The 64,053-nt window shown below is 49.7% G+C and overlaps 3 protein-coding genes across 4 annotated transcripts in view; all 3 read right to left on the reverse strand.

Moving 5' to 3' along the window:
* Positions 1-7,071, reverse strand: part of LOC139165276 (casein kinase II subunit alpha-like) — a 27,865-nt gene extending 20,794 nt beyond the window's left edge. Inside the window, exons 1-2 of the mRNA XM_070748435.1 lie at positions 6,860-7,071; positions 4,769-5,011 (exon numbers count right to left, since the gene is read on the reverse strand). The gene's annotated coding sequence lies outside the window, so the exon portion shown is untranslated. The remainder of the gene's footprint in view (positions 1-4,768; positions 5,012-6,859) is intronic.
* Positions 7,072-9,243: 2,172 nt separating this feature from the next.
* Positions 9,244-42,739, reverse strand: DGAT1 (diacylglycerol O-acyltransferase 1). Of its 2 annotated transcripts, XM_070748437.1 has the most exons (18): positions 42,591-42,739; positions 42,386-42,455; positions 33,384-33,471; positions 27,797-27,837; positions 25,620-25,705; positions 24,661-24,713; positions 23,516-23,621; positions 22,290-22,409; positions 22,033-22,107; positions 20,634-20,737; positions 18,524-18,562; positions 18,246-18,287; positions 15,305-15,349; positions 14,937-15,049; positions 13,317-13,382; positions 12,494-12,581; positions 11,217-11,279; positions 9,244-10,242 (listed from the first exon to the last, which is right to left on the reverse strand). In XM_070748437.1, exons 1-18 carry the CDS (start codon positions 42,694-42,696, stop codon positions 10,096-10,098), a joined length of 1,452 nt encoding a protein of 483 aa, XP_070604538.1. In that variant the 5' UTR covers positions 42,697-42,739; the 3' UTR covers positions 9,244-10,095. The 2 variants fall into 2 exon arrangements, with proteins under 2 accessions (XP_070604538.1, XP_070604537.1); XM_070748436.1 differs by having other exon boundaries at positions 42,386-42,739.
* Positions 42,740-54,782: 12,043 nt separating this feature from the next.
* The window catches only part of LOC139166051 (cytochrome P450 11B, mitochondrial-like), a 16,056-nt gene continuing 6,785 nt past the window's right edge, over positions 54,783-64,053 (reverse strand). The window contains 9 exon segments of the mRNA XM_070749315.1: positions 54,783-54,980; positions 55,468-55,659; positions 58,578-58,656; positions 61,018-61,132; positions 61,135-61,183; positions 61,865-62,019; positions 63,155-63,242; positions 63,244-63,311; positions 63,314-63,358. Of these exon segments, the coding sequence (XP_070605416.1) occupies positions 54,867-54,980; positions 55,468-55,659; positions 58,578-58,656; positions 61,018-61,132; positions 61,135-61,183; positions 61,865-62,019; positions 63,155-63,242; positions 63,244-63,311; positions 63,314-63,358 (905 nt within the window). The 3' untranslated portion in view covers positions 54,783-54,866.

Here is a 64,053-nt window from a genome sequence, read left to right on the forward strand (position 1 = left end):
GTCCACCATAGGTGATAGAAGGTTCCAGTTATGCTGTTGCATCTCCAACAGTTTGGTTTTAGGTTGGGGTAGATCTTAGCCAATCTAGTTGGGGGTAAGTGCCATCTATAAAACATTTTTTGTAGATTTTCTTTGTATGGTATTGATTTAGTAATTTTCAGGTTTCTCCACATTTGCTCCCATTGTTCTATATAGATGTTATGACCTATATTTTTGGCCCAAGTAATCATATTATCTTTTACTATTTCAGTTTCCATAGTGTACCCCATTATATAATTGTACATTTTGGTTATAAATTTTTTTTTCATATCCTAATAATATTTTATCAATTATACTATCTTTTTCTTGGATTCCTTCTTTCTTTTTGTCTTTATTCCATTTCGTCAAAATTTGAGCATAGGACCACCAGTCAATATTGATATTTTGGTTTTGTAGTTGTTGTCTAGATTTTATAACTCCTTTCTCATCTAATGTGTGATTATAATTCAGCACTTTTTGTATTTGAAATAAATACATGCTGCGGGCATCTAGACGATCCCATGTCCTTTTCACCCCCTCCTCTCTCCATGTGGACAGTCCACAAAGTGTGTGTGCGTGTGGGAAAGAGTTGGAGGGCTAATGATCCCTCCCTGTTTGCAGAGAGAGAAAGAGGTCCGTTCATGCTGTGGGCATCTAGACGATCCCATGCCCTTTTCACCCCCTTCTCTGTCCATGTGGACAGTCCACAAAGTGGGGGGGGGGGGAGAGTGTTGGAAGGGACCCTGAAGAAAAAGAGAGAGAGAGAGAAATGCAAAGGGAGATTTAGAAAGGAGCTTGTAGCAATGTGTTCCCCCAGCCAATGTTCCTTTTGCATCTGCCTCGAGGCATCGTAAAAATTCCACAGATAATGATGACAAGCAGGTCATAAAGGGCCCCCAGACAGCAACGAGTCTTCCCTTTTGCCGTTTGCTAATAGAATCCTACCTACTCCAAAATCCCTAGGTGGTATTCCAGCCTTGAAGCCCTTAGACACCCACCTGTTCTACTACCTGTAACCCCAGGCCCACCACTAACTCATAAACACTATCTGTATCAGAGTCCTCAATTTCTTCATCCTCCTCCAACTGACCAGGAGTATGTACAACATATACCACTTCACAGTGCTTTTTTACAGCCCTCTCTAAGTGGTTGACAGAGAATCCGCCTCTTGCCCCCCACAATCTGGGTCCTCACTTGACCCACCTTGGAAGGATGGAAACCTACAGTGCTGCACTCTAACCACTGCGCTACCCTGACTCCCTTCCTTCCTCCCCTCCCTCCCTCCCTCCCTCCCTCCAAGCAGTTTACAGAATCAGAATCAAGCCAAGTCAACCTGGAGCCAGTGGTGAGATATGAACCGCTGAACTACAGCTAGCAGTTTAGTGGAAGGAGCCTGCAGGGCTGCACTCTAACCACTGAGCCACCCCGGCTCTTCCCACAAACTTTCTTCTAAGTTTTCTTTTATTTCGTAGACCAAAATGGAGCCTTTTGTCCAGTGCAACCGCAGAAACTTAGGGAAACACCACAGCCTCCTTTGGCATAACAACAGATGACAGCTCCTCAGTGACAGAGATGAGTTCTTCTGAGCTTATCTACACACGAGTGACAGCACAGACCTCAAGGGTACAAATCCCAATAAGGTTCTGGGCAATGAAATCGAGGGGATACACAATTCCACACTCCTGCCTGCCACCTGCACTCTCATACAAAAAGCACATAATGTGAAAGGAGGCATTTAGGCTGTCAAATCCAATCCCACACTCAGTGTGGATTCCAACTTTCTCTTCCCCACAAAGAGGGCTTTGCAGGGGGGGGGGGGGTCCAACTGTGGCCAATGGAAGACTTGTGGGTTTCCCAAGCCAGCTGAGCTAAGTAGCCACAGCTGGACACCCTTGCTCTAAACAAATCCACCCCAGAGAGTGAAAACTACTAGCAGAATCCTTCCAGACAAAGGGGGGGGGGGGGGAGCTACAAGAGGTTCGGTTCTGCTGCTCCGAGAGAACTGCTTAGGCAGCAGAGAAGCCAGAGTGGACCCCAGGAGACAAAGGCAAAGGGACAGTCCACTTTCTCCCACCTCTGATTAAAATCCATCCATTGCGGAGTGAGTGAGTGAGTGAGTGAGTGAGTGAGTGAGTGAGTGAGTGAAGGAAGGAAGGAAGGAAGGAAGGAAGGAAGGAAGGAAGGAAGGAAGGAAGGAAGGAAGGAAGGAAGGAAGGGTTTCGGATATTAATTCATTGGGTAATGAAACATCTACATGAAAAAACCATCTGGTAGTATGGTAGAATGAATATGGGATGTTATAAGTTTGACTGTAAAAGATACACGTAGTTATGAATAGATAAAAACTGTAAAGGAAATACAGTTTATATGAAAGCTATATAAATGGAAATTTAACATTAGGACAATTTACCATACACAGGTTATAGAGGCTGATATGCATTTTTGGGGGGTAAATTTGTTGTTTTGTCTTGTCCATATGTATGTTTGTATCTCAATATTTTTTTATGTTTATATTTAATAAAAATCTTTTTTTTTTAATCATTTGGTCATAACTAAGAGTAGTTGTTTTAGTTTTGAACTGTCATAAGGAATGAAGGCTAAAACCTACGATGACCGGTTGCAGGGACTGGGCCTGGCTACTCTACTGAGAAGGGCCAGGGGAGACAGGATCGCAGCCTTCCAATAGTTGAGGGGCTATCAGAAAGAGGGGGGGGGGAGTCAACTTATTTTCCAAAGCATCTGAAGGGAGGACAGGAAACAATGACTGGAAACTGACCAAGGAGAGATTCAACCTAGAAATAAGAAGAAATTTCCTGACAGTGAGAACAATCAACCGATGGAACAGAAGTTGCCTTCAGAACTTGTGGGGGCTTCATCCCTGGAAGCCTTCAAGAAGAGACTGGACTGACATCTGTCGGAAATGGTGCGGGGTCTTCTGCTCGAGCAGGGGGTTGGACTAGATGACCTCCAAGGTCCCTTCGAACTCTGTTATTCTGTGCTTCCATCATCATAAGGATTATTTATTATTACTTATAATAGGGAAGAAGGATTGCTGGGCTGGCATCAGAGGGGGTCTTAAGTTTGGGTTAAAAGTCAATTTTTAACTTTAGGAAGAAAGATGGAGGGGGGGGGTAATTTGACAGAGGTGCATGAGGACTGGCAACTAGCATGGTTCTAAAACAGCATCTTCCAAACTTGGCAACGTATTAAAGTGTGTGGATTTTATCACCCTGGCAGAATTATTTTGAGAGCTGCAAGTCCACACATCTTAATACTTGCGAAATTTGAACCACACCAATCTGGAGAATTGTGGCTGCTGAAGACCGGCTCCTATTAAAAAGCTACGTGGCAAATCTACCGTGGACGGTGCAACCTTTGCGCTGCAGAAGTCCTGGAGTTGGCTGGAGAAGGGCCAGGAGGAGAAGGGCAGGACTAGGGTCAGGGTCAACTCCATCATGAGGCTCTTAAGCTCCACCCAAACAACTACCACACGAAGCCATAAAATGATACTACGAGTCATTGATAAAAGGACAAATTCACAACGATAAAAATTTAAACTCCAACTCAAGTTCCATTTATACTGATATTAAAGATCTTAAATGTTGTAGAGTAATCGGGTCAACAGATAAGTTGACATTATATATGACATCTGATAAATGTATAGATAAGAATTCACCTCCTCTTTCTTTTTTATTTTTTTCCTTCTTTCTCTTTTATCTTCCTTTTTCTTTCCTTCTCTTCCTTTCCCTTTAGTTTTTCCCCCTTTCATATAAGTGTGTACTTTGACTTATAGCTGAATACTCAAGTTCATATACATTTGTACCAATATTTGCATAGTCCTTTTGCTCTATGCATCCCCTCCCCTATAATCAATAAAGATTATATTTTCTTTAAAAAATTAAAAAAAGAAGAAGGGCAGCGCACGGGTGGCAGGACTGATAAAGACCTGAAGAGCAGGGGGGGGGGGTTGTTGGAGGTAATGGAAGATAAAGAGGGTTTTTTTAACTGTCAAACTATTTGCTAAGTTTTTTTAAACTGTCAAACTATTTATCTCCTCCCTCGTATGACTGTAAGGTGTTGCTTGTATCCGTAAGATTTTTATTACGGTAATATTTATATTGTTTGCTGATAGTTTATTTGACCCCTACAACAATCATGAAGTGTTGTCCCTCATGATTCCTGACAAATGGATCTTTTCTTTTGTGTACACTGAGAGCATCTGCACCAAAGACAAATTCCTTGTGTGTCCAATCACACTTGGCCAATAAAGAATTCTATTCAATTCAATTGTAACTTTAACCACTGCGCACCGCTGCTCCCTCCCTCCCTTCCATCCTTCCTTCCCTGTTTCTTTCTCTCTCCCTCTCTTTTTCTTTCTTTCAATAGCAATAGCATTTAGACATATACCGCTTTCTCGTGCTTTTCCAGCCCTCTCTAAGCCGTTTACAGAATCGGCCTCTTGCCCCCCACAATCTGGGTCCTCACTTGACCCACCTGAGAAGGACGGAAGGCTGAGTCAACCTGGAGCCGGTGGTGAGATTTGAACTGCTGAACTATAGCTAGCAGTTAGCTGAAGGAGCCTGCAGGGCTGCACTCTAACCACTGCGCCATCCCCGGCTCATATAAATTTTGGGTTCAATGGGGATCACAGGTTGAGGACCATCTGTTCACCTCTGCCCCCAAATCTCCTGGAGGAGAGACACGTGACCTCAAGGGAGCCCACAGCAACAGCAGCAGCAGCAAAGGGTACCTTGGGCCTGCCTGCTTCAGGGGGTGGCCCCAATGCCACGGGGGGGTTGTCCTGCGAGAGGCAGAGCAAGGCACATCCAGCATTCCAGGAGGGGAGGGGGGGAGGTCGGGGCGGAAGAGGCGCTCGGACGTTGTGGCCGGGGTGCTCCCACGCCGTCAGCGCCCAGATTCCATCCGGCACCAGGGGGCAGAAGCAGAGGCGGTTCCGAGGACCCAGGCATCCGGTTATAGCATCGCCCCGATCCTGAAAGAGAGAAAGGATCATTTCTGTCACTTTCATATTCTTCCCCCAAAACAGGGTTTTTGTGTGGACGCTCTGTGTAAAGTTACACACACGACTCTCAGATTGAAACCCCCGGACTCAGAAATCCTTTGTGTTATGAATAAATCAAACTCTTTATTGATATAAACACACATAACAAAAAGCAGCTTTTAAACGGACAAGAAGAAGGGGATATTTTCTCTTTAGAACTAAACGTCAACAATGTCGGGGAAAGGAGCCAAACTGGGCTAATCAACATCCCGAGAGACAGCAGAGTCCCTTGATCATTTAAGTGCATGGATTTCACTCACCGGAATCCTGGCAACAAGCGTCCGGCAGAGAAATGAGCTTTATTGAGGCAGAAATCATGGTTTTAAAGCCTTGTTCAAGCACAGCCCGTCTCACATCTCTTCCAATGAACGACACTGACACTCCACACCCAATTTCCCCAAATCCTTTGCCTTTATACTGCCTGGAAGTGACATCACACCTCAAAGAGCTACGGCTGTAAGCTGATCCCTTTTACCCTGCACCTCCTCTTGCCTTCTTAACAATCTCCTATAAAGAGGATCTATCCACTGACTATCCCCTCTAAGGGGGGGAGGGAGGGAGGGGGAGGGAGGGAGGGGTTCTTGATGCTCTCTGAGCTTGGTTGTATCTTGGCAGATGTTTCATGACCCAACCAGGTAGCATCATTAGTGCTAGAAGGAAGGATTTGCATTTTCTTTCTACCACTGATGAAATTACCTAGCTCAGGTAATGAAACACCTGCCAAAAAACAGCCATGTTCAGGGAGCAGTAAGGTGAGGAAGGGAAAGAAAGACAGAAGGAAGGAGACATCACTGATGTTGTTACCTACTTGGGTCACGAAATGTCCCTCAGTGCAGGAGGTGGCTGAATCTGAAACAGCCCAATTTTAAAAGACACCAGTGAACTGGAGCTTTTGTTGGGGGATCGGGAGCTGAGCCTTAAGAGGAGTTTCCACATTCTGTGCCTGGCCACGGTTTGCACACCGGATGCCACACCACCCAAGAAGACCCACCGCCCAACACAACCAAGGGAAGCCTATGTAGGACTTGGCACAGGAGTGCAAAGTGGGCAGTGGGCACAACAGGAAGCAGCCACCCACCTTTTTGGCCTGGGGAACAACTATGGGGGGAGGGGGTCAGAAAGTTGGGCTGATTCAAAGATGGGGTCCCTCCCAGGAGCTCCCTCCACCCCCAAAACTGAATGAGTCCCAGGGGACTGGGCGGCATAGAAATCAAATAAATTAGATTAAATTAAATGGGGGGGGGGGGTTGGAAGAAAGGGGCGAGAGCAGAAAAGCCCCTCTCGTGGGTGATGTCCATGGGGAGGGGAGATCCTGGAGGGGCCAGTCCTCCACCCTCGAACTGACAGTAAAGCCTGGAAAGGGGAGGGGCAGGAGGGGGGGTCCCAGGCCTATTGGGTCCTGTCTGGGGAGGGGGGGCACTGCAGAGCTTTGTGGCTTTGCCAGAAAGACAGGAGCCAGGAGCCCATAGGCCTGGGACGCCCCCTCACCCCCTTTCCAGGCTTTACTGGATGGGGGGGTCTCCATTCTGCTGCACGGGGGGGGGGGGGCAGAGCAGCTCCCCAAAGCCCCCTGGCATTGCTGTGGGGGGCAGTCTGGGGGGATCGCCCCCCACCGCCTGCAGAGCCCCCCCTTCCCCGACTCACCCTCCCATAAAAGCCCCCCCTCCTCCCCCTCGGCCTCCCAGTCGAAGAGAGACCCCCCCCCCGCAGGCCCCGCCCGCCGCCACTCCCGGCTGACCTCCCCCCCCACTCTCCCCCCACTCCGCGGCCCCTCCTTACCTCGTCGGGCCGCGCGGGAGGCGGCGACGAGGAGGGGGGGGCGGAGGGGAGCGCGCGGGTCTCTCCCGGGTCCGCTCCTGGGATGGGGGGGGCGGCCTCTCTCTCAGCCCGCCGCGGGGGGGAGACAAGATGGCGGCGGCAAGAAAGCGCGAGCGGACGGGCGGGCGGGAGGGAGCGGCAGGAAGAGGCGGCTTCTCCCCCGCCGGGCCGCCAGGGGGCAGCTTCCGCTTCCAGGCCATAGAGCGCGGGGACGAGCAGAGCGGCCCAAAGGCGGTTTGGCCATGCGGTATCGCTATAGAGAGATGCTGGATTCTGGAGCGACGCCGGCTGGGGATGATGGGCTCGCACGTCCGTCCGGGTTTGCAGCCTGGGAGCGTCGTCCTTTTTCTCTGGGCGGAACCAAGGAAGAGCCCCGCCCGCGTCCTGGGAGTCCCGGCGGCCGATCCCTTAAAGGAGCCAGAAAGCTCGAATAGGCAGAATTGTCTCCTGACTTCTGGACTTCAACTCCCAGAATTCCTCAGCCAATCACAGTAGCTCAGGAGTTCTGGGAGTTGAAGTCCACAAGGCATAGACGAACCAACTTTGCCTACCTCTGTGTCTACAGTAATAGGATCGTTGGTTGCATCCAGAGGTGTTCAAATCTGGCAATTTTAAAGGCTTGTGGACTTCAATTCCCAGAATTCTCCAGCCAGCATAGATCAGTTAATTTATCTAATTCTGAGTATGACAAAGACAAATCTTTCCTTTTCCCCCCTTTTCTTTAATAATGGAGAATATTAGATATTGAAGATGCACGTTTTCTTTTGGTTATTGAAATATTATTTGTTAATTAATTTAAGTGTTAGAGGGATGAAGATGGGAAGGGAAAAGTAGAAAGTAAAGCTCTTTAAAGTATATAAATGATATGAAAATGTTGTACATGTTTTATGTTAAGATGGAGAAAAATAAAAAAATACCCAGAAAAACATTAATCTATTGCAAAAGTTTATTCTCAAACTTCGTATGAATGTATCTAATTCTTTTAAAGTGTTGTATGCATGTAGTATGTTACTCCAAATAGCTACTGCACGGTTAAGCAAAACCACGGAAAGAATACTTGAAACCTTAAGGGGGGGGGTCTTCAAACTTGGCTGGAGAATTCTGGGAGTTGAAGTCCACAAATCTTAAAAGTTGCCAAGTTTTTGGGGAGCCCCTGCCGTAAACGGAGGCACAGAACCAAAACCACGGGAAGAATTAGCACTGCTTTATAAAGACTTGGGAAGCTTCCACACCTGGAATGTTGTATCCCACGTTTTGGTCACTCCATTATAAGAAAAAGAGGTTGAGACTTTGGGAAAAGTGCCCGGAAGAGCAACTCGGATGATGTAGGGCTAGTGCCAGGCCCAGTTGGCTCTTCTATGACATGTGGACTTCAGCTCCCAGAATTCATCAGCCAATCATACTAGGTCAGGAATTCTGGGAACTGAAGTCCATATGTCATAGAAGAGCCAACTGGGCCTACACCCCTGGGCTAAAGAAAAAAAGGACCAGGGGAGACAGGACAGCAGCCTTCCAACATTTGAGGGACTGTCCCAAAGAATAGCAATAGCACTTGGATTTATATACCGCTTTACAGCCCCTCTGTAAGTGGTTGACAGAATCAACGTATTGCCCCCGACAATCTGGGTCCTCATTTGACCCACCTTGGAAGGATGAAAGGCTGCGTCAACCTGGAGCCTGCTGAGATTTGAACTGCCAAATTGCTGCCAGAAGTAGCATGCAGTCCTGCCCTCTAACCACTCCAGCTCTTGGAAGAGAGTCACCAAAGCCCCTGAAGGCAGGACAAGTAACAGGTGGAAACTAATCACGAGGAAAAGCAATCTTGAATTAAGGAGGAATTTCCTAACGGTGGGAGCAATTAACCAGGGGAACAGCTTGCCACAAGACGTTGTGGGTGCTCCAACACTGATGTTTTTAAGAAGCGGAACAGCTATTTCTTTGGAATGGTCTGGAGGGGGGAGAAGGGGAATGGGCAGAGGTTCTCCAAGGTCCCTTCCAACTCTCTTATTCTGTTCTCTTCCTGGTGTAGCTGGGCCATGGAGGGGGGGGGGGGGCTTTCATAGGTGGGAATTCTGGGAGTTGAAGTCCATCCATCTTCAAGTTGCCCCAGTTGAGAAGTATTGTAGCATTCATATTATTATTATGCTGGACTCGATGGGCTTTGGCCTGATTCAGTGTGGCTCTTCCTAGGTTCTTCTGTCAATGCCCCTGGCTTCACCCTGAGGTTGGCTGACCCAGAGCCCTTCGCCAGAACCGGCTCTCCCCCTCCCCAGGGCCCCCCCTCTGGCAGGTTTCCCTGGGGAGGGTCTCCCCACACTGCCACCACCACGCAAGGACAAGAAACCTTTTGAAAATATGCTTTAATCACTTGGGCAGGTACATTCTGCAAACTCTTAAAAAGTTGCCGGGTCGACAAAAAAAACCCCACGGAGGCGTAGACCACACGCCAGGAATCGGAAGTGGCTCCTGCCACCCTCCTGGACGCAAATCCCGGGGACCCCAACCCCAAAGAGCCCCGTGGCTGTGCAGAGCTCAGGACAGAGGGCCAGGGGTGCAAAGAAGTGGACCACCCCAAGAGGAGGCTGACCGCCCAGTTCCAGGGGAAGGCAGGAGGCTGGGTGAGCCTTGGAGCCCCAGGCCCGTGAGGGGAGAGGGAGGGGAGGGGGCTGCTCTCATCCGCTGATGGGACTGGTGACGCCCCCCACCCCACCCCCGAATAAACCTGAGTCCTTTTTAAAGTGCCAGGGAGGCCGTTCCCTCCGGCCTGGCTCCCCTCTGGCCCTGCCAGGCACGGGTGGCATCAGTCCTCCGTTTCTATTGCACGGGGGGTGGAAGGCAACGGCTCGAGGGGGTCAGGTCCTGCAGGGGGACCAGCTAAGAACTGGGGCACCAGGAAGGTTGTTATTATTGCATCGGTCCAGTATATTCGCGGGCTCGAGAGTACCGGAGAGGCAGCCATCTCACACACACACACGCACACACACAAAGACAAGGTAACACACACACGCGAGGCTGCTAACACACCCGTGAGAATCGGCGTCATTGCCTGGGCTGGTGCCCTCAACAGGAGGAGGCAGCAGAAAAGGCCGGAGGGGGACCAGGCCCCCCCCCCACCCCTGCTGACCCTCAGGAGGAGGGGGGAGGCAGGCAGGACGGAAAAGGCAGTTCTGGGCCAGTGGAGTCTCCCTCTCTCTCTCTCACTGGCTCCCTTCATAGTTCAGCACGTAGTAGTCGTGGACGTACATGAGGACGGCGATAGGCTGCCCGATGATCAAGGAGATCCACACCGCTGCGTTCCCGTAGTTGCCCCGCAGGAAGCGGCTCACGAACCAGGCCAGGGGCACCTGGGGACCGGAAGGGAGGGAGGAGCTTAAAAGAGGGGTGGGAGCAGGGCTGGGCCCCTACAGGGACGGTCAGAGACACAGAACCAGTAAAAAATGTTTCATTTTTTTTTCTTTTTTCTCCGTCTGGGCTCCGAGTGCGTTTTTCCTATCGCACTAAATGAGGTTGAATGTGTGTCATTTTAGAAGACCTGCAAGTGTGTGTGTGTGTACATACACTTTATATAGTAGATAATGTCTGTTTTGGTGTGCCTGTGTGTAATGTGTATGTACACATAGGGCATAGATACATTGAATTAAATAGTATATTTGGGGTGTTCAGTGATAGTAAATAGAGAGGGAGATTGTATCTCTTCCAGGAGAGGCCAGGCACCCTCACCCAAACCCTTGACCTGAGTGGCCTCAAGGTGGCCACTTTTAGAGGTTTTAGGGTCAGTGGAATTCGACTACATTGGAATCCCTCTATATTTTGCAAATGGTTTAAAGTATTATAAGTCAGGACCCCCTCATTTGGTGGAGGGATAGAATGAATGATGCTGGGTGGCAGGAGCACATATCACTCTCTGCTGTTTTTGTGTAGTGTGCATTTGTTTTTTTTAAATTAATTTAGTATTTTAAAAAAAGTTGGCCACCTTTAACGTGACCTACAAGCCATCCCCACCCATCCCATGATTGTCAAGCCACGCCCACCTGGTCACATGGCCAGCAAGCCACACCCACAAAATAAGCCACATGCACAGTGTGGTAGTAAAAAATTTTGCAGCCCTTCACCGAGGCCACGGATGGGCTGGGGGTGGGAGGTAGCAGCCCTGAGGGTTGTCCAAAGCAGGGGTCTCCAACCCTTGGCAACTTTTAAGCCTGGTGGGCTTCAAACTCCCAGAATTCCCCCAGCCAGTCTGCCAGGCTTAAAGGCTGCCAAGGGTTGGGGACCTCCGCCTGGGAGAAGACCCCCACCCTCCAGGGCCCCCTGATCTCACCTGAGCCATCATGCCCATGAACGCCCACAGCCGGAACATCTTCAAGGGGACGCTCACCAGGTACTGCCAGGGACGAAGAGAAGGGGGGAGATCAGCCCACCAAGAGAACCCAAGCCAGCGAAGGGAGGGCGGTCACTTCCACCAGCCCGGTCACTCAAGAGACGCGGACGGAGGAGCCCAGGAAAAGGGGGACACCCACCCACAGCACCCACCAAAACGAGGCTCTTACTTAAAAGATCCTGATGGAAAGGAGGGAGGGAGGGAGGGAGGGGAGGGAGGAGGACTGTGGGATCCTTGGCACTCTGTCAGTTTGGCCGTTTCCTTGCAAACGTTTCATGACACTAATTAATATTCTCTCTCTCTCTCTCTCTATCTAATCCATATTCAATTCAATTCAATTGGATTCCATTCAACTCTGCACCTCTATCACTGTCTGGTTTAGTGCTGCAACCCAACAGGACCGACACAGACTACAGAGTAGAATCAGAACTGCAGAAAAAACAATGGCTGCCCACCTGCCTCCCATTGAGGACCTGTAGACTGCACGAGTCAAACAGAGGGCAGTGAAAATATTTACTGACCCCTCGCATCCTGGACATAAAACGGTTCAACTCCTCCCCTCAAAACGTCGCTACAGAGCCCTGCACACCAAGACAACTAGACACAAGGGCAGTTTTTCCCCAAACGCCATCACTCTGCTAAACAAATAATTCCCTCGACACTGTCAAACTATTTACTAAGTCTGCACTTGTATTACTACTATTTTTTTCTCATCATTCCTATCATCCTTTTCCTCCCACTTAGGACTGTAGGACTGTAACTTGTCCTAACTTATCCTAAGATTTTTATTAATATTGATTTTTCCTGATTGCTTATTTGACCCCTATGACAATCATTAAGTGTTGTATCTCGTGATTCTTGACAAATGTCTCTTTTTCTTTTATGTACCCTGAGAGCATTTGCACCAAAGACAAATTCCTTGTGTGTCCAATCACACTTGGTCAATTAAGCTATTCTATTCTACTCTATTCTACTCTATTCTCTATTCTATTCTGCAGAAGAACCATACATGTCATTTATGGCTGGATCTCGACGGTACACCATCCAACCAAAGGCCCAACCACTAGGGAAGCTCACTAGTGCTGATCGCTGACACTGGGGGGTGTTACTTTCTTTGGGTCACGAAACATCTCCAAGGAACCCACTGGAGGCCCCTCGAGTCCTGACTTTTAAATCCCAGATTGTGTCTGTGCAAGTGAGAAGAGAGCCAGACTGACCTCGTGGAAGAAAGCAGAGGCGAGGAAGACGGCCACCTGGCCCGTCCACTTCCGAGTCCCCTTCTTGATCATGGGCTTGTAGAAATGCCTGGGGAAATGCACAGGGTCAAGAGGGAGCCCACCCTCAAAAGGAAGAGGCAAGAGGAGCGAGGGGCATCACCCAGGCCCTCCCCGTTATGACCTCAAAGGCACCCGGGCAGTAGGAGGACTCGGGCGTCACCCAGGGAAGCCCTGCCTGCTGGGCCATAGGAAGGGTCAGCTGGGCAGGGGGCTCCAACCCTGGGCCACTTTACACCTGGCGGACTTCAACTCCCAGAATTCCCCAGCCAGCTTTGGCTTAAAAGGTGTCACGCTTGGAGACCCCTGCCCTAGAGAAGATCCGAGGACGGTGTCTGTTAGTACTAGCTACATAACTGGGTGTCTGTTAGTACTAGGTACATAACGATCAGTGGATGTTTAAATGAATTATAACACTATAGCTTTAAGAGTTAATGTTGCAGTTAGCCACAAGAGGGAGCCAGAAGCGCCCCCCTCTCTCTCTCTCTTCCTCTCTCTCATTACTCTCTGCTATTTGTGGTTTGTCTGTGTGACTATGCTGTAGAACTGTATGTTCAAATGATGGTTTAATGCAGTGGTTCTCAATCTTTCTAATGCCGTGACCCCTTAGTACAGTTCCTCATGTTGTGGTGACCCCCAACCATAAGTCTAGCGCCCATTCTCCCTGCAACGGTCGTAAAGTGTGAAAACTTGGTCAGTGTTAACTTCAGTCACTAGAACCAACGGTCGTACGTCAAGGACTGCCGGTGCTACCGACGTCTCCTACCTGAGGCACCACTTGTGGACCGGGATGTTCCAGTTCTGCCAGAAGTACGTCACTGACTCCGCATTCCTGCCAAAGAGCAGCGAGATCAGAAAGGGCCCTTCGGGGGGGGGGGTGTTTCCCCCTCCTCCCTTCTGGACTTCCAACAAGACCCCTCCCCTCCCTTCTGGTGGTCTCTCTTGCTCTCCAAGACAACGCTGGTCTACGCAGTTTTTGGGTGCAACTGAGCGGGACACAGGTGGTGGGGGGGAGGAAATAGTTGAAACTACCCCCAGAAAGCAAGACAAGGAGGCAGGAGAAGAAGCAATGGGTGGAAACTAATCAAGGAGAAAAGCAACCTGGAATTAAGGAGAAGTTTCCTGACAGTGGGAACAATTAACCAGTGGAACAGCTTGCCACCAGAGGTTGTGGGTGCTTCATCACTAGAGGGTTTAAAGATTACACTAGACAGTCAATTGTCCAGAAATGGTCTAAGGTCTCTTGCTTGAGCAGGAGAGGGGGACTAGAATCCAGAAGGAGTTGGGCAGCTTATAAATCTCAATGGATGGATGGACAGAAGAGATAGGTAGGTAGGTAGGTAGGTAGGTAGGTAGATAGATACTGTAAATAGATAGATAGACAGATATAGATAGATAGATAGATAGATAGATAGATAGATAGATACTGTAGATAGATAGATAGATAGATAGATAGATAGATAGATAGATAGATAGATAGATAGATAGATAGATACTGTAAATAGATAGATAGATAGATAGATAGATAGATAGATAGATAGATAGATAGATAGATAGATAGATAGATAGATAGATACTGTAGATAGATAGATAGATAGATAGATAGATAGATAGATAGATAGATAGATAGATAGATAGATAGATAGATAGATAGATAGATACTGTAGATAGATAGATAGATAGATAGATAGATACTGTAGATAGATAGATAGATAGATAGATAGATAGATACTGTAGATAGATAGATAGATAGATAGATAGATAGATAGATAGATAGATAGATAGATACTGTAAATAGATAGATAGACAGATATAGATAGATAGATAGATAGATAGATAGATACTGTAAATAGATAGATAGATAGATAGATAGATAGATAGATAGATAGATAGATACTGTAAATAGATAGATAGATAGATAGATAGATAGATAGATAGATACGATAGATAGATAGATAGATAGATAGATAGATAGATAGATAGATAGATAGATAGATAGAAAATAGATACTGTAGGTAGGTAGGTAGGTAGATATAGAAGACCTCCAAGGTCCCTTTAAGCTCCAGTCTGACTGACTGACTGACTAAAAACATATGAAGAACATTTGCAGGAATTGGGCCTGTGTCCTAGAGAAAAGAAGGACCAGGGATGACAGGAGAGCAGCCTTCCAGTATTTGAGGGCCTGCCCCAAAGAGGACATGGGGTCAATCTATTTTCCAAAGCACCAGAAGGCAGGACAAGAAGCAACGGATGGAAAATAACCAGAGAGAGAAACAACCTGGAATTCAGGTGATACTTCCTAACAGTGGGGACAATGAACCAGTGGAACAGCTTGCCACCAGAAGTCATTGATGCTCCTTCATAAACACATATGCAGCCAACTCACCACCAATCCCGGTAAAACTCTCGGTCACCAAACTGCAAGATCTCGGCTATGAAGTTCAAGCTGGAGTGGAAGAACCAGTAGAAGAAGATGAGCCAGATCAAGTGATTGGGAACCTGCGGAGACACGAGACCAAAGAAGGCCCATCACGGGGTCTGCAGCAGGGCTGCCTTGAGGCTTGTGGACTCCAGCTCCCAGAATTCCTCAGTCAGCGTTCTGTGGCCACCTTTGGAGAGGAGGCCCCCTTACCTTACAGAAGCAGACCCTGCTTGTGCACCACTGCCCCATACCCCAGCGGGGCCTCCTTCTCCTGCCTCCAAAATCGAGACCGCAGCCCCCGGGATTCCCAGCCAGCCCAATGCGGTACTTACGGCGAGTTTCAGGAGACGCTCTATGATCCTGGAGTAGTCCATGTCCTGCAAGCCAAGACTGGGTTCAGTCTTCTCCTTCCCCAAGGCAGCTGCCCCCATCTCCCCCAACCACTCAAGGAGACCCCCAACAGGAGCAATATTGGAGCCCTGAGTCTTCTCAAGTTTTCACAAACGTGAACTTCAACAACCCACAATTTCCTAACCAGCAAGGAAGGTGTTAGTACTGTGTGCACAACTAGCTGGGTTTGGCAATACAGTGACCCCTCGATTAGTGCGAAACGCTATACCACGGTTTTTCAAAAAATAATACATTTAAAAATAGTCCGCGTTTTTTTTTCTACACCACGGTTTTTCCCGCCCGATGACGTAAATGATGATGATGATGTAAAAATGTAAATAAATATTGTTATCATTTCTAACTATCAGGATGACTAAGTGTCTTATTCAATGTGTACAGTACAGGTAGAGGTAGAGGTACTGTACAGTACAGTAATTAAGGGGATGGGAAATGGTAATTTGTGGGTTGAAAGTGTTGGGAATGAGTGGCATACAGAAGAATGAATGAATGACTGAGTGAATGAAATTCAAACACAGGTGAGGGCTGGGGTTTTTTATTCTGTCATTGTTTAAGTGCTTTTTACGGAAGGAAGGAAGGAGGGAAGGAAGGAGGGAGGGAAGGAAGGAAGGAGGGAGGGAAGGAGGGAGGGAAGGAAGGAGGGAGGGAAGGAAGGAGGGAGGGAGGGAAGGAAGGAGGGAGGGAGGGAGGGAAGGAAGGAGGGAGGGAAGGAGGGAGGGAGGGAAGGAGGGAGGGAAGGAAGGAGGGAAGGAGGCGGGCATTCTAAACGCCGAGAAGCTGTTGCCGCCAGCGCTGCTGCAAGAGGACTCGTGCCCCAAGAAAGCCGGTGAGAGGGGCGAATCGGGCGGACGGGGGGGGTAGCGGCGAGGAGGCTGGAGGCGCTGGGTGGGTGGCCGACATTAAAAACAACCATTGCCAGCCTCCGCACTTTCGTCGCTCCCCGGCTCCACCATCTGCGCATGTGCAGCCATGGAAAAAGGGCGCGCATGCGCAGATGGTGTGTTTTTACTTCCGCACCACTATACTGCAGAAAATCGATTAGTGCGGGAGGTCTTGGAACGTAACCCCCGCACTAATCGAGGGATCACTGTATATAAAATAAACCAACAATGTATGCTTACATGTATTGGAACACTATTGCCTTAAGAGCTACTGTTACGGATGGCCACTAGAGGGAGCCAGAAGCTTGATTCCTTCTCTCAGCTATTTCTCTGCTAGTTTGTCTGCTGTAGTAAGAACTGTGTGTCCAAAGGATGGTTTATGTATTTGTAAGCTGGACAAGAAAGACCTATAGTTTTGTGTATGCATTGACTGATTTGACTGTAGGACTGTTCTTGACCAAGATATTTGTCAAAGTAAATAATACTTTATACACTTTAATGTATCTGGATTGTATTACTGAGCCTATTACTTGTATCTCTGGGCTGTCAGCTGGACATTGCTAGGCCTCCATGTTTCCTCTGTGTAATTGTAACTTTGACCACTCAGAGGTCACTCTGCACCCTCCTTAACAGAAGGCAATGGCTGAACATTCCAGGCAGCTGAAGTCCACAGGCCTGGAATTGACCTCCAGGATTTGTGGCTGCTCCCACACTGGAGATTTTTAAGGAGAAACTGGACACAGCCATTAGCCTGGAGTGGCCTAGGGACCCTGCTTGAGCAGGGGGTTGGACTAGAAGACCTCCAAGCTCCCTTCCAACTCTTGTTCCTATTCTAGTGGCTGGGTTGGGCTGTTTCCTGTGGGCTTGAATTGGGCACTGTTTACGTCTTGACCAGTGGCCCCGTCTTAGTCTTGGAGTTAGCCCAGGCTCATCTCCTGGGTGTTGAGGGGGGGTGGGGGGGGGTATTTTGTGGCCTTTTTGTTGATCTTCTTGAACTCTTGGTTGTTTTCTTGCCGATATTTTATTACCCAATTAGAAACGTCCTCTGGGCTAGAAGGGAAGGAGGTTTGCAATTCTAGCACAGGTGGTGGTTATTTATTATGCATTTACTATTAGTTCAATTTGTATGCTGCTCAACTCCCTAAGGATTCTGGGCAGCTCACAGCTAACAAAAACAATGCATACAATATTAATATGAAAATATCCAGAAAGAGAACAATTTTTAGAAACCCATAAAATTTAAAACCCACAATAAATAGTTTTTCAACACTACACGGCCTGCACTGGTTGCTGATCAGTTTCCGGACACAATTCAAAGTGTTGGTGATAAAGCCCTACATGGCATTGGACCAGAATACCTCCGGACCCCCTTCTGCCGCACGAATCCCAGCGACCGGTTAGGTCCCACAGAGTGGATCTTCTCCGGGTCCCGTCGACCAAACAATGTCGTCTGGTGGGACCCAGGGGAAGAGTCTTCTCTGTGGCGGCCCCGACCCTCTGGAACCAACTCCCCCCGGAGATTCGAACCGCTCCCACTCTCCTCGCCTTTTGCAAGAGCTCGAAGACCTATCTATGTCATCAGGCATAGGGGCAGCTAATGCATCCCCTTTTCTGACCACTAAAGTTATGAGTGGGTAGGTTTGTGTAGTATCGGTTGGTTTTAAGAAAATGGGTTTTAGCTACAGTTTTAATTATTAGATTTGTTTCTGTACTGTTTTATTGTTGTTGAGAGGGTCGGCATCCAGATCTAATAAATTATTATTAATCATTAAGGCCATGCATATCCTTCATGGGCGGAGGTTCCCTACTCTGGCGCATGGAAACACCTGCAAGACAACCACCAAGCTGAGAGAGGGGCAAGAAGCTCTCGTTTCCCCCCTGAGCTGCCCCTGTCCTCCTCTCATCCACACGGAAGCGGCTTCCGGTTCTCTGGGCCTCCCCCAGGACCCCCCTTCAGAGGTGGGGGAAGAAGAGCGGAGCTTACCCGGAAGGGCTTCATGGAGTTCTGGATTGTGGGCACCATCCACTAGAAGAGGAAGGGCAGAGACAGGCTGAGTTATGGGTCACCCTGCCCAGGCCTAGCCAGCCCCAGACTCCGGCCCACCCTTGGGCAGGAGACAATGGGGCCCCATCTCCCCAGGGGCAGAGAAATCCCAGCCCTCGGAGAGCCTGGCCCATCAGGGGTACAGAAAATTACAGACCCACGTCTCTCTTAAGTGCAAGAGGCCAACGTGCCACAGGGCCCACAACCACCCCACTTACCTGCTGAATCAGCCCCACCAGCAGCTGCAGGAAGAAGAGCTGCAGGAATAGAAAAGGGTTTTATGATATTGATTATTTTATATCAATGGTTTGTTAATTGACTTTTTAAATGTTTATATTAGATTTGTAATGCATTGTACTGTTGTTATGTTGTGAGCGGCCACAAATCTTTGGAGAGGGGCGGCAGACAAATCGGATAAAATAATAAGGAGGAGGATGAGAAGGAGGAGGAGGAGGAAGAAGAAGAAGAGGAAGAAGTAGTAGTAGTAGTAGTAGTTATTAGATTTGTATGCCGCCCCTCTCTGAGGACTCGGAGCGGCTCACAACAATAGCAATACAATAAAAATCTAATGTTAAAAGACCAAGTTAAGAAAGCCGCTACCATTAAAAAACAGGCAAGCTACACAATCGCACCACACTCACGTCCTACTCGTCAGAAGGGGGAGGGGGCATCAATCAAGGAAGAGGAGGAGGGGGAAAGCCAGGGGGAGTGTATAAGCAGCCAAGCAGGCCCTGCTCCAGCCCAACCACTCCTGGGGAATCTCTATAACGTTCCAGCTTTGCAGGTTCCGTAGCACCGGACCATTTCCACAGAGACCGTGGGCCGGACCTCCCTGAAGCTGCCCTCCGTGCTCTGGCTGCAGAAGGGCCCGGCTGAAATCCCCTCCGGCCTCGACTGGGGGTCACTGCAGTGGTTCTCAACCTGGGGGTCGGGAGCCCTTTGGGGGTCGAAGGACCGTTTCCCAGGGGTCGCCTAAGACCTTCATGGGACAACACAAAGTCCCCCTGGTGTCAGGAACCAAAGCTCCTATTCTGGCGCCTTGGAACGCATTTTCTCCATCCGACCAATCAGGCGTTGACAGAGGGGGTGTTTCCTCTGACCTCCCTGCCAACCAGCTTCAAGCTCTGTTGGGAGAATGGGCGCTGGGCTTATGGCTGGGGGTCACCACAACAGGAGGAACTCTATTAAAGGGTCGCAGCATTAGAAAGGTTGAGAGCCACTGGTGATCGAGGCGCATCTAGTGTCCAACTCGTCTAAACTGAGCTTCCTGCGGTGAAGGGGACAGGTGGCCTCCCGCCAGCCTATCAGGACAGAGTCCTTGATGTACGGCCAGAGTTTAGCCCCAAATTTCCGTTGCTAAGTGACCTCTGCTCCACTTTGCGACCATTTTAAGGGAATCGTTGCCCTTAAGTCAGTAAGTGAATCTGGGCTCTTTCCCCCACTGCTCGTCACAAAGATCATCAAATTAACCCCAGGACACTGCGAGCATCATAAATACGGGTCAGTTTCCAAATGTCTGGATTTTGATCAGGGATGCTGCAATGGTCATTGTTCTGGTCTCCGGCTAAGGCCACTGATAACTGTAATAAAGGATTACTAAATGCGTATATTCATAAAACACAACATCATCGTTATTTTTCTTTCCTTTGTTCCACACTGAATCATCTCAGCAGGCAGTGCTAATCTCTTATCTTCAACTTCGGTATGCAAGGCAACATCAAAATCATTCCACAAGTCATTCTAAGATTTATGGCTAGTCAGAGTTAGCCCAGAGTCATAAAAACTGCAATTAAAAGCACACGAGGCATAGCTTACATTCGGAGCTGCTTGAAAAAACCTCCACATTTCTTAACTGCAGATTGACAAATCTTCTCTCCCGCTGACACCCGGATGTGACGAATTGATTACTTAATTGATTAACCCGTTCCTCTCCTTAATATTTCTTCCCTGACACCTGTTCTCTTCGCCTCTGCAAGCGTCTGAAACAAGGATTTACCCATCCAGCACCTGCTTCTCCTTCACTTGAATCTGAACCCATAGAAACGTCCTGTGGTTGGTCTCCCACTTCTCCTTCTGCCTCTACATCAGGCCCTACCACTAATTCCTAACCACTTTCTGAATCAGAATCTGAAAAATCCCCACATTGAACAGGAGGAGACACAACAGTCATTAAAGGCGCAAATGGTCACAGGTCGCGTTTTCAGTCCCGTTGTAACTTTGAACAGCCAGTAAACACACGGTTATAAATCAAGGACGTAGCTGTACTCAGGCAGGCCTCCCTCCCCTCCTCCTAAGCCCCCTGCCCCCCCTTCCCCAAAGGAGGCTCACCATCTCGAAGAGCCTCCGCAGAAGGAAGCGCTTCCGGATCCGAGGGGAACGCGGGAAGTTCAGCTCGTAGCACAGCGTTGGGGCCAGCAGGAAGTAGTACAGGCCTGCGGGGGGCAGGAGAGATGGGGGGGGCAAGATCCTCATTGGGAGATGAAAGCGAAGGGGGGGAGGGGGAGGGGGGGAGCATGGGCCACGTGGGCAGAAACACTGGGGGGCATGGTCACCCTCCTGCTAGCCTTGCTTCGCCTTCTTGCCGGCCTGACATTTTGCAACCACAGAGGGGGGGGCATGGGGGGGGTCTTCTCTGGGATCCAAACAGTGTTGGCCCAGCGAGGAAGGGGATCCCAATCCGGCAATTTCTAGGTTAAAAAAATGCCCAGACGAACCAGAGGTTTGGAAAATGCCCTTCCTGTTTGCCTGTTGTGCTGTTTTTTGCCCTCCGGAGGGGGATTCATGGAAGCTTCCCAAAGCCCCAGGGGGCAAAAAACAGCACAAGGGGCAAACCGGAAGGGCATTTTTCTGAATTTCTGTGGGGGGGGGGGGTTTGCCTCTGGGGCTTCAGGGAAGCTTCCTTAAAGCCTCCAGAGGTCAGAACAGCTGTTCCCAAGGCTGAACAATCAGCTCTTTAGCACATGCATGCGCGCTGGAGCTGACATAGGGAAACCCCTCACGTGCCTTGATCGAAGGGTATAAAATCCTGCAGGGGACAGAAAAGGTGGATAGAGAAAAATTCTCTTCTCTATCCCACAATCCTAGGACGAGGGGGCCACTCCCTAAAGCTCACAGGTGAGAAAGTGAGGACAAATCAAGGGAAATATTTCTTCACCCAGAGGGTCCTTGGTTGATGGGATTCCCTTCCAGAAGAGGCCGTGACAGCTGTCAGCCTGGAGAGCCTCAAGGCAGGATGAGACAGATTCATGGAAGATGTATCATGGGTGGTTATTGCAATGGATGTCCATGTGCCGCCTCTATGTTGGTTGACGCAGGCAGGGTTCCCTTGGGTCCCATTTGTTGGGGGTCCAGGGAAGGGGAGGGTCTTGCCTTCTCTTCCTGCTCAAGATCCCCCTGGACAATTGGGGGGCCACTGTGGGACACAGAATGCTGGACTCGATGGGCTTTGGCCCCATTCAGCAGGGCTCTTCCTAGGTTCTTATGTGCCCCCTGACATGGCTCCATGTGCCATCACGGGCATAGGGTCTCCTGCCAGCTGGACTAGAAGACCTCTAAGGTCCCTTCCAGCTCTATTCTGATTGAGTGAAAGTCTACTCTCGGTCCAAAGAATGACCCATGGCGGGTGGGGGGGTATCGGTCTTTACTTATTAATCGGAGTGGGGTGGATGACCCCCCGATGGCCCACCCCCAGAGCCCCCCGCTCAGTTCCTGCCCCTGCTCTGCTCACCTCTGTAAGTCAGGTTGTCGGGATAGGTCACCTCTTGTGGGCTGGCGTTCCCGTTGGCCTTCTGTGGCCCTGAAGCTGGACGAGAGAAAGAGTCAGTGGTCACAACCCCCTGATCCTGTTAGAGACCCCCTTGCTATGCCCCCCAGGGAGCCCCAAGCAAGCTCTTCCCCCTTCCTTCCCCTGGACATCATCACAAACAGGGGGGGGGGAGGCTGGGGGAGCCAGAGATGACCAGAGGAGCCGCCCCCTGCGCTCACCTGTGCCTCCTTGGGCGGCTTTCGCAGTCCTCCTCTCCCGACACCACTTGTTGACGTCCCGGAAGGAGAAGAGCTTGAGGAAGAAGATGGTGTGGACCGAGAGGGCAAAGATGGCTCCGACTGCGGAGGAAGGTGGGGAAGAAGAGGGTGAGAGGCTTCCCTGTGGGACGGGGTGGCCCCACAGAATTCATGGCCGTGGTGAAGAATATATACCAGTGATGGCGAACCTTTATTTCCTCAGGGGCCGAAAGAGCATGCACACACGCTATTGCACATGCGCGAGTGCCCACACCTGTCATTCAGTGCCTGGGGAGGGCGAAAACAGCTTCCCCCACCCCCTGGAGGCCGGAAACGGCAGTTCCCCAACTTCCGGTGGGCCCAGGCTCCAAAGGCTTCCCTGGATCTGGGGGAGAATAACAACGCCCTCCCCCATCCCCCTGGAGGCTCTCTGGAAACCAAAAACACCCTTCCAGAGCCTCTGTGTGTGCCAAAAATCAGCTGGCCGGCACACACAGGGACGTTGGAGCTGAAGTAGGGCAATGGCTCACATGCCAGCAGATATGGCTCCACTTGCCACCTGTGGCACCCACGCCATAGGTTTGCCATCACTGATATAAACACTAGTGGAAGCTGAACAAGGAGAGAAGAAACTTAGAACTAAGGAGAAACTTCCTAACAGTGAGAACAATTGATCAGTGAAACTGCCTGCTACTAGAAGTTGGACAACCACTTGTCCTGAATGGTCTAATCCAGGGGCAGGCCAAGTTGGCTCTTCTAGGACTTGTGGACCTCAGCTCCCAGGATTCCTGGATCAATCATGCTAGCTCGGGAATTCTGGGAGTTGAAGTCCACAGGTCATAGAAGAGCCCACTTTGCCTGCCCCTGGTCTAGTCCAAGGGCCACCAAACCTAGCAACTTTAAAACCTGTTGGACTTCAACTCCCAGAATTCTCCAGCCAGCTATTCTGGGAGTTGGAAGTCCACACACATCTTAAAAACTGTCAAGTTTGAAGACCTCTTGATCTAGGCCATCTCCTGCTTCATTGGGGATTGGAATAGATGATCTCCAAGGTCCCTTCCAACTCTTGTTATGCTGTGAAGTCTGACCATGCCGGCAGGAAACTAGGAAAGAATGCCGCCCCGTCCATGAAGGGCTGCCCCAGGATGCCCCCACCCCATCCAGCCCGTCCGCACGAGACCCCCGTCACAGGAAGGGAGGGCACCCACCTGGAGTGATGGAGGTGACTGCCAGCACCACCAGGGCAGGGAAGCACAAGACCATCAGGAGGTTGAAGGTGTGGAGGAGGGTCCCACTACGTTCCGATAGGGAGCCCTGAAGTCACAAAGGGGAGGGGCTTAATCGGAAGCCCCCACCCCACAAACAAAGGCTTGAGTGCAACCCAGACCCCACCGGGAAATGGCGACTCTGTCAAGGCCTCAGTTCAGTCTTTCCCAGCCTTGGCCACTTGAAGATATTTGGACTTTGACTCCCAGAACTCCCCAGCCAGTGTCCACACATCTTCAAGTGGCCAAGCTTGGGGGACACGGCCTTAGTTGATATCCTGCCCAATCAGGACTCCCTGACTCTTATTTAATAGCACATATATTAACAGCGGCGAGATTAGACTTTGTGCATAACTGGAAAAAAGAAAACACACCAAATGATCAGAAAAATGTTAGGATTGTGCAAAATTATGCAACCTGACATTGGAATGACAGAATCAACCCGGAAGAGAACATTATGACGCATGGGGGGGAACTTGGACTGAAAAGAAAAAGGAGCTAAAATGATTTTAAAAGAGGGGAAATGGTATCAACACAAATGCAAAGGCGGATTTATATGAAGCTTGTTGACTTTGTTGTTTTTATGTCTTTTTTGTTTGTGTTTTGTGTTTTCAATCATTTTTTTAAAGGACTTCCTGGAGGGCAGCTGCCTGTCAGATGTGGAAAAGTGGCATCAGGCATGTCCAGTCGTGGTGACATTAACACTTGTGGATTGAAGGCCACAGATCTTAAAAGTTGCCAAGGATGCCCTACATCCCCATGCGTGCGTGCCAGAGATGCAAAGCTGCGCGCAGCAGCTCCAATTTTACTACTGGTGTAGCGTCCTCATCCGTAACGGTAGGAACCCTGACACTGGTGTAGCCCTCCACTTACAGCCGCAGCTGATCCCAAAATGTGTTGCTAAGTGAGAGGGCTGTGAAGTGAGTTTTGCCCGATTTTATGACGTGTCTTTCCATCGTTGTCAAGTGAATGATAGCAGTTGTTGACATTAGTCAAACTGTTGTTGAGTGAAATCGGGCTGCCCCCCCCCCCCATTGGCTTGGCTTGTTGCGAAAGGAGGCCCCCCCACACCCCTCACCCCCGCTCACCACTGCAAGCTTCTTCTCGACGTGGAGAGCCACCAGGGCGAAGCCGTTGGCCGCTGAAAAGGAAAAGGACGTGGGACTCAGTCACGGTCAATGTGGGGCCACCTGGCTCGGTGGTGCAGCAGTCAGAGTGCAATACTGCAGACTACTTCTGCTGACCACCGGATGCCAGCAGTTTGGCAGATCGAGCCTGACCACTGGCTCCAGGTGGACTGAGCCTTCCGTCCTTCCAAGGTCAGTAAAATGAGGACCCCAATTGTTGGGGGAAATATATACTGACTCTGCAAACCACTTAGAGAGGGCTGGGGAGCCCTGGGAAGCAGCCTATAGGTCTACGTGCCCCCAAGGACCTCAGGCTTCCCTCTCCACTAAACCTTTCTGCTGGAAGGTCCCTGTAACCCTCTCCATTCATGTCAGAATCCCCCCCCCCCCGAGCAAAGTCTGAGGGGTTCAAGCGATACAGAGGCAGTGAGAACCCACCGAGAGGGAAGAATTATAAGAATAATTATAATAATTACTTCGACTTCTACGCCGCCCCCTCCGAATGGGACTCAGGGCAGCTTACAATATAAAAAATACAATACGATATAAATACAATATAGGAGTCTGCGAGAAGGGCGACCTGTAAATCTAATTAAATAAAGGTAGTCAAATATTAAATTAAGATAATAAAACCCCGTTATAAAACCTACAACAGTCCACTCAACATACACCCCCCAGGGCCTGCCAGCAAAGCCAGGTCTTTGCAGCCTTTCCGAAGGCCAGCAGTGGGAGCAGTAAGGACATCGGGGAGGAGGGGGAGTTGTTTCCATAGAGCTGGGGCAGCCACATAGAAGGCCCTCCCCTGCAGCCCCGCCAACCTGCCTTGCTTAGTGAAGGCCAACCGTGTGCGATCCTATTGACCTCCTGGAGGGATGCGGCAGGAGACGGTCCCATAAAGGGCGGAGGCCAAGCCGACTCACCAATAATAAGGCAGGGAGCTGGCCAGCTGTAGGGGTCCTTCAGAAACAAGGAGATGACCTGGATGGGGTCCACCAGAATGCCATACCTGAAAAAGAAGGAATCTCGTTGGGTGCTGGGTCACAGGGGGGAGGGAGAGAAGGGGGGGAGCTGGGGCTGTGAGATGTCACCCCCCCCTCTGCAAAGTGTTCTCTATTTGCAAAGCCAAAGCCAAAATCTGCAGAGTTGGGGGGGGTCCCTGGCGCTCTCTAAGCTTCCTCGCTTCTTGCAGGCGTTTCGTCACCCGAATAGAAAACACCATCAGTGCCAGCCCCTCTGTGGTGGGAACACTGCCGGCCCCCCTGCCCCCAAACCCCTCCCAGAGGATTCCAAGGCTATGGACCAAGGGGGAGGGAGTGGGCCGGCCACCCTCCGGGTAGAGAAGGACCTCAGGTTTAAAGAACGGGGTGGGAAATGGATTCGCTCTGGGCAGATAATCCGTGTGCTCTTGAAACCAAGTTCACACCGTGCTTTGACTCCTGTGCGATGCCGCCTTTTACCTTCGGAGGTGTGCAAAACACCACGCATGGCCCAAGTGCCTCCCCCTCTGGTGAATGTGAGCTTTGCCTTCCAAGTTGCAGGAAGGTCTTGATGTGCATGTAGCACTGGAGAGGAGTGGGCAACATTCGAAGTGACCAGAGGTCACCGTGGAAGGGCTGAAGAGGACTTTGGCCACTGGAAGACTGGTGGAGTCCAACTCCATTCGGAAGGCAAGAGAGGAAGGGGGCTCAGCTGGGAAGAGAGGGAGGGGAAAAGAGGGAACAGGGGGGTGGAGAAAAATCCTTTTCTCTCTCCTACGAGGACAAGGGGGTCACTCCCTAAAGCTCACAGGTGAGAAAGTGAGGACAAATCAAGGGAAATATCTCTTCCCCCCAGAGGGTGATTGAGGGTTGATGGGATTCCCTTCCAGAAGAGGCCGTGACAGCTGTCAGCCTGGAGAGCTTCAAGGCAGGATGAGACAGATTCATGGAGGCCAAGTGTGTCATAGGTGATGATTGAAAGGGATGTCCATGTGCCGCCTCTATGCTGGTTGACGCAGGCAGGGTTCCCTTGGGTCCCATTTGTTGGGGGTCGAGGGAAAGGGAGGGTCTTGCCTCCTCTTTCTGCTCCAGATCCCCATGGACAATTGGGGGGCCATTGGAGGACACAGAATGCTGGACTCGATGGGCTTTGGCCCCATTCAGCAGGGCTCTTCTTAGGTTCCCTATGTTGTTATGAGGGAGCGTTGCAGAGCAGCATGGAGCCACAGGGTGGCAGCACCTCCCTTGCCCTTCGGCCAGAAAGAGAAGCCAGCCAGGCAGATTCCCAGCCTGGTACCCTGGCGGTCATCCCAGCAGTGGCTGCAGGAGGACCAGACCTGGCCCGGCTCCCTTGGCTGGGCCACTCAGTCCCAGTTGTGTTCCAGAGACTTCCAGCCTTGTGAACTGTCAAGTTTCCTCTTCCTACGTATTGAAAATGGATGACGGTCATCAATTAAATATATACATGGATATAGATGGATGGTGTAGGGAGATAGATATAGGTATAGATATAGATATACATGCATCATACATACATACATACATACATACATACATACATACATACATAGGCAAAAGGGAACCAGTAGGCCCCCTCCCATATTTGGGTATATTAGGGGGATTTGACAGTGTGTTCACAATAAAAGAATGACATGGTTATCTTATATCTTTTATCCAATCACTTCCCTACTATCTGCAGGGCTTAGATGCCCACGGAGGTTCTCCCTCATTCCAAGTCATGGTTGCCCCAAAGGGGCTTTTTCCAAAAAGGCAACTGGACTTTCTGGGGTCTTTCCCTCCCTTTGAAAATGTTTTGCTTCTCATCCCAGAAGCATCTTCAATTCTGACTAGCTGGGGGGGAAGGGAAGGGGTTTGTGGGCCTGCAGGTACCTGCCTTCAAAAGGCACCTTTGGTACAGCGGCTAGACCCCAGCCACCACCCCCTCCCGCTGAAGCTGGGGGCAAGCCAGGCTATCCGTGCCCTGCCTAAACTGACCTGGCACCCAATCCCTCGTGAAGGGGCGGCTCTGTTGCCCTCTGTCAACGGGGCCTTTGAGTGGTGGCCCCTTGTGAACCCCTCCCCCAGGGGAAGGAAGAAGAAGAGGAGAGCCTGGCACTTACTTGATGAGGTTCTCCAGGAAGAGGCGGGCGTTGCTGAGGACCTGCAGGGAAAGAAGACGGTCAGGAAGGGGAGGGGTCCGTCCCCTTCCGAGGGTCCCCGGAGGATCCCGCGGCTGAAGGACGAAGGTCCCATTGAACCCCAGGAAGAGACCCGGCCTGGGCCAGACAAGCCAGCACTGGACAGGCTGCAGGCAAAATTGACCAGTGGGGCTGACACAACTCTGGTTTTTTGTTTTTTAAACGAGAGAATTCTCAACCGTTTGGTCAAAAGAAAGTAGTGGTAGATAATAACAACACGACAGATGCTCCTTGTCTTAACGGCCAGTGATGGGCAGAGGCCGCTGTAGTCAGGTGCTCCGTCCCAGTAGGAAATTCCAGGATGCGTGCGCAGCTGTGCGCCCTGACAAGTGCACACCTGCCTCCACACAAACTGTGGCTTCTGCACAGGCACAGCAAGCGAAGTCTCAGGCGAGGACCCTTACGCGAGCGAGAGATTTGGGGGATTCTCGCCAATTCTTTGCTTCTGTGCACGCGTGGAAGCCAAAATATTGGCGAGAATTGCCAGAATCTCACTCACGCATGCGGCCTCGGGCAATGCAGAAAACGACCTCATGATCCATCTCGTCTGCCCTTATACGATTTCCTGTGTTTTATCTTACAATGGATCTGTGTTTAATCCCAGGCAGGTTTCAATTCAGTTACTGTGGATTTACCTGCTGGAAGTTTGTTCCAAGGATCTACTACTCTTTCACTCAAATGATATTTTCTCACGTTGCTTCTGATCTTTCCCCCAACTGACCTCAGATTGTGTCCCCTTGTTCTTGTGTTCACTTTCCTATTAAAAACACTTCCCTCCTGAACCTTATTTAACCCTCTAACATATTTAAATGTTTCAATCGTGTCCCCCCTTTTCCTTCTGTCCTCCAGACTCTACAGATTGAGTTCATTGAGTCTTTGCTGCCCATGCGCAGAAATCTTGCACCGATGGGCACATGCGCAGTCACAGGACGTGCGCACAGCTGTGACGGCCTCAGAGGGCGCAACAATAGCACCGAAGATGAGCGCCCCTTCACTCCTTACAACCACAATTGAGCGACCCAGAAATGTCCATTGCTAAGCAAGACAGCTGCGAAGGGAGCTTTCCTGCCTTCTACATCTTTACTTGCCACTGTTGAGCAAAACACCACAGTTGTTGAGTGAGTAACACAGTCGTTGACTGAATATATCAGGAAAGACTTCATGGACTCAATCTGTAGAGTCTGGAGGACGGAAGGAAAAGGGGGGACACGATCGAAACGTTTAAATATGTTAAAGGGTTAAATAAGGTCCAGGAGGGAAGTGTTTTTAATAGGAAAGTGAACCCAAGAACAAGGGGACACAATCTGAAGTTAGTTGGGGGAAAGATCAGAAGCAACAGGAAAAAATATGATTTGACTGAAAGAGTAGTAGATCCTTGGAACAAACTCCCAGCAGACGTGGTTGGTAAATCCACAGGAACTGAATGTAAACATGCCTGGGATAAACATAGATCCACCCTAAGATACAATACAGGAAATAGCATAAGGGCAGACTAGATGGACCAGGAGGTCTTTTTCTCCTGTCAATCTTCTATGTTTCTAACCTGACTTCCCCAGTGACTTTGCTGGCCCAGAAGGTCACCAAAAAAAGATCACATTAAAGGAAGGAAGGAAGGAAGGAAGGAAGGAAGGAAGGAAGGAAGGAAGGAAGGAAGGAAGGAAGGAAGGAAGGAAGGAAGGAAGGAAGGAAGGAAGGAAGGAAGGAAGGAAGTCTGCAGAGGTGGCTTAAGCCAGCGGCTGTCCAGCCTTGGCAAATTGTGGACTTCAACTCCCAGAATTCCTAGATTTAAGATGTCTAATTATATAAAGGCTAATGTGTTTTGCTATATATTGAAAACTTTGGAGCTAAGGAATTTTAAGGTGTTATAAGGAAATTTCATATACATAGATAATGAAATATTAGCTCCTGATTTTTATTATTGTTTTCATATTGAGTTAGTTTAAAGAATGGAAAATGAGGATCGGATTTGTTTCAATGGGAAATGAAATTTATGATGCCTTTAAAATGTTTTATACTATGGTATATTTATATATATGTATATATATATATATATATTGTAATTTCTGGGCCTTGATGCTGTGTTTACTCTTTATGTCATGTTTTTTGTATGGTGGAGAAAAAAAATTTATAACCCACCCACTCACCCCAAAAAAACAGAATTCCCCAGCCTGCTTAGCCGGCTCTCCCCCTCACCCCTAGCCCCACCCCCAGCCTTGCAAAATAAGACCTTGTGCGGGTGTGTGTGTGAGAGGGTTACACGGTGTGCTTGCCAGGCATCCCAGAGCTTCAGGGCAAAGGTGGCCAGGAGCAAAGGGGGAAATGTGCAAAGAACACGTTGGACTCCCCCCTCCCCCCCCCCCAGGTGACTCAACCCTGCAGCCGACTTGGAGTCAACCTTTGGCAGGTTCGCTGGGTCTACGGAGGGCGGGTGGGCTGGCAGCACCATGCACCGCCACGCCCCGGTTGAAGGTCGAGAAGCCAGCAGGGCACGGGATGGCCACCACCAACTAACCCCTGCCAGCTAGGGGAGCAGCCTAAAGCAGGAAAGACGGGGGATGGAGCCTGGAGGACAGACAGGGAAAGGGGGGGGGGGGGGACACGATCGAAACATTGAAATACGTGAAAGGGTTCAATAAGGTTCAGGAGGGAAGTGTTCTTCATAGGAAAGTGAACACAAGAACAATCTGAGGTTAGTTGGGGGAAAGATCAATAGCCACGTGAATAAATATTATTTGACTGAAAGAGTGGTAGATGCCTGGAACAAACTCCTAGCAGACGTGGTTGGTCAATCCACAGTCACTGAATGTAAACCTGCCTGGGATAAACATAGATCCACCCACAGGGAATAGCATAAGGGCAGACGAGATGGACCAGGGGGTCTTTTCCTGCCGTCCATCTTCTAGGTTTCTAGGTTTCCATTTTTGTTATTCTTCTGGGTTTTTTCAAGTAGTGCCCCCTGGTCCAGTTGGCTAAAGCCGGCCGTTAAGACTCTCTCGCTTGGCACAGCTGTGCCTGACAGGTGTGGCTGGCAACCGGATCTCCATGCACGACGGGCAGATCTGCAGTGCGGCCAACCGGCCCTTGGGAGTCAGCCCAGCGCTGCGGCTGTCGGTCCTGCAGTCACTTCGTCAGGCCAGCAGCCCTGCCAGCTCACGAGGGCACCCCGGGCAGCCTTCGCCTTCGCCTGCGTGGACCCCAAGGACCCTCCAGATGCAGGACCTGCCTGATGCCTCCACCAGGGCCCAGGGTTTAAGTTCCCCGTAAAACCCCTGGAGACAGAAACGGCCTTTGCCCCCAGGAGCCTCCGTGGCCTCCTCCGAGCCTTAGAATGGCCCCTTTAAGAGCTGCCCTCCCTCCCTCAGTGCGTATATGGGGCTGGGGGTCCTCTGGATTGGAACGGATCCTCTCTGCAACTGCGCTTCAGTGGCGCAGTGGTTAGAGCGCAGTACTTGCAGGCTACTCACCAGCTGCCAGCAGTTTGCCAGATCGAATCTCAGTAGACTCAAAGTTGACTCAGCCTTCCGTCCTTCCACGGTGGGTCAAATGAGGACCCAGATTGTGAGGGGCAACATATAAAGTGTAAACCGCTTAGAGTAAACCATTTGGGGAGGGCTGTAACGCATTGTGAGGTGGCATATAAGTCTAAACGCTATTGCTAAGTAGAAGGACAGGAGGGAGGAGAAACCAGGCCGTCCCTTAGCAGATTAGGGATTAAAACCCTACATAGTTTGGGACCAGGTTATCGCCCAGACCGCCTTCTGCCGCATACCTGCCATCGACCTGTAAGAACCCACAGGGTTGGCTTTCTCCGGCTCCCGTCAGCCAAACAATGCCAGCTGGCAGGTCCCCGTGGGAGAGCCTCCTCTGTGGCGGCCCCGACCCTATGGAACCAACTGCTTCCAGAGATTCGTGCTGTTCCCCCCTTGCCAGCCTTCCCCCAAAGCTGTAAAGGCCTGTCTGTCCTGGGAGGCCTGGGGCCGTTGATGCTTGAGTCATCCGGACGGACGGATGTGAATGAGGAACAACATTAGTGCGAGTTTGTGTGTTTTAAATCAGGGTTGAATGTTTTTATTGTTTTAGGAACTGTTTTTATCTGTTGGAAGCCGCTCACAGTCCTTTGGGAGTTGGTCAGCGTATAAATATGTTGAATGAATGAATGAATGAATGAATGAATGAATGAATGAATGAATGAATGAATGAATGGAGGGAGGGAGGGAGGGAGGGAGGAACGAACAAACGAATGAATTGCATTGGCATCCTTCAATCTCGAAAGACCATGATATCATGCTCTGGATTCCCCAGAGTATGAATCTTGGATAGATTAGGATGGATAGATAGATAGATAGATAGATAGATAGATAGATAGATAGATGATAGGTAGGTAGGTAGATAGGTAGATAAGGTAGATAAGGTAGATAAGGTAGATAGATAGATAGATGATAGGTAGGTAGGTAGGTAGGTAGGTAGATAAGGTAGATAAGGTAGATAGATAGATAGATGATAGGTAGGTAGGTAGATAGGTAGATAAGGTAGATAAGGTAGATAAGGTAGATAGATAGATAGATGATAGGTAGGTAGGTAGGTAGGTAGATAAGGTAGATAAGGTAGATAGATAGATAGATGATAGGTAGGTAGGTAGATAGGTAGATAAGGTAGATAAGGTAGATAAGGTAGATAGATAGATAGATGATAGGTAGGTAGGTAGGTAGGTAGGTAGATAAGGTAGATAAGGTAGATAGATAGATAGATGATAGGTAGGTAGGTAGGTAGGTAGATAAGGTAGATAAGGTAGATAGATAGATAGATGATAGGTAGGTAGGTAGGTAGGTAGATAAGGTAGATAAGAGAGAGAGAGAGATGCTTCAAGAGGTGTGGAGTTCAAATCCCCCAGCCTGGAGATCACTCACCCATTCAGTTGGGACAAGATGGAGCCGTTCAACGGCTCCAGGCCTGCCGGAAAAGCCAGGTGGAGACCGGAAGCCTTCCCACCACAATGGAGGCCTGGAAGCCCCTAACACAGGGGTCCCCAAACTTGGCAACTTTAATACTTGTGGACTTCAACTCCCAGAATCCTCCAGCCAGCATAGCTGGCGGGAGAATTCTGAGAGTTGATGTCCACAAGTCTTAAAGTTGCCAGGTTTGAAGACCTCTGCCCTAACACAAGGTGCCTCTAGGACGTGGAAGAAGATGACCATCCCCTCCAACCTGGCAGGGTCCCTCGTCTCTAATATCCCTCGGCCGTTCCTCCCGGGAAGCCAGAATCGCCACCGAAACACTCGGAGTCTCTTTCCCTTGGCCCGTTTCCCAGCACGAGCCGCCACTCATCCCCAGCCAAAACGGCCCGGCTGCCGGGCTCTTGAGACCACAATGTCCTCTCTGTGCGGCAAAGTGGCCATCGAGAGCGTCTGCCTGGCAGGCTGCCAACTTCTACACGAGGCCCAAGAAATGCAGCTGGCCGCCCAGGGATACCAACCGAGCAGGGCGTTGTGGAGGCAGGGGGGCTACTCACCAGCATGACCACGCACCAGTTCAAGATGCCCCGGTAGTTGCTGAAGCCGCTGGCCGAGCTGAGCAGGGAATCCTGAAGCTTGTGACACCTGCGGGGGGGGGGGAGAAGAGGAGGGGACACAGGTCAGGCTGGGTTTGAAAGGGGAGCCCAGGGGGTCCTCGGTGGAGCCCAAAATGATAGATAATAATAATAATAATAATAATAATAATAATAATAATAATAATAATTCATTAGATTTGTATGCCGCCCCTCTCCGAAGACTCGGAGCGGCTCACAACAGTAGTACAAAACACAGATCCAATGTTAAAAGCAAAAGAGTTTAAAAACCCCAAATATAAAAACAGTCATTCACCCTAAACAAACCATACATAAAATGGAGCAGCCGGGGGGAATCAATTTCTCCATCCTTGGCGACAAAGGTAGGTTTTTATTATTTTTATTTTTTATTTTTATTTATCAGATTTGTATGCCGCCCCTCTCCGCAGACTCGGGGCGGCTCACAGCAATAATGATACAATGTAACAAATCTAATATTTAATTAATTTATAAAACCCCAATTTAGAAAACAATCATACATACTAGCATACCATACACAAATTTTATAAGCCTAGGGGGAGGGAAAGTCTCAATTCCCCCATGCCTGATGACAGAGGTGGGTTTTAAGGAGCTTACGAAAGGCTAGGAGGGTGGGGGCAACTCTGATATCTGGGGGGAGTTGGTTCCAAAGGGTCGGGGCCGCCACAGAGAAGGCTCTTCCCCTGGGTCCCGCCAAATGACATTGTTTAGTTGACGGGACCCGGAGAAGGCCAACAACTCTGTGGGACCTAACTGGTCGCTGGGATTCGTGCGGCAGAAGGCGGTCCCAGAGATATTCTGGTCCGATGCCATTAAGGGCTTTATAGGTCATAACCAATACTTTGAATTGTGACCGGAAACTGATCGGCAACCAATGCAGACTGCGGAGTGTTGGTGTGACATGGGCATATTTAGGGAAGCCCATGATTGCTCTCGCAGCTGCATTCTGCACGATCTGAAGTTTCCGAACACTTTTCAAAGGTAGCCCCATGTAGAGAGCGTTACAGTAGTCGAGCCTCGAGGTGATGAGGGCATGAGTGACTGTGAGCAATGAGTCCTGGTCCAGATAGGGCCGCAACTGGTGCACCAGGCGAACCTGGGCAAACGCCTCCCTCGCCACAGCCGAAAGGTGTTTCTCTAATGAGAGCTGTGGATCGAGGAGGACGCCCAAGTTGCGGACCCTCTCTGAGGGGGTTAATGATTCCCCCCCAGGGTAATGGAAGGACAGATGGAATTGTCCTTGGGAGGCAAGACCCACAGCCACTCCGTCTTATCAGGGTTGAGTTTGAGTCTGTTGACCCCCATCCAGGCCCCAACAGCCTCCAGGCACTGGCACATCACTTCCACTGCTTCGCTGACTGGACATGGGGTGGAGATGTAAAGCTGGGTATCATCTGCATATTGATGATACCTCACCTCTTTCGAAAGGCAAGGAGGGTGGGGGGCAGTCCTAATCTCCGGGGAGAGTTGATTCCAGAGGGTCGGGGCCACCACAGAGAAAGCTCTTCCCCTGGGGCCCGCCAGACGGCATTGTTTTGTTGACAGGACCCAGAGAAGGCCAACTCTGTGGGACCTAATCCGTCGCTGGGATTCATGCGGCAGAAGGCGGTCCCGGAGGTAATCCTCGCACCCTGGACATCAACTGTTTCGACTCCGACCCATCAAAACGTCACTATAGAGCACTGCACACCAAGACAACTGGGCACAAGAAGAGTTTTTTCCACTCTGCTAAACAAGATAATTCCCTTGACACTGTCAGACTTTTTACTAAGTCTGCACTACTATCACTACTACTTTTTTCCCATCATCCCCATCACCCATCTCCTCCCACTTATGACTGTAACCTCTTGCTTGTATCCTTATGATTTATATTAATATTGATTGTTTCCTGATTGCTTATTTGACCCCTATGACCATCATTAAGTGTTGGACCTCCTGATTCTTGACAAGTGTCTCTTTTCTTTTATGGACACTGAGAGCATCTGCACTAAAGTCAAAATGCTTGTGTGTCCAGTCACACTTGGCCAATAGAGAATATTCTATTCTACTCTACTCTACGCTACTCTTCCACCGGCCTGCAAACTGAACCTCCCCTAGCTTCTCCCCCGCCGGGCGCAAGGCAGGGCAACCCTCTCCCACAGCTCCCCTGCCCCCTGCACATCAGCTCCACAACTGGGCCAGGAGGCGGCTGCTTTGCCCTTCCTGCCCCAAACCTGAAGTTGCTTTAAAAAAAAATCTTTTTCTCAGCTGTTTTCTTGCCCTAAAGCAGGGGTCCTCCAATCTCGACCCCTTTAAGGCTGGTGGACTTCAACTCCCAGAATTCCTCAGCCAGTACTGGAGAATTCTGGGAGTTGAAGTCCACCAGCCTTAAAGGGGCCACGGTTGGAGACCCAGATGCGAGGACCCCCCCCCCTAATGCTCCCCTTTATTAGCTCTTCTTGTCCTTGGGCAACAGAGGCCGCCTGCCTGGAGACCCCCTCTCTCCTCGACCAACCTTGGCCCTTCAACATCTTCAGAAGTTCAGAACCATCATCATAACTGGAATGTGCCTCTTGGCTGGACCGGCCCAAGCTGCTAAGGGGAAGCCCAGTTCCATTCAAGGCAGCCAGTTCTCCCAGCCCAAGGTGTTAAGTCACTTGCATTCCTAGAAGTCAACACCCCACACGGCCCGGCCACAGGTGTCCACCTCTTCGTTCTGGCATTCACACCTTCTCAACGTGGCCCCAGATCAACTCTGCTTCCTGAGATCAAAGCCTTATTATATCAGAAATGCAGCTACATATTTATACAGTGTTCCCTCGATTTTCGCGGGTTCGAACTTCACGAAACGTCTATACCACAGTTTTTCAAAAATATTAATTAAAAAATACTTCATGGTTTTTTCCCTTATACCACGGTTTTTCCCTCCCGATGACGTCATATGTCATTGCCAAACTTTCGTCTGCCTTTAAAAAACTTTTTTTTTAATAAACTTTAATAAATAAACATGGTGAGTAATAATCTGAATGGCTGCTAAGGGGTATTGTAAATTGTAATTTAGGGGTTTAAAGTGTTAATGGAAGGCTTGGGATACTGTCCATAGCCAAAAATAGTGTATTTACTTCCGCATCTCTACTTCGCGGAAATTCGACTTTCGCGGGTGGTCTCGGAACGCATCCCCCGCGGAAATCGAGGGAAGACTGTATAATTATTTTTTGAACTGAATGAAATTAAGGGAACAAAAGATAAAGAAACCAACAAGATATGGTACGAATGGATCCAAAACAGGAACCAAATGTAATGATACATGGCAGTGATGGTGAACCTATGGCACGGGAGCCACAGCTCGCACACAGAGCCATTGTCCTCACTCAGCTCCAACGTGGAAATGTGTGTGCCGGCCAGCTGAGTTTGGGCTTGCGCAGAGGCTCTGGGAGGGGTTTTTTGGCTTCCAGAGAGCCTCCAGGGGGATGGGGGAGGGCGTTTGTACCCCCCCCCCCCCTGTAGGGTTTCCTGCCTAAGCAGGGGGTTGGACTAGAAGACCTCCAAGGTCCCCACTCTGTCATTCTGTGCACGACAGCAGTCTTCCAATATTTGAGAGTCTTCTTTGACGCCCAAAGAAGAGGGAGTGGGTCTATTCTCCAAAGCCCCCGAGGGCAGGACAAGAAGCAATGGGGGGAAACTAAACAAGGAGAGAAGCAACTCAGAACTAAGGAATTTCCTGACAGTCAGAACGGTTGATCAGTGGAACAGCCTGCCACCAGGAGTTGTGAATGCCCCAACACTGGAAGTTTTGAGGTCTGAAATGGAACAGGGTCTCCTGCCTGAACAGGGGGTTGGGCTGGAAGACCTCTTAAGGTCCCTTCCAACCCTTGTTATTCTGTCCATGTCAAAAGCCGGGTTCTCAGCCGCTCTTGCCTGGGGAACTCCCCACCACACCCAGGTATGCCAACTCCTCCGCCCTTCAACCTCCAGGCCCAGCTTGAAAGATCCCGTCGACGATCTCAAGCCATTCATCGTTCAGGTCCACCCACCGCAATTGGCCTGCCCACTTAGAACTGCCCCACCCCAACGAGGGCGAAGACCACCACAGCCAAATGGCCTAGTTAAGCAGGGAAGCTGGGGGAGGCGAGTGGGGGGCATTGACTTTGGACCCCTCGGGCTGCTTTGCCTTGCGCCTCTTCCGCTACCTTAAGATTCTGCTCTGGAGCTAAAACCTGGCGGAGTTTTTCTAGGGGGGACTTGGGGGTTTTCTCTGGGGCATTTGAGGCTGGTGGAGCCTGTTCCTCAGGGTAGCAAGCAGCTCTGCCCACCCACCCACATTCCTGAGAAGGAAAACCTCCAGATCAGAGGGAAGCCCCCAGGCTTTTCATCCAAGAGCCAGGAGGTGGGCCCCTCCCTTCCAGGAGGAAAACTGCGAGGAGGAGGAGGGGGCTCCTATTACAGGCCCCCTCCAGCCCCAGCACACAGAGGCTCAGAGGGAGCAGCTACAGGAGCAACAAATCCAGCCCAACAGACCAAAGCACAGCAGAGCCTCCTCTGTGTTGGCCCTTCAGGATTATCCAAGCAAGGGTCTCCCCAAGGGCAGGAGACCAAAAGATCCCTGGCAAGACGTGGCTCGGTCTGCAAGCAGAGCTCCCCTAGCAAAATAAAAGGAGGGCAAATCTACAAGGTGCCAGGATTGTGGTGTGGGATCCAATTATTATTATTATTATTATTATTATTATTATTATTATTATTATTATTATTATTAATGGGGTTTTCAGGCCCCCCTCTCTGAGGACCTGGGGTGGCTTACAGCATGTAAAAAGAACAATACAAAATATACTCCTCAAAAAAACCATCCTAGATCTGAATGAATGAAATAGTCTCGTTGAATCCTTTGTTCTGTACAAAGTGGAATGTGGACCACAGCAGGTGGAATGGATTGTCCATCCGTGTTGTGGACAGTTTGATTTCACAGAAGTTTGATTGACTTGCAGTCACATTGTGCTATTTATGGGATCCAAACCCCAGTTGGTCCCCAGGATCAGCATTTTCTTCTTCTTCCGGAGCTTCTGGGACCCTCAGGGATCTTCTCTTGGGAAAGCAAAGCAGGCTTGGGGCCCAGCGACCGACCCGGATCGCCTCTGGCCAAGTGGGAAGCCCGTGGCACCCAGGGTCCTGCCCCAGCGCCTACAAGCCTGGCTCCTGGGCAAATACCGATGCCCACAGGCCCCACCTGTCCCTGGCACCAGCAACGGACCAGCCACCCAAGCCAACTCTTTTGCCAGCCAGGGTGCCTCCCCAAGTGGGAGTGGGCCCTCCTCGCTCTCAAAACAAAGCACCTGGCCCAGGGAGTTTCACCCGGGGCTGCACCCAGGAGGCCCCGTTCTGCCTGGGAGGAAGAAAACAGGCCAAGCATTGTCAGCCCAGCCAGAAGAACGGACGGATTCTCCTGTTTGCACAGCGGGTGAAATGCCAACCCTGCCACTATTAACCAGCCTGGATTCATCTCTGCCATTCTGCACTCAAAGGCCTAATCCAGCATCCGCTGGCTGGGGAATTCTGGGAGTTGAAGTCCAAGTATCTTCAAGTGGCCACAGTTGGGAAACACTGCTCTATGTCGCCCCTTGGCTTGGCCCCCCAAAAATGATTCTGAGCCTTGGAGAAGTTCAGAATGCAGAAGAACAGAGTTGGGAGGGACCTTGGAGGTCATCTAGTCCAACCCTGCGCTGAAGCAGGAGACCCTGTGTGTGTTTGTTTATTTATTTGTTTATTTATTTGCTTATTTATTTATTAATTATTAGAGTTGAAAGGGACCTTGCAGGTCATCTAGTCCAACCCACTGCTGTGGAGGTGCAGGAAACCCCACCCCACCCCAGCCAGATGGCCGTCCAATTTCCTTCTGGATCTGTCAAGTGAGGGGGGGGCGTTCACACCTCCGCTGGCTGACCATGGCCGATATCATTCCAGACAAGTGGCTGTCCAGGCTCTCCTTGGAAACTCTTCCTCTGTTCTCGCTGTCAGGAAATTCCGTCTAGGTTCTGTCTCTCCTGGAGTTGTGTCCACCCATTGACCATCTATTATGGAGATTCTCACATCATCCAGGCCAGGGTTGCTTCCCCAAAGGTGTCCAGCCAGCTGGACCTCCTTATTTTCCTTTGAAGACATTTGGCTTTTCATGGAAGGAGGAAATGGAAGGATGTCCACTCCTGGCTGACAGCTGGTCATAAACCCTTCCCTGAACCGGAGAAGCTGCTTCCACGAAAAGAGAAATGTCTTCAAAGAAAAGCTCTCCATGGCTTAGGACCAGACTACCCATGTGTCCCAGCGGCCGGTCAGGTTCCGTCGGCCAGACAATGCCAGCTGGCGGGGGCTGGGGAAGAGCCTTCTCTGTGGTGGCCCTGGCCCTCTGGAACAAACTCCCTCTGGAGATGCGTGCCGGCCCCTCCCTCCCGGTCTTTTGTAAAGCTCTGAAGACCCACCTCTGAGGCCATGATGTCTCCAGCCGATGTTATGAATGACTGAATTGAATGAATGGGGTTGACTGTACATGGGGGTTTTAGACTTTCTTCATTTTGTATAAACCTTTTAAAAAAATAATTAGATTTCTTCACATATATTGTCTGCATTTACAATGTTGTATGCTGCCCTGAGTCGCTTTGAGAAGGGCGGCGTAGAAGTCACATAAATGAATAAATAAATAAATATATTTTTTAAACAAAATAATAAAATAAATAAAAAGCAGACAGTCCAGTTGCCTGGTGAAAAAAACGCCTTTGGTATTTCCCCCATTGCTTCTCCTCCTGCCCCCACGGGCTTTGGAGAGTAGCTTGACCCCCCCCCTTCTTTGGGCAGCCCCTGAGCTATGGATGGGCAGGCAGGGGGAGGGGCACGGCCCCAGGAGAAGGTGGGAGGAAGCTGCCCCCCCTCCCCCCTCCCCCACCAGCCTCTGTTGAAATGTGGATCACCCTTGTCCTGCAAAACTGATGACAGAGCCCAGCCCGGAGTTTCTCCTGCCAGGGTGGGGCTGGCTCTGCTGGGGAGTCACTGACTGGCAGAGCGAGTCAAACTTTCCTGGCCGGGCTCAGGATCCCTCCCTCCCTCCCTCTCGGGGTGGGGGCGCTCTGTGTAAGGGAGTCCAAAGGTTTTGCCAACTCCTGCCACATGTGGCCACGTGAGTTTCCAGGCAAGCTCTTCGGGACGCCCAACTTTCGCGGAAGGCTGCAAGGACGTTGCAATAACCGGGTCTGAACTCCGTGCAAACAGCCGCAAGCAACGCTCCGCTGGCCAAAGAGGAAGCGGCTTCCTAGAGGGTCAGGCCCAGGGTTTTCCCCCTCTCTCCTTCTTTCCTTTTTCACAACAACTAGGAAGCTCTCTTCCCCCAGAGCAGAATCTGGACTTGAAAGAAAGGGCAGGCAGGAAGGAAACCGACACCCCCCCCTCAGGAAATACAGGCTGACTCTCAATCAGGCTAGAGCTGGAGGGGACCTCGGAGGTCTTCTAGTCTAACCCCTTGCTCAAGCTGGAGAAGCCTATATGCACCATTGCAGACAGGTGGGCTGCCCGAAATCTTTTCTTAAAAACTCGCCAACCCCAAAGCCAAGAAGTGCCCCACCCCATATAAAGTCTCCCTGGCTAAATTTTGCCCCCCACCACCCAAAAACCCCCAGTTGCAACAGTTTAAGACCTACACACACACACAAAGCCCATGCAGGAGCCCTAAATGCATTGCTCCCCTGGAAAGCGACACCTTAAAGGTTGACTCAGCCTCCCCTCCTTCCCAGGTGGGTCAAATGAGGACCCAGAGGGTTGGGGGCATAAGAACTTAAGAAGAGCCCTGCTGAATGGGGCCAAAGCCCATGGAGTCCAGCCTTCTGTGTCCCACAGTGCCCCCCACAAATTGTCCATAGAGATCTTGAGCAGAAAGAGAAGGCAAGACCCCCTCCCCTTTCTCTGGATCCCCAACAAACGGGACCCCAGGGGAACCCTCCTGCCTCAAGCAACACAGAGGTGGCACATGGACATCTGTTTCAATGACCAAGAGGCTGGCTCTCTGTAAAGCGCTTAGAGAGGGCGGTAAAAGCACTAGGAAGTGGTATAGAAAGGCTATTGCTATTGAAGTAGATGTAGTTCAGCAGTTCAAATCTCACCACCGGCTCAAGCTTGACTCAGCCTTCCCTCCTTCCCAGGTGGGTAAAACGAGGACCCAGGTAGTTGGGGGCGAGAGGCTGATTCTTAGAGAGGGCTGTAAAAGCACGGGGAACCTGCATATAAGTCTAAAGGCTATTGCTAATTTTGCCCTGACCCAAAAGGAGATCCAACAGTTTAAGAGCTCCGTACACCTACATACATACACCCCCACCACCCAAGGCAGAAGCCCTGAAGGCAGCACTCCCGTGGAAAGCTTGGCCTTAAACCTCGCCCCTCCGTTGAACCCAAGGGGGGGGGGGAGACAGCATGTGGGGCAGGCAGCATAGCCCCCACTCCGAATGGAAAGGACCCCAACCCCGCCCCCTCCTCTAGGGCCCCCTCCCCAAGGGCAAATGGCTCAAGCCCAGCCCCGAAGGGACCCCAGACTCACAGGCAGCTTGGGAGGGGGGTTAGCACCCCTGGACCGGGATAGGCAAAGTGGGCTCTTCTGTGACATGTGGACTTCAACTCCCAGAATTCCTCAGCTAGCATGATAGGCTCAGGAATTCTGGGAGTTGAAGTCCACAAGTGAGAGACAGAGCCCACTTTGCCTTCCCCTGGTCCAGAAAAGCGTCCGGCTGGAAAAGGGAGGGGGAACTTCAACTCCCAGGATTCCTCCGGCCAGCAAGCAGGCGGAGGGCATTCTGGGAGTTGGAGTCCCCCCTCGCAAGAGCCCCCTGAGGTGGGCGGGGACAGCGGGGAGGCCCCTCCCACCTCTTCACGACCCCCCCCTCAGCCAGAAAAGGTGGGGGTCGCCCTCCACGGGTGCGTACCTGAGGTCGGCGTCGGAGAAAGGGGCCGCGCCATCTCCCGCGCCGCGCTGGGCCGGGTTCGGCTCTCCGGCTCCGCCGCGGGGCTGCCGAGCGTCTCCGCCCGCGACCCCCGTCCGCCTCTTGGGCTGCTGTGCCGGGCCGTGGTGGCCGCGCTCGCCCATGGCTGTGGTCGGGGCGGCCGGAGGGAGCGCGGGCCCCGCGGCGCCTTCCGCCTCCTCCGCGTCCGTTGCTCGCCGCCCCACCGGCCCCGCCCCCTCCGCCTCCAGCGCTCCGCCGCCTCGCCTCAGGGACGCCGTGGCTCCGCCCACCATCGCAGCACGCGCCGGCACGCAGGACCCTCTCGCACACGCGCGCCCGCCGGGAAATGTAGTTCCTTTTAAACGCGCCCGCTCGGCGCGCCCGCCAATGGCAGGCGAGGGCGGGGCACGTCCGCGGTGGGAGGGAGAGAAGGGGGGAAAGAGGCGTGGCTTTGGGATTTGTTGGGCAGGGAATCCTCCTCCGCCTCAGAAGCCGACCCTTTAAACTTTGCTTTACCGACGATTTAGTTTGAGAGGGTGAAAGAGCGGCGAGAAGGAGCCCTTCCTTTCTTTCCCCTCAGGGGGGAATTGGACCTTCGATCTGCCCCAGGGTGTCCGTGGATCGCTTCTCAACCCGCCCCTCACGGCGCGAAGGAACTACAACTCCCGAGGAGCCCAGCGCGGCCGGGCACCGCCCTCCCGGCTCCAGCGCCAGACGAGCGGGGCGCTCGTCCAATGGGAGAGCGTGGGCGTGGCTGCCCGGGGGCGAGGCGCGGCGGTGGAATCGCAGGTGTTGCGGATCGGGGGCGGGGCTGGCCCTTCAGTGACCCGTGTAAGCCTACATTGATGGTTTGTTTATAGATTGCCAAACTCAGGCAGTTATGTACGCAGTACTAACAACAACACACCTTATGGCTTCGGTTGAGGGCTTTGATTGAGTCTGCTAAGGCCATCCCTGAGGGCAGGTCGCTCGCTCTTCATGAGGAAGGTAATAATAATAATAATAATAATAATAATAATAATAATAATAATAATAATAATAATAATATCACTATTATTACTCTCTGACCTCTTCAATATGATTCACTGGGTTGAGTGGGTACGAGTGCATAGTTGTGATTTTATGATAGAGATTATTTTATATTAATGTTTTTAATTGACTTTTTAAATTTAATATTACATTTGTAATGTACTGTACTACTGTTAGTCTTCCAAGAGGGGCGGCATACAAAGCTAATAAATAAATGAAATAAATAAATAGTCATAGTAAGTAATAATAGTAATATTAGTAATAATAATAATAGTAATATTAATAGTAATAAACATTTATTTATAATGCCCTTTTGTCAAAGGGCATAACAGCATGTTAGCAATAGCACTTTTTTTTTAACAGAGCCAGCCTATGGCCCCCACAATCCAGGGGGGGATGGTCTGAGTCAACCTGAGTCAATGATGAGATTTGAACCGCTGACCTGCAGATCTACAGTCAGCTTCAGTGGCCTGCAGTACAGCACTCTACCTGCTGCGCCATCTCAGCTCCGCCCACCTCTGCCACTGCACGCACAGCCCTGCCAGCACACAGGACCCTCCTGCACATGTGACGCTGGGAAATGTCATTCCTTTTAAGGTATGTTAGGATTATGATCATGATTTATCCCTTGCTCCTTGTAGATACTCAAGGCTTCTGCACCAGAGAGAACTTCCTTGTGGGTCCAGTCATATTTGGCCAATAAAAAACTCTACTCCTCTCTTCTCCCCTACTCTCCCCTTGCATTCTACTCTATTTTACTCATCTACTCAACTCTTCTACCCTATTCTACTCCTCTTCTCTACTCTTCTATTTTATTCTACTCTACTCTTCTACTCCTCTCTTCTTCCCTACTCTTCCCTTGTATTCTACTCTATTTTACTCATCTACTCAACTCTTCTACCTTATTCTACTCCTCTTCTCTACTCTTCTACTTTATTCTACTCTACTCTTCTACTCCTCTCTTCTCCCCTACTCTTCCCTTGTATTTATTCTACTCCTCTACACAACTCTTCTACTCCATTCTACTCCTCTTCTCTACTCTTCTACTCCTCTCTTCTCCCCTACTCTCCCCTTGTATTCTACTCTATTTTACTCATCTACTCAACTCTTCTACCCTATTCTATTCCTCTTCTCTACTCCGCTACTCCATTCTATTCTTCTCCTCTACACTTCTACCTTATTCTACTCTACTCTTCTACTCTCTTCTACCCTACCCTATCCTGTACATGGATATACGTACATGTGCCCACACCCATAATGCAATGCCCTTCCCCTGCACATGCGTGCACAACCCTCCCCATTGCCCCCCCCATGCATGCGCACTGGCCTCAATGAAGTCTGAAGAAGGTTCGGTTAGGTCCCCTAAAGCCTGTGGACGGCCAAAGAGCCCAGCCCCTGCGGCCCTTTTTTTTTTTGCCATCATCATACAGCTTCCCAGAAGGCAGGAAATCAGCCGACATAGTGGGGGGGCGGGGGTGTCTCCCATGCCCTCAGATGTGGCTTCGTAGTAGAAAAGAGCAGGTTGACTCTGAAACCTAAAGATAAAGAAGATTCGGATTGTTATAAAATTGGGGGAAAGTTTTATGATTGGATAGAAAACTAAGAGATACGTGTGTATTAGTAATTGGTTAATTTTGGGAAAAATTGAAATATGAGCATTTGATTTAAACTTTGGAAGCCAGTTGGCGAAGGTGAGAAATGGTGGTAGCACTATATAGTGGCCCCTCGTTTTTCGCGGGGGATGCGTTCCAAGACCACCCGTGAACAATGAATTTCCATGAAGTAGAGGAAAGGTATTTTTTTAATGTATTTAACGAGTATTTGGACTTTTAAAACCCACCCTTTGCATTAAACTATCATTCATTCTATAATGTTTCTCAGCCGGAACTACATGGGATATCCTACCAGTTTCCATAATAGAGGACAGTAGCACTGTAGAAGAATTTTATGAATTTTTAATGGCGTTAAAATTTCCAATGGATTTCATGGATTTAAGTCCCCTTTGAAAACCCGTGAAGTAGCGAATCCATGAAAGATTTATTTATTTTATTTATTTATTTATTAAATTTGTATGCCGCCCCTCTCCGCACTGTGAAGTAGCGAGGGATTATAATGATATAACACAAAATTTAGTCATCGTTCAGATTTTAAACATATAGAACTTTATTTTATGAAGTAGGTGATATATTATGAATGGTTTCTTTTATTAAACATATATAGAGATAATTTTTTAAAGAAAAGTATTAAATTTAAGAGATGTTGGTGGGGAGAGAATTCTTTTTTTCAGTTATATGATACAATATTATCATTTAGATAAAAGAGATTTTTATTAATGTTTGCATTGATGCAATGTAACTTTTTATAGTAAGACGGAAAAGAAGAATTTTTATTTAGATTTTTAAGAATTGAAAAATGTTGTATAAAATTATTAGAAAACTTTAGATGAGGAGAGGTAAGAGCCTCCATTGAGTGAGTCATAAGAAAAGAAAAGTTTATGTAGGATGGATTTTAAGCATTGTTGTTGTGTTTATAACTACTGTATATATTGTTTTATTTTATGGTGGAGAAAATACAAAATTTTATACCCGGAAAAAAAGATGTAGCTTTGTGTGTCACCTGTGGCAGGTGCTCCATAGGTTTGCCATCATGGGTCTAGGGCTATCGGGCTTCCTGCCTGAGCAAGGGGTTGGTCTAGAACAGTCTTTCCCAACCTTGGCCACTTGAAGATACCTGGACTTCAACTCCCAGAATTCCCCAGCCAGCATTTGCTGGCTGGGGAATTCTGGGAGTTGAAGTCCAAATATCTTCCAGTTGGGAAACACTGCTCTAGAAGACCTCCAAGGTCCCTTCCGACTCTCTTCTTCTGTATTCTGGCCCCGTAAACCAGAAGCACAATGCTGGCCACCCTTCCTGGGTTGTGTCCAGGGAGGAAGGCTGCATTCTAAGTTATTTATTTATTTATTTATTTATAAGTCAGATTTGTATGCCGCCCCTCTCCGCAGACTCAGGGCGGCTCACAGCAACAATAATACAATGTAAACAAATCTAATCTAATTTAAGTTAATTTAAAAAACCCCAGTTTAGAAACCAACCATACACACAAGCATACCATACATAAATTTTATAAGCCTAGGGGGAGGAAAAATGTCAATTCCCCCATGCCTGACGACAGAGGTGGGTTTTAAGGAGCTTACGAAAGGCTAGAAGGGTGGGGGCAACTCTGATATCCGGGGGGAGTTGGTTCCAAAGGGTCGGGGCCACCACAGAGAAGGCTCTTTCCCTGGGTCCCGCCAACCGACATTGTTTAGTTGACGGGACCCGGAGAAGGCCAACTCTGTGGGACCTAACTGGTCGCTGGGATTTGTGCGGCAGAAGGCGGTCCCGGAGATATTCTGGTCTGGTGCCATGAAGCGCTTTATAGATCATAACCAACACTTTGAATTGTGACCGGAAACTGATCGGCAACCAATGCAGACTGCGGAGTGTTGGTGTGACATGGGCATATTTAGGAAAGCCCATGATAGCTCTCGCAGCTGCATTCTGCACGACCTGAAGTTTCCGAACACTTTATTAGATTCCTGTGCCGCCCTTGTCTCTGTAGCCAGCAGCATGGAGGAGGCCTCCCCTGCGGGACCAGAGCTGAGCTGTCCAAAAGGATTAGGTCAGTGATGGCGAACCTTTTTGTCCTCGGGTGCCAAAAGAGAGAGAGAGCGTGCTATCACACATGCGCCAGTGCCCACACCCATAATGCAATGCCTGGGGAGGGCAAAAACAGCTTCCCCCAGGTGACCTGTTTCCCAGCTTCTGGTGGGCCCAGTAGCCTCGTGTTTTGCCCTCCCCAGGCTCCCGGGGCTTCCCTGCAGGATAAAAACGCCCCCCTACACCCACCCACCCCACACGGAGACTCTCTGGAAGCCAAAAACGCCCTCCCAGAGCCTCTGTGGGAGCCAAAAATCAGCTGGCTGGCACACACATGCACACTGGAGCTGAGCTAGGGCAACGGCAGCAGATATGGCTCCATGTGCCACCTGTGCCATAGAAACATAGAAACCTAGAAGATTGACAGCAGAAAAAGCCCTCCTGGTCCATCTCGTCTGTCCTTATACTATTTCCTGTATTTTATCTTAGGGTGGATCTGTGTTCATCCCAGGCAGGTTTAAATTCAGTTCCTGGGGATTGACCAACCACGTCTGCTGGAAGTTTGTTCCAAGAACCTACTACTCTTTCAGTCAAATAATATTTTCTCCGGTTGCTTCTAACCGTTCCCCCAACTCATCACAATTGAACCCCCTTGATCTTGCATTCACTTTCCTATTAAAAATACTTCTCTTCTGAATCTTATTTAACCCTTTAACGTATTTAAATGTTTCAATCCTGTCCCCCCTTTCCCTTCTGTCCTCCAGACTCTACAGATGGAGTCCATGAAGTCTTTCCTGATAAGTTTCATGCTTAAGACCTTCCACCCTTTTTGTAGCCTGTCTTTGGACTCCTTCAATTTTATCCATCTCTTTTTGTCGGTGAGGTCTCCAGAACTGGACACAGTATTATTCCAAATGGAGTCTCACCAGCGCTCTATACAGTGGGATCACAATCTCCCTCTTCCTGCTTGTGATACCTCTAGCTATGCAGCCATTCCACCCTCCCCAGGCCATAGGTTCGCCATCACTGGGTTGGGTCAAGCCCCCTTTGGCAGCTGGGCGTCTGATGGCCCAGAGAGCACATTTGGTCCTTCGTGGGGACGGAACCTCTCAGGAGCAGCGGCCTGAATGCAGCCCCGTCCCACCAGGCCTTGAAAAGGGGCACCCTTAAATTACTGTTACCTATTAGGATTAACGACCACCTCAATGTGAATGACTAAAATTATAGGGCAACCTACACCAACTACATTCTTGAAACACAGGTCGTATTGTATCGAAGCCCCAGAGTCAACGCTGGCTTTTCCCCTCCCCTCCCCTCTCCCTTTTCTCTTCCCTCCCCTTCTTCTACCTTTTTCTACTTTACCTTTTCTGTTTTTCTTTTCATCCACTCTCTATCTCTCTATCTGCTTTTCCCCCATATGCTCTCAAATATGTTAATTACATTTGTGATAATATGTATTGTTTATTTGTTCTTTTTTGTTAATGTATATTTATTATTTATTTATGTGTTTGTTTGTTTTGTCCAATACACAATAATGCACAATGAGGGTTACAGAGGATATAATCAGGTAGAATGTATTAAAGGGGGAAGAATAGAGGAGAAAATAAAGGAGTGAAATATAACCATGAGAGAATAGCAGGAAAAGATATAGGGATAGAAGAGAAGATATAGGAGATAGAGGAGAGACAATAGGACAGGGGACGGTAGGCACTCTGGTGCACTTATGCACGCCCCTTACTGACCTCTTGGGAACTTGGTGAGGTCAACCGTGGACAGTCTAAGGGTAAAGTGTTGGGGGTTAGGGGATGGCACTATGGAGTTCCACGCTTCGACAACTCGATTGCTAAAGTCATATTTTTTACAGTCAAGTTTGGAGCGGCTAATATTAAGCTTGTATCTGTTGCGTGCTCTTGTGTTGTTGCGGTTGAAGCTGAAGTAGTCGCCGACAGGCAGGACGTTGCAACATATGATCTTATGGGCAAAACTTAGATTATGTTTTAGACGTCTTAGTTCTAAGCTTTCTAGAGCCAGGATTGTACGTCTAGATTCGCAGGGAATTCCGTTTCGAGTGGAGGAGTGAAGGGCTCTTCTGGTGAAGGATCTTTGGACATTTTTGAGGGTGTTGATGTCAGAAATAAAAAACTATCTTTAAAAAAAAGAAAGAAAAGGGGCCCTTTGTGGCTGCAGCTGCCCTGGGGGGGCCTCAGCTTGGGCCACAGAGTTATTTGATTCCCCTGGAAGGCTGGGGGGGGGCAGATGGAGCAGCGTTTTGCAAGCCCTTGTGCCAGGCGTTTTGTCAGGGGCCGGATTCTTTGGTCCCTGCTGAACCTGCCGTGCTCACAGTGGGTCTCTTGTTACCCGGAGCCCCCCCGCCGCTTCCTCCTTTGCCTGCCACTCCAGGGCTCTGCTGTCGCTGTGTCTCAAGCCAGGCTTCCTGCAGGCTGACAGGTTTCAGCGCTCACCCACAAAGACACACCAAACACACACACACACACACACACAGAGAGGGTGTCCTCCTTGTGCAGGCCCTGCCCTGCAGCCTTCCTCCTCTCTCGCAAGGGGCCCCTGCCCTTCGGTTTGGCAGCTGGAGCTCTGCAGCCCTGAGGGAGGGGACGAGGCAGGAAAAGGGGAGAATGGACCTGGGAAAGGTGCCAAAAAGGGCCACAAGGATGATCCAGGAAACGGAGCCCCCCCCTTATGAGACCAGGTTGCAAGGCCTCGGTCTCTTCAGCCTTGAAAGACGGCGTTGAAGGGGGGACTTGATTGAAGGGTATAAAATCCTGCATGGGATAGAAAAGGTGGATAGAGGAAAATTCTTTCCTCTATCACACAATGCTAGGACGAGGGGGCCACTCCCGAAAGCTCACAGGTAAGAAAGTGAGGGCAAATCAAGGGAAATATCTCTTCCCCCAGAGGGTCCTTGGTTGATGGGATTCCCTTCCAGAAGAGAGCGTAACAGCTGTCAGCCTGGAGAGCTTCAAGGCAGGATGAGACAGATTCATGGATGCCAAGTGTATCATCGGTGGTTATTGAAACCGATGTCCACATGCCCCCTCTGTGTTGGTGGAGGCAGGTAGGGGTCCCTTGGGTCCCATTTGTTGGGGGTCAGGGGAAAGGGAGGGTCTTGCCTTCTCTTTCTGCTCAAGATCCCCATGGCCAATTTGGGGGGGGGCACTGTGGGACACAGAAGGCTGGACTCGATGGACTTCGGCCTGATTCAGCAAGGCCCTTCTTAGGTTCTTAGGTTCTTGTGTTCTTAAAAAGGGCTCCTTTCCCCTCCCCGAAAATCCTTCACTGTTGATTCATTTGGATTTTTATTTTTTTATTTATTTATTTCAATTTGTATTTGTTTGTTTGTATTCGTATTTATTTATTTGGATTTGGATGCCGCCCATTTCCCAGGGGATTCTAGGGGGCTCACAAGGAAGCTGAGCCCATTCCCTTGCGGTCACATATGTGCAAGAACAGATGTTGCCCAACTCCGGGGCTGCTTGTGCAAGACCTGCAGCTGGCGTGTGTGGCCTGGGAGTGGGCTGAATCTATCCATCACCAACCCCCCCCCCCGCTCCCCCTTCATTTCCTGAGTGAGTTTTAAAAATGTGCCTCTTGCCTCCCTCCGGCCACCCAGCTGCCATCCTCAAGGAAGGGGCTCCTAATCTTGGGGACAGTTGGTTTATTTATTGGAGTTGGAAGGGACCTTGGAGGTCATCTAGTCCAACCCCCTGCTCAAGCAGGAGTCCCTACACCACTCTTTGGACAAATGGCCATCCAACCACCCCAAGTCTACAAGGTGGGGCGGCAAAGAAATCTAATAAATAATAATTAATAATAATAATCTCCCCTTCAAAGTCGCATGAGTTGGAGTTCTCACAACCCCCACAGGCAACCTCTGTTCTACTGGTGGATCGCTCTCACTGTCAGAAAGTCCCTCCTTATTTCCAGGTTGAATCTCCCCTTGGTCAGCTTCCATCCATTGTCCCTTGTCTGGCCTTCTGTTGCTTTGCAAAACAGCCTGACACCCCCCCCTTCTTCTCTTGGGCAGCCCCCCAAGTATTGGAAGACTGCTCTCAAGTCTCCCCTGGTCCTTCTCTTTGCCAGACCGTCCATGCCCAGTTCCTGCAACCGCTCTTTGTATGTTTTAGTCTCCAGTTCCTTTATCACCCTGGTTGCTGTCTTCTGCACTTTCTCTAGAGTTTCAATATCTCTTTTGTAATGTGGTGACCAAAACTGGATGCAGGACTCTAGGTGTGATCTAAGTAAGTCTTTATAGAATAGTATTAGTACAGCAGTCCCTCACCTATCGCTGGTGTTACGTTCCAGACCTGGCCGCGATAGGTGAAATCCGCGATGGGGAATTTATCGACTGATAGTACTTATTTAAGTATTTATATTGTAATTGTTTGGTAAGTTTTAATTGTTTAAAGTGTTTATAAACCCTTCCCACACAGTATTTATTTTAGATACAGTATTTAAATAAAGTATTTACAATTTTAGATTTTTTTTTTTTTTTGAAAAACCTGCCGATCGAGTTCGGCGGGCTGTTTAAATCTGCCGATCGACTTCCTCAGAAACCCGCGATGAAGTGAAGCCGCAGTAGGTGAAGCGCGGTATAGCGAGGGATGACTGTACTTCCCTAGTCCTAGAGTGTATCCCTCTGTTGATGCAACTCAGGATTGTATGGGCCTTTTAGGCAGCTGCTGCACATTGCTGGCTCCTATTTAGCTGGTGGTTCTCCAAGATCTCTCACGGCTGCTGCTATGGAAGCCTGGTTTCACCCAGTGTGTATGTATGTACATCCATCTGTTCTCAAAGGGCCAAGGAGAGTCCTGGAGGGGAGACTGGGATCATGAAGCCAAGGGCTGTGAGGGACCTCTGCGGTCTTCTAGCAAGGGTGAAATGTTACTGGTTCGGCCCAGTTCAGCCGTACCGGTGGGGGGGGGCGCCAGTGGTTCAGAGAAGCGGGGGCAACAGCGTGAGGCTCCACATGGGTGTCACCATGCAAAGGGTGGAAAAGCACACGCAACAGTGGCGTGTGCGTGAGGTGCGCGCTTCCAAAGCATTAGGGAAGGTGAGTAGATGTCCACGCTGCCTTGTGGCCCAACCCTCCCTTCCTCAAGCAGGCGGCTTCTCAACCAGCCAGGACTCAGACCAGCAAAAGCCGAGTGTGGTTGGGTGGGCTTCTTGGTAACCGAGATGGGCTCCCAGGGCCCCTCACAGTGGCCGTGGCCCCCAGAGGCTGCTCCGAACCACGAGCCCCTTGCGGGCTGGAAACCAGGCAGGGCAACCTGGGGACCCACCGCTCCCCCTTCCTCGGGATGGATGGACAGATGGATAAGATGATAGATAAAGTAATAGGTGGCTAGATGATAGACGGATGGATGGATGGATAGGTAGGTAGGTAGGTAGGTAGATAGTGGGTGGATTGATAGATTAAAAGAGAGAGAGAGATAATGGATGGATAGATAGATAGATTAGATAGGTAGATGGATGGATGGATAAGATGATAGATAAAGTAATAGATGGCTAGATGATAGACGGATGGATAGGTAGGTAGGTAGGTAGGTAGGAAGATAGATGGTGGGTGGATAGTTTGATTAAAAGAGAGAGAGAGAGATAATGGATGGATAGATAGATAGGTTAGATAGGTGGATGGATGGATGGATGGATGGATGGATGGATGGATGGATGGATGGATGACAGATAAATTAATAGATGGCTGGATGGTCATCTCTGGGCGCTTGGAGGGGGAATAAACCACTTTGTTGTGGTGATTCCCTCGTGCTGCCTCCCATAAACTCAGCGTGAGATTGCCTCCCAGAGCGTCTGGGCACGGAAAAGCAAAAGGGGGCGCTCACCTCACCTTCCTTCAGCAGCAACTCTTCCTCCTCCTCCTCCTCCTCCTCCTCCCACCTAAATTCTGAGCTTTTATTTCTTTCCTAATGGATTTGCAGGCATTATTTCCTTTTACATTGATTCCTATGGGAAAAATTGCTTCTACTTAAGAACCTGGTCACGGAACGAATTAAGTTTTTAACTAGATTAGATTAGATTTATTGGATTTATATGCCGCCCCTCTCCGCAAACTCGGGGCGGCTCACAACAATAATAAAAAACAGTACATAATAACAAATCCAATACCCATCAATCTAATTACAATTTAAAATTAATAAATTCATAAAACAGTGCCAAAATATATAAAAACAAGCACACAGTCAATCAATCAAATGGCAAAACAACATGGGCAAGGGGGGGGGGTTTAGTTCCCCCATGCCTGACGGCAGAGGTGGGTCTTAAGGAGTTTGCAAAAGGCAAGGAGGGTGGGGGCAATCCTAATCTCAGGGGGGTGCTGGTTCCAGAGGGTCGGGGCCGCCACAGAGAAGGCTCTTCCCCTGGGTCCCGTCAGACGACATTGTTTAGTCGACGGGACCCGAAGAAGGCCAACAACTCTGTGGGACCTAACTGGTCACTGGGATTCGTGCGGCAGGAGGCGGTTCCAAAGATATTCTGGTCCGGTGCCATGAAGGGCTTTATAGGTCATAACCAACACTTTGAATTGTGACCGGAAACTGATTGGCAACCAATGCAGACTGCGGAGTGTTGGAGTGACATGGGCATATTTGGGGAAGCCCATGATTGCTCTCGCAGCTGCATTCTGCACGATCTGAAGTTTCCGAACACTTTTCAAAGGTCGCCCCATGTAGAGAGCATTACAGTAATCGAACCTCGAGGTGATGAGGGCATGAGTGACTGTGAGCAATGAGTCCCGGTCCAAATAGGGCCGCAACTGGTGCACCAGGCGAACCTGGGCAAACGCCCCCCTCGCCACAGCTGAAAGGTGTTTCTCTAATGAGAGCTGTGGATTGAAGAAGACGCCCAAGTTGCGGACCCTCTCTGAGGGGGGTCAATAATCCCCCCCCCAGGGTGATGGACGGACAGATGGAATTGTCCTTGGGAGGCAGGACCCACAGCCACTCCGTCTTGTCTGGGTTGAGTTTGAGTTTGTTGACACCCATCCAGGCCCCAACAGCCTCCAGGCACCGGCACATCCCTTCCACTGCTTCGTTCAGGTACCACTGTACTAGTTTTATACACTAAATGTATGACTGGACCATTCATTATTCATATCTCCTGACCACCTGCTGGATGTCTGCTAGAATTCCACATTTGCACAAGTGCATTCTTGATAACTCAGAGGTCACTCTGCATACGAGTCTGCGGAGAGGGGCGGCATACAAATCTAAATAATAAAATAATAAATAAAATACTCCTTGACAAGAAGGCTGTCAATCACAGAACATCAGCTCTGCATCTCTTTATTTTTTGCATGATTCCCAACAGATTGCCCTTTGATCCTCCAAGAAAAAAAAACCCTCAGAAAGGTAAAATTAAAAAGCAGAGAGAATATTAATTTATTCATCCATTGATCCCATTTAGAAATCGCCTCTTTCTCCCTCCACAGAGAGATTCCGGATGCTGCTTTGATGTTTGCAGGAGGCCCCCCTCGTCTGCCCCCCCTCATTCATTGCAAATGGGAGGGGCTTATTTTGCTTCTCCCCCCCAGGACAGCGTGATGCGGGGGCAGAATGAAGGAACTGGGAGAGGACCCTATCAGTAAAGGAGAATCGGGGTTGACACGAGGGGTCCTTGGTGCTCTGAGCTTGGTGATTCTCTTGCAGACGTCTCATCACCCATCTAGGGAACCTCATCAGTGCTAGTAAGGGTTGTGGCGTTTGCTGTCAGCTGTGCAATCCGGGAGGCCTCCTGGTCTCTGAGCATTGGGCCTGGCCCTTCCCCCCTAGTCAATGGGACGGAAGGTGAGCCGAGGGGGCTTCTCCGGCTTCAGAATGAAGCTGTAGACGGTCGGGATGTCCTCCTTGGAGACGGTGTCAATCTTGAAGTTCTTCAGGATCTGCAAGAGCCCCACAAATGGCCGTGAGGAAGAGAGACCCCCCCCCAAAATAGAATTAGCAAAGACTTAGGGCTTGGAAAACATTCCTTGCAGAGAGTAACAGTGAAAGAGCTTGCAAGCCGGTAAGTGCTGGGAACATTGTTAGCACCTGGTTAGGGCTGGGGGGGGGGAGCTTCCCCAAAGAAGCTACATTCAGCGTATAAGATGCACCTGAATTTTCAGCCTCTCTTAGGGAGGAAAAAGGTGCGTCTTATAGTCCGAAAAATATGGTAGGTAGGTAAGTAAGTAAGTACATACACAAAATCTGAGTTAGTGGCCAAGCGTCTGAATTTTGACCATGGGGATGAGGTCGTAAGTGTGGAAAAGGGTCCCGAGTCCCTTTTCTCAGACGGTTGCTAGAGAAGTGGTTGCAAGTCGAGGACCACCCTAGGCGGAGCAGCCGGCTCTCTGGGCCTCCCACCACCCACCGCCGCCCAGCAGGACTCACGTGCATGAGGAAGAGGGTCATTTCGGCCTCTGCCAGCCTCCGGCCGATGCACTGGCGTGATCCGAAGCCAAAGGCCAGGGCCTTGAAGCTGTTGTCCTCCTTGCCCAGCCAGCGGGAGGGCTTGTACTGCTCGGGGTCCGCAAACACCTCCGGGCTCCGGCCCATGGAGTAGAGCCCCACCTGGCACAGAGTCTGCGGGCAAGAAAGGAGGCCCTCCTGAGGGGGGGTTCATGCTGCACCCCCAACCGCCATCGGTCCAAAGCCCCCACCCTCCCCCCAGAGTTTGGATCTTCAGAGCCCATTCTTCACCACCATTATACATCTCGTGACACAACCACAACTGAGCCAAAAATGTCTCCATGGAGCCCCAAATTTCTAAGCGAAACAATTGTTAAATGAGTTTGGCCCCATTTTACAGCCTTCCTTGCCACCGTTGTTAAGTGAATCACTGCGGTTGTTAAGTGAGTCACATGGTTGTTAAGTGAATCTGGTTTCCCCATTGACTGCGTGTCAGAAGGTCACCAAGTAAAAGGGTGACACAGTGACCATCACAGGTATGAGCCAGTTGCTGAGGGTCTGGTGCGGCAACGGTCATAAAGTGTGAAAAAAGGGGGTTGCTTGACCCTGGGACTCTGTAAACATTGTTAGTATTTTGTATATAACAGCTGGGTTTGTAAATATATACAGTGTTCCCTCGATTTTCGTGGGTTTGAACTTTGCAGAAAGTCTATACCACGGTTTTCCAAAAATATTAATTAAAAAATACTTCACGGTTTTTTTCCCTATACCACGGTTTTTCCCACCCGATGACGTCATATGTCATTGCCAAACTTTCATCTGCCTTTAATAAATATTTTGTTAAATAAACTTTAATAAATAAACATGGTGAGTAATAATCTAAATGGTTTCTAAGGAAATGGGAAATTGCAATTTAGGGGTTTCAAGTGTTACGGGAAGGTTTGGGATACTGTTCATAGCCAAAAATAGTGTATTTACTTCCGCATCTCTACTTCGCGGAAATTCGACTTTCGCGGGCGGTCTCGGAACGCATCCCCCGTGGAAAGCGAGGGAATACTGTAAACAAGCTAACAATGAATGCTTGTATGTATTGAATCACTATGGCTTTAAGAGTAGTATTGGGAATTGCCACAAGAGGGAGCCAGAGGCGTGATTCTCTCTCTGTTTTTCTGCTCCTTTTTGTACTGATTCCTTGTGACTGTTGGAGTAAGAACTGTGTGTTCAATGATAGAAACATAGAAGACGGACGGCAGAACAAGACCCCCTGGTCCATCTCCTCTGCCCTTAGACTCTTTCCTGTGTTTTATCTTAGGATGGATCTGTGTTTATCCCAGGCATGTCTAAATTCAGTTACTGTGGATTTATCTACCACGTCTGCTGGAAGTTTGTTCCAAGGATCTACTACTCATTCAGTAAAATAATATTTTCTCAGGTTGTTTCTGATCTTTCCCCCAACCAACCTCAGATTGTGTCCCCTTGTTCTTGTGTTCACTTTCCTATTAAAAACACTTCCCTCCTGAACCCTATTTAACCCTTTAACATATTTAAATGTTTCGATCATGTCCCCCCTTTTCCTTCTGTCCTCCAGACTAAACAGATTGAGTTCATTAAGTCTTTCCTGATACGTTTTATGCTTAAGACCTTCCACCATTCTTGTAGCCCGTTCAATGTGATCCATCTCTTCTTGTAGGTGAGGCCTCCAGAACTGGTTTGTGTAGGCTGTACAAGCAAGACTTGTAGTATTGTTAATGTATTGAGAGTTATTGACTGATTTGACTGTCTATGACTGGACTGTTTAACTTGACCATGATATTTGCAAAACTAAATACTATTTTATACACTGTTATTACTATTATACAATATTATACTATTTTATTTTTTACTTTATAAAGCAAATACTATTTTTATCTGGTTTGTATGACTGAGCCATTATTTGTGTCTACTGACCCTCTGCTGGATACCTGCTAGTTTCCTTTGCGTATGTGCATCCTTGACCACTCAGGGGTCACTCTGCCCACTCCTTAACCACCATCGCGTATGAGAGGTCAGTTCCCAAACACCTGAATTCTGATCAAGTGCCCATGGGGATGAGGTCACAAGTGTGAAAAATGGCCCTAAATCACTTTTTTAAGGGCTGTCGTAATGATGGATGGTTACTAAATGAACTGTGGCATTTCATAAATCCAGCTAATATAATAAGTGAGGACTTGTAGCCACGGATGGTAACCAGAAGAGAGGAAAGGAAACAGCAGCCCCGAAGAGAAGCCAGCCCCCCACGAGCTTCGTCCATAAAAAGGCCCTGCAGAGCCAGAAGAGGGGGGGCACATAGGGGGGTTAGATGGGGTCTCTTGCTCCCTAGAACTGGTTTTTGCAAAAGTTTGAACTTTGGGCCTTCATCAGCAAAATCCTGGGCTCCACTTTGCAATAGCAACAGCATTTAGACTTATATACCCCTTCCCAGGGCTTTTCCAGCCCTCTCTAAGTGGTTTACAGAGAGTCAGCCTCTTGCCCCCAACAATCTGGGTTTGACCCACCTCAGAAGGATGGAAGGCTGAGTTGACTTTGAGCCTACTGAGATTCGATCTGCCAAACTGTTGGCAGCTGGTGATCAGCAGAAGGAGCCTGCAGTACTGCACTCCAACCATTGCATGACGGAGGCTCTCTATTTATCTACCTACCTATCCATCCATCCACCCATCCATCATGTATCCATCCATTCATACAGCATCCATCCATCCGTCTGTCTGTCTGTCTATTGCATTAGCAATATAACACTTCTATACCACTTCCTAGTGCTTTTACAGCCCCCTCTACGCAGTTTACAGCCTCTTGCAAACCCCAACCATCTGGGTCCTCATTTGACCCACCTGGGAAGGATGGAAGGCTGAGTCCAGTTGGAGCTGGTGGGGAGATTTGAACCGCCGAACTTCGGCTAGCGGTTGGCTGAAGGAGCCTGCAGGGCTGCCCTCGAAGCACTGTGCAAACCCAGCAGCCCTGAGCTAGAGGCTTCCCAGAGTGGCTGGGATCTGTCTGGTTGAGTGAGGTCTGGGTCAGGGGGTGGGATGCAGGCCCTTTGGCCACCGAGCACTTACACCAGCCGGCACACAGTAGTTCTGGAGCACCACGTCTCGCACAGGGTAGCGCTGGATGGTAATGCCCACAGGGTAGAGCCTGGGAGAGAAGGAGGAGGAAAGAGCAATGGCATTTAGAATTATATACCACTGCATTCTGCTGTCCAGCCCTCTGTATGCGGTTCACAGAGAGGCAGCCTGGCCCCCCAAAAACATGGGGCTACTTTTGAAGAGTGTTCAGAAACGGAGAGGGGCGGCATACAAATCTAATTATTATTAATAATAATAATAATAATAATAATAATAATAATAATAATAATAACAACTTCAAATCGTGCAGAATGCAGCCGGGCGAGCGGTTGTGGGCCTTCCAAGGCATGCCCATATTTCACCATCACTCTGCAGTCTGCATTGGTTGCAGATTGGTTTCCGGACGCAATTCAAAGTGTTGGTTATGACCTCTAAAGCCCTTCATGGCATCGGGCCAGAATACCTCTGGGACCAAATTCTGCCACATGAGTCCCAGCGATCGATCAGGTCGCACAAAGTCGGCCTTCTCCAGGTCCCGTCAACTAGACAATGTTGCTTGGCGGGACGTAGGGGAAGAGCCTTCTCTGTGGGGGGCCCAGCCCTCTAGAATCAGCTCCCCCCGGAGATTCATACTGCCCCCACCCTCCTCGCCTTCCGTAAAAGTTTAAAGACCTATCTGTGCGGCCAGGCTTGGGGCCATTAGACCTTTGCCCCCTGGCCGACAAGGTGTAGTTTGTCTTGCTATGTGAACGGGAATGAATGGTTTTAAATGTTATTAGAGGTTTTAAAGTTTTTTAGCTACATTAATTGGATTTTTTAGATATGTATATTGTATATTGTTTGGATATGTTGTGAGCCGCCCTGAGTCCTCACAGAGGGGTGGCACATAAATAGAGCCGGGGCGGCGCAGCAGGTAGAGTGCTGTACTGCAGGCCACTGAAGCTGACTGTAGATCTGAAGGTCAGCGGTTCAAATCTCATCACCAGCTCAAGGTTGACTCAGCCTTCCATCCTTTCGAGGGGGGTGAAATGAGGACCCGGATTGTGGGGGCAACAGGCTGGCTGTGTTAAAAAAAGTGCTGTTGCTAACATGTTGTAAGCCGCCCTGAGTCTAAGGAGAAGGGCGGCATAAAAATCGAATAAATAAATAAATAAATCCAATAAATAAATAAATCTGAGTCCTCATTTTACCGACCTGGGAAGGATGGAAGGCTCAGTCACCCTGGAGCCTGGTGAGATTCGAACTGCTGGCAGCTGGTGATTAGCAGAAGTAGCCCGCAGTCCTGCACTCTGACCCACTGCACCACCGAGGCTCTTGGAAAGGGCGGCTGTTGCTCTCCCAGGTGGAGAAGGCGGCCATCGCTTTCCCTGACCCTTTCAACGTTCTTGATGGTGGAATGTTGCAGTTGAAAGCAGCAGCGGGCTAGAAACCAGGAAGCTCTGAGTTCTAGTTCTGCCTTAGAAGCAGAAGGCAGCTGGGTCCACACACACACACACACCAGGAAAAAGAGACCAGCAACCCACTTCTGGTGGGGGGGGAATGTTAGCCGTTGGGTTGAGCTTCCAAAAGTGCTTCATACTTGGAGTGGGATGATTTCCCACTGTTATTTTGTTATTATATTTTTTATCCGGTCACTATTTTAGGCCGTAATTTAAAGTGGTGAAAGTACTAATTCTTCCTCCCCTCATTTTCCGCAAAACCACTCTGGTGGGTTGAGCTGAAACAGAGTAACTACTAGTCCCGTGATGGCGAACCTATGGCACACGAGTCACAGGTGGCAGGCGGAGCCATGTGGGAGGGCACGCAAGGCATTGCCCCTTGTCAGCTCCAGCGCACGTGAGCCTTTGGGGAAGGACATTTCGCCCCTCTGGAGGCTCCAGGAAGCTTCCTGAAGGCTCCCGAGTGCGAAAAATAGCCGAATGGGCAAACCAGGTGTCTGTTCTTCCAAACGTCCAGTTTTTGGCCCATTTTTTCTCTGTCCAAGGCTTCAGTGAAAGCCCAGAAAAGCCCAAGGTGGCCAGGATTAAAGGGGGAATGGTAGGGAACTGGCTGGGCCTTCGTGCCGCTCTCAAATTTCCTGGGAAATTTTTTCCAGATTCGGGTTCTTAGGTAGAAAAATGGTTCTTGAGAAGAGGCAAAGAAATCTTGAACACCCGGTTCTGATCTAGAAAAGTTCTTAAGTAGCGGCGTTCTTAGGTAGAGGGACCCCTGTGCTTAGCCCAGAGTCATTCAGCTGGATTTAATGCCTAAAGGCAAGACTAGAACTGACCATCACCTGAAGAAGATTGGCTCAAAGTCACCCAGTTGGCTCATGTGCCTAAGGCGGGACTAGAACTCACGGGTTTCCTGGCTTCTAGGCCACACCTTCACTGGGGCTTCTCCCCAGAGGCAGTCAGTCAGCCCAGCCCCCCCACACCGCCCCCCCCCTTACCTGAGTGTCTCCTTCAGGGCCCCCTTGAGGAGGGGCATGGCGTTCAGCACCTTGGAAAGCTCCTTGGAGCCCTGCGCCTGCCCTGCCCGGATCTCCTCCCGGATGGCCGTCTGACCTGCGGGTTGCGGGCCAGTTCGAAGAGGGTGAAGAGGAGGGGCATGGCTGTCTGCAGGGGGGGGGGAGAGGGGAGGGGGCCAGGAGGGGGGAGGAGGAGACGAAGAAATTGTGCATTATTTAGTCATGAGATTTCAATGCTGTCCAATCCCAAAGGACTCTGGGTGGCTTACAACAATAAATTACTATGTTTAAATATATTTAAATATATTTAAAAATATGTTAAATACATTTAAAAGTTAGATTTCTTGCACATTTGTATTTGTTTTGTTGTGAGCCGCCCTGAGTCCCAGGAGAAGGACGACATAGAAATCTAATAAATATATAGTATAGTAAATATAATATAAGTATAGCATAACATAACATAATAAATATAATATAATAAATATAATGCAATGCAATACAGTACAGTACAGTGTACAATACAATACAATACAATATTAAAATCCCATCAATACAGTCACGTCATGTCATGCAATCATAACTGTGGCAGAATTAAGAATGTTGATTGTTTATGGTCTTTAGGGCCTGCCGGCAAGGCCAATCCTTCGAAGTTTTCTGGAAAGCCAGCAGGGTGGGGGCAGTACAGATATTGGGTGGTAGTTTGTACCAGAGAGCAGGTGCCGCCACAGAGAAGGCCCTGCCCTGAGCCCCACCAGCCGACATTGTTTTGTTGTGGATGTCCCTGTGCTCCCTTAGGGGTAATGGCTGTGCGTCCCAGAGGCCCACTCACCGTGTCCACGCCCCCGGCTGTTAACTCGGTGACGTTGGCCTTGATGGAGTCGAGGGGCAGCTCGGCCTGGAGCAGCAACTCCGCCATGATGCCCGAATACTTGCGGGGCTTCCCCAGGCAGAACTCCTGGTAGATGTTCTGGATGCATTTGTCGGCTGGAAGAGACGAGGCGAGGAGGGGGATCACTGAGGCAGCCCCCCCCCCCCTCAAAAAACCCAGGGCCTGGTCGATGTGGGTCCCACCACCCAGGACATGGGGACCCTGAATGGAAATGTGTGCAGAACAGGGGCTGGGCCCCCAAAACAGTTTACAGGAGGGAAGGGGGCCACGTACCCCACTCAACAACCCCCCAGCTCACATTCCACATCTTCCCCAGCAAGGAGAAGCGCTGGACTTTCTGAGATTTTCTTTCTTTCTTCTTTCTTTCTTTCTTTCTTTCTTTCTTTCTTTCTTTTTCTCCTTCCTTCCTCCTTCCTTCCCTTCCATCCCTCCCTACTTTCATTCTTTCTTTCATTCTTTCCTTCCTTCCTCTTCCTCCTGCTCCCTCATCCCTCCAAACCCCAACTCCCTGCAAGCACTGATGACGCTATCTAGTTGGGTTGTGAAATGTCTACCAAGCTGAGAGAGCACCAAGGACCCCTCGGTCCTTCCTTCCTAACTTCCTACCTCCCTCCCTCCCCTCCTTCACTTCCTTCCTTCCTCCTTCCTTCCTCCTTTCTCCCCTCCTTCCCTTTCTTCCTTCTTCCTTCCTCCTTTCCTCCCTCCTTCCCTTCCTTCCTCCCTTCTTCCGTCCTTCCGAGGGGGGGGTCAAATGAGGACCCAGATTGTTGGGGGCAAGAGGCTGACTCTCTGTAAACCACTTAGAGAGGGCTGGAAAAGCACCATGAAGTGGTATATAAGTCTAAATAATAATAATAATAATAATAATAATAATAATAATAATAATAATAATAATATTTATTAGATTTGTATGCCGCCCCTCTCCACAGACAGTTGCTATGGCTCCTCTACTTCTCCCGTCACCTCCAACTACACAGGAGGCGAGAGAGATGGAGGGAAACCGGATGTAGCTCAGAATGGGGCTGGGACTTGGGGCTGGGAGGCAGGTGCCCCCCCTGCAGTTGTCTAAGAAAGAACTTTAACCAGCCCCAATGTCCAGACCCCCTGCACCCACAGTGTCCTCTCTCTCTCTCTCCCGCTCCACCCATTCGCCCTTCAGGCCTCTGGCGCCCAGTCGGGAGCGGTCTGCAAAGCCCGCAGCCTCCCTTGCCCAGCTCCTGCAAGGCTGACCGTGGCTGAAGATGGTGTCCCAGGCCTTCAGGTGCTCCTGCCACAGCCGGGTGTTCGCCCAGCGCATCACTCCAGGCGGGATGAAGAGGCAGGGGCAGCGTGGTCTGCAGCATGGTCTCCACTGCGTTGATGAACTCCTGGGACTCGGGCTTGGGGCTTCCTCCAGGAGACCCAGGCGCTCCCCATACAAGGCGTAGCTGCTGGCTGTTGGGCGGAGGGTCCCAGGGAGGGGAGAGAAGGGCAGTCACACACACACACACACACATTGTTCAGCGCTAGGATGCTCATTTGGGCCATTTGGACCATTTCTGGCATTCTCAGACAAGGAGAGATCAAAATGAGGCCCGATACCTGGACAGGGGTGTCACTGGCCAATTCACCCACCAGCCTTCTCCACTTTGATAATAATAATAGTAATAGTAATAGTAATAAAAACAACAAAAACAACAACAACAACAATAATAATAATAATAATAATAATAATAATAATAATAGAAGATGAGGAGGAGGAGGAGGAGGAGGAGGAGGAACATAGTTGGAAAGAACCTTGGAGGTCTTCTAGTCCAACCCCTACAACCACTTCAGACAGATGGTTATCCAACATCTGCATTCACAACTTCTGGTGGCAAGACATTCCATGGATTAATGGTTCTAACTGTCAGGAAATTCGATCCTTAGTTCTAAGTTGCTTCTCTCCCTGTTTAGTCTTCCACCCATTGCTTCTTGTTCTGCCCTCAGATGCTTTGGAAAATAGCTTGGGCTCATTTGTGGCAACCCCTGAGATACTGGAAGGCTGCTCTCATGTGTCCCCTGGTCCTTCTTTCCATTAAACCAGCCATGCCCAGTTCCTGCAACTGTTCTTCATTTGTTTTAGCCTCCGGTCCCCTCATCCTCTTTGT

The sequence above is a fragment of the Erythrolamprus reginae genome, chromosome 3 (assembly GCF_031021105.1).
Source record: "Erythrolamprus reginae isolate rEryReg1 chromosome 3, rEryReg1.hap1, whole genome shotgun sequence".
Lineage (NCBI taxonomy): Eukaryota > Metazoa > Chordata > Lepidosauria > Squamata > Dipsadidae > Erythrolamprus > Erythrolamprus reginae.

Coding starts and splice junctions, on each gene's coding strand:
- DGAT1 (XM_070748436.1), bottom strand. CDS start 42,696: ATGGTGGGCGGAGCCACGGCGTCCCTGAGGCGAGGCGGCGGAGCGCTG. Junction 22,108..22,289: donor AGCCGCCCAAGGAGGCACAG/GTGAGCGCAGGG, acceptor TCTCTCGTCCAG/CTTCAGGGCCACAGAAGGCC. Junction 18,288..18,523: donor TGGTGGGGCTGATTCAGCAG/GTAAGTGGGGTG, acceptor TTCCTCTTCTAG/TGGATGGTGCCCACAATCCA.